Genomic DNA, 60,948 nt, shown 5'->3' with positions numbered 1-60,948 from the left:
TTTTTCTTTATCAATTTAGCACTGTTGCCTTTTAGTTTGTCAGACGTCTTTTTGTTTTGTAAATTTTGCACTGTTGCCTTTTAATTTGTCTGAACGCCTTTTTATTTTTATTTTTTTTTTATTTTGTACAGTAGCTTTTTAATTCGTCTGACGCTTTTTTTTTTTTCAATTTAGCGACGTTGCCTTTTAATTTGTTGGACACCTTTTTTTTTTTTTTGTTTTTTTTGTGCCATTGCCTTTTAATTTGTTGACTTTTTTTTTTTCTTCATCAATTTAGCGACATTGCCTTTTAATTTGTCGGACGACTTTTTTTTTTTTTTTTTTTATTTAGTGCCATTGCCTTTTAATTTGTTGACCTTATTTTTTTTTCTTTATCAATTTAGCAATGTTGCCTTTTAATTTGTCTGAGGACTTTTTATGCCATTGCTGCTTCATATTTGTTCACCTGCTCTAATGAGTGATTGAAAAACAAAGCTTGGCTCCTCCTGAAGGTTTGTCATCTCTCCTCCCCCCCCCCCCCCTCTTTCCTTCCTAAAAATACATCTTCCAGAAGTGCTGGATTCTCGCCTGAACTGCCGGCTGGCCGGTCCAAACTCTCCAACCAAAACTTTCCACTCTGCTCGATCCGTGCGGATTATCCCCCCCCCCCCTTTTCCCGGAGCTGCACTGAGCGGAAATGGCCCTCTCCTAATGTGACAGCTGGGAAGACCTGGATTTGCATACAGCGCAGTCAGGGGCCAGGAAGGGGTTAAAAAGCATTAGCAGCCCATTATGCTGGCAAGAGCCTCGCCGGGAGAGGACGGGCAGTACGGCTGCGACAGCGTGAGTCGCATCTACAGCGAGCAGGGAGGAGATCCCCCAACCAGCGCGCTCCACTGGTCGCTCGTCACCAAACTTATGCTGCTGCGCTACGATGGGAGCTGCCCCACCGACGATGTGAGTAGCTTCTATTTCTGACGCTCCAAACCTATTCACTTCCACCCTTCTGTCTGCAAAAGGAGCTTGCACTCTAATGTCTCCGCCATCATGACATTAATATTGATTCACATCATTTGTGTCTCTGACATGACAGGTGGAGGTGTAGAGAACAAAGGTGACCATCAGTGTGTGCGCCTGAGGACGATCGCACTACCGTTATGTTCTATAGCTCCGACATATACCGCAGCGCTGTACAGAGAGAACACTGAGCCATTCACACCAACTTCTGCACCAGAGGAGCTTACACTCTAATGTCACACTACAGTCACACACTATTATTATTATACATTTATATAGCTCTGACATATACCACAGCGCTGTACAGAGAGAACACTGAGTCATTCACACCAATTTCTGCACCAGAGGAGCTTACACTCTAATGTCCCCTCCCCCACACTCACACACTATTATTATTATACATTTATATAGCTCCGACATATACCGCAGCGCTGTACAGAGATCACTGAGCCAGTCACATCAGTATTCACACCAAAGGAGCTTACACTCTAATGCCCCACACACAGTCACACACTATTAGCTCTGACATATACTGTAGTGTTGTACAGAGAACACTGAGCCATTCAAACCAACTTCTGCACCAGAGGAGCTTACACTCTAATGTCACACTACAGTCGCACACTATTATTATTATACATTTACATAGCTCCGACATATACCACAGTGCTGTACAGAGCCAGTCACACCAACTTCTGGAGGAGCTTACACTCTAATGTCCCCTCCCCCACACTCACACACTATTATTATTATACATTTCTATAGCTCTGACATATACCGCAGCGCTGTACAGAGATCACTGAGCCAGTCACATCAGTCTCTGTACAGAGGAGCTTACACTCTAATGTCCCCTCCCCCCCACAGTCACATCAGTCTCTATACAGAGGAGCTTACACTCTAATGTCCCCTCCCCCACAGTCACATCAGTCTCTGTACAGAGGAGCTTACGCTCTAATGTCCCCTCCCCCACTGTCACATCAGTCTCTATACAGAGGAGCTTACGCTCTAATGTCCCCTCCCCCACTGTCACATCAGTCTCTGTACAGAGGAGCTTACACTCTAATGTCCCCTCCCCCCACAGTCACATCAGTCTCTGTACAGAGGAGCTTACGCTCTAATGTCCCCTCCCCCACTGTCACATCAGTCTCTGTACAGAGGAGCTTACACTCTAATGTCCCCTCCCCCCACAGTCACATCAGTCTCTGTACAGAGGAGCTTACACTCTAATGTCCCCTTGTATATATTGATCACCGGTGTAGAGGGGCGTTTCTCCACTCATATATGAGGACAATACAATTTTCAAATTCTGTATTTCTTTTATAGATATTATTATTCATTTTTATGATGATCATCGTTTGTATAGAGCAGGAGAGCGTTGTATTTGCACCAAAGGAGCTTACACTCTAATGCGCCCCACACAGTCACACACTATTAGCTCTGACATATACTGTAGCGTTGTATAGAGAACATCAAGCCATTCACACCAATTTCTGCATCAGAGGAGCTTACACTCTAATGTCCCACACTATTATTATTATTATAATACATTTATATAGCTCTGACAAATACAATGGTGCTGTACAGAGAAGAACCAGTCACCTCAGTATTAGCACTAAAAGAGCTTACACTCAAATGCCCCCCCCCCTTACACTATTATTATACATTTATATATAGCTCTGACATATACTGCAGTGTTGTACAGAGAACACCAAGCCATTCACTCCAACTTCTGCACCAGAAGAGCTTACACTCTAATGTCCCACCACAGGCACACACTATTATTATTATACGTTTATATAGCTCTGACATATACCGCAGCGCTGTACAGAGATCACTGAGCCAATCACATCAGTCTCTGTACAGAGGAGCTTACACTCTAATGTCCCCTCCCCCCACAGTCACATCAGTCTCTGTACAGAGGAGCTTACACTCTAATGTCCCCTCCCCCACAGTCACATCAGTCTCTATACAGAGGAGCTTACACTCTAATGTCCCCTCCCCCCACAGTCACATCAGTCTCTATACAGAGGAGCTTACACTCTAATGTCCCCTCCCCCACAGTCACATCAGTCTCTATACAGAGGAGCTTACACTCTAATGTCCCCCCCTCCCCCCACAGTCACATCAGTCTCTGTACAGAGGAGCTTACACTCTAATGTCCCCTCCCCCACAGTCACATCAGTCTCTATACAGAGGAGCTTACACTCTAATGTCCCCCCCTCCCCCCACAGTCACATCAGTCTCTGTACAGAGGAGCTTACACTCTAATGTCCCCTCCCCCACAGTCACATCAGTCTCTATACAGAGGAGCTTACACTCTAATGTCCCCTCCCCCACAGTCACATCAGTCTCTGTACAGAGGAGCTTACACTCTAATGTCCCCTCCCCCACAGTCACATCAGTCTCTATACAGAGGAGCTTACACTCTAATGTCCCCTCCCCCACAGTCACATCAGTCTCTGTACAGAGGAGCTTACACTCTAATGTCCCCTCCCCCCACAGTCACATCAGTCTCTATACAGAGGAGCTTACACTCTAATGTCCCCTCCCCCACAGTCACATCAGTCTCTGTACAGAGGAGCTTACACTCTAATGTCCCCTCCCCCACAGTCACATCAGTCTCTGTACAGAGGAGCTTACACTCTAATGTCCCCTCCCCCCACAGTCACATCAGTCTCTATACAGAGGAGCTTACACTCTAATGTCCCCTCCCCCACAGTCACATCAGTCTCTATACAGAGGAGCTTACACTCTAATGTCCCCTCCCCCCACAGTCACATCAGTCTCTGTACCAGAGGAGCTTACACTCTAATGTCCCCTCCCCCACAGTCACATCAGTCTCTGTACAGAGGAGCTTACACTCTAATGTCCCCTCCCCCACAGTCACATCAGTCTCTATACAGAGGAGCTTACACTCTAATGCCCCCTCCCCCCACAGTCACATCAGTCTCTGTACAGAGGAGCTTACACTCTAATGTCCCCTCCCCCACAGTCACATCAGTCTCTATACAGAGGAGCTTACACTCTAATGTCCCCCTGCCCCCCACAGTCACATCAGTCTTTGTACCAGAGGAGCTTACACTCTAATGTCCCCTCCCCCCACAGTCACATCAGTTTCTATACAGAGGAGCTTACACTCTAATGTCCCCTTGTATACATTGATCACCGGTGTAGAGGGGCGTTTCTCCACTCATATATGAGGACAATACAATTTTAACATTCTGTATTTCTTTTATAGATATTATTATTTATTTCCAGGATAATCATCGATTGTATAGAGCAGGAGAACATTGTAACATAATTGCCAAATATTCTGAGTATGTTGAATTCTTTACTCTTATTTAAAACTTTTAGAAGCGTATTGATTGTGTTATTTTCCTATGAAATGTGTAAATGTTCCGATATACGGAATTCTGTCATCCCAGACTATGTGCTTTCTGAAAAAATATATAATAAAATGTAATATGTTGAAAAAGAAAAGTGTAATAATAATAATAATAATAATAATAATAAATTATTATAACCATCATTGTATTTTGATGATGGATGATAATTATTTTTTGTAATCGTCATGATCGGGGGTTCCCTGAGACCCCATATTTATTTTAAAGGTTTCCTCCAGGGTAAAAAGGGGTTTGAGAAAAGTTGCACTAAAAGAAAAAAGGAAACAGCGACCCTTCAAAGTAAACATTCAGTTAGCTTAGTAAATAAGACAAAGCCGTGTTCACTTCAGTCACCCAATCGCATGCAGGTAAAAATCTATTTTTAAAAATATCTTTTCTCACATTGATTGGGTGTTCAGAATCAATATACCGTACCTTTTGAATTATGTACTAAACCAAGTAAACTGTCTTCATTCCTATAGTAAAATTAGCCCCACCGCACTTCTGAATGCGACCAGCAGCAGTTTCGGGGCAGCTTGTGTTAGAACTTGGTTTGCATTGGAAAAATAATCCAAGTTATAAGAATAAAAAACTATAATAAAAATTTAATAAATTAGTATTATACATAATAAATAAACTATAAATCAATACCAATTAAATAAAATAATAATAATGATAACAATAAAATATTATAATTAAATAAAATATATTATTTTTATATATATAGATATATATATATATATATATATGTATAAATTATACAGGATTTATATAGAGCCAACAGTTTGTGCAGCACTTTACACAATGAGGGCAGATAGTACAGTTACAATGCAATTCAAAATGATGTAAATATATAATGTATATGTAAAGCGCTGCGTAAATTGACGGCACTATATAAGTACCTGAAATAATAATAATAATAGTAATAATACAGGAGGAATCAGAGGGCCCTGCTCGTTAGAGCTTACAATCTAGAAGGGAGGGTCAAGTGAAACAAAAAAAAAAGGTAATAACTGTGGGAGATGAACACACATACAGACATACATACTTATTAAATAAAAACGAATCATTTCATATTGAATCATATTATTAAATAAAAACGAATCATACTAAAAATATTAAATACCAAGAAAAATTATAAAAATAATAATAATAATAATACAAATAATGCAAATCTCTGAAATATCTCCAGCAAAGGATATTTTGGACTCCTCTGAACCAATTTGCTAAAGCCGGATTTACAAATTTTCGTCATAAATTATCACTGGATGAACAGCACTAAGTCATGAGGGCTCCGGGTATTTATATCTGACAGATGTCAAAATGGTAATAATAATGATGTTAATATATAGTGATTGTTTGACTTGTAAGAGAAAGAGAGAGACAGAGAGAAGAGGACTTAACAAATGTATATGTGTTTTTTTTTAAATTTGTGATAATGCGGGGTGATCGTTTCCCACACTCAGCACATTTTCGGTCGGTAATCTCATTGGATGAGACAGAGAGCCCCTCACTCCACCTTTTTAGAGTTGTCTATTACTTTTGTTCTTTTATGCTGATTTTATTTCCTCTATATTTTTGTCAATATTTCAAAGTATAAAAGGATTACAAATTGGGGGAAAGTCCTGGGAAACGATTGGATCCCATACAATTCCCTTTACAAATGCGAACTAAATCGCCTCAAGGCGCTTTTGCCGCCAGTGTCCGTCTGGGTCTTCAGAAGAGATGGGTCTTGAGCTTCTTCCTGAAGGCCAGATGTTCGAGCGGATGTCCGCGGGTAGAGCGCTCCATAGCCGAGGTCCTTGGACTGCGAACCTTTGTTCGCCTTTTAATTTATAACGGGTCTTGGGGATGTGGAGGAGGTTCTGGTTAGTTGAGGGGGCGACCTGGGGTGTAGTGCTTTATTTTGTCATAGAGGCATTTCGGGGCTTTTCTTTGTGTACGTTTGTGAGTGAGGCAGAGGGTCTTAAATGTAACCCGGACCCACGAGTCAGGGGACACTAGATTTGGACCAAATGTCATTATTTTAGATGTCCCGAGCCTCTGAAATTTCGGTGTGATGTTTAGCAGATCTAAATTCGCAAACATGGTCCGTTTCTGCCTTATAACTGATTCTCCTGTTCCATGAACACCTCTTAGCTTGAATTCCAGTCCCTCCAGGTCCCACCCTTCTAATACATGTTGGGTTTTTTTTAATTTTCAAGATACAAGTGGTGCCCAACTGGGCAATGTGGTAAATGATACTATGTTGGGCACTCATAAAATTTGTTAGGCATGACATCGGGCAAGAATGGGATGTACAGTGTCTACAGTAAGGCACACAATAGAGAATACTTGGTATAAAAGTCACACATGCTCTGAGGCCCACCTTCTCAATCAGGGGGCCCAGATGGGTTATTAAGAGCAAACTAGGCAGGAAGATGATATGTCGTGAAAAGGAACCTGGGTATGAGGGTATGAGGGTAGATATAGAGGATCCCAGAGAGTATATGGAAGGAAAAGAGGGAAGTGGGAAAGAGGAAGGGAAGGGGGCTGAGAAGAACTTGGAGGGTAAGAATTGGAAGAAAAAGACGCACTTCCTGATCAGGGTACCTGGATGGGGCATCAAGAACAAACTAGGCAGGAGGGAGCGCCATGGTGAAAAGGAACCTGGGGTGTGGGGTTAGATTAGGGGGATTGTTACAGAGGATCACAGACAATATATACAGAAGAAGGGGTTAGTGGGGAAGTAGATGAGGGAGAATGGGGGGTTCAAAGGGTAAGAAGTAATAAAAGGGTGCCTTTCATGATCAGGGTAACTAGATGGGTCATCAAGAACAAAACTAGGCAGGAGGGAGTGCTGTGGTGAAAAGGCACCAAGAGTGTGAGGGCAGACTTGTTGGGGGGGTGATTGTTATAGAGCAGTGGTCTTCAAACTGAGACCCTGGGGTTGGATGCAGCCCGTTGCTTGGATTTATCAGGCCCTTGGGGTAATATTTCCTCCTCTGACACCAACAATGAAGCATATTTCCCCCACTGACACCAGCGAAGAGGCGAAATTCCTCCCAATGACACAAAGGAAGAGGCCAAATTCCTACCAATGACACCAATGATGGGGGGCACAGTTCCTCGCAATGACACCAATGATGGGGGGCACAGTTCCTCCCAATGACACCAATGATGGGGGGCACAGTTCCTCTCAATGACACCAATGATGGGGGCACAGTTCCTCCCAATGACACCAATAATGGGGGGGGGGGCACAGTTCCTCGCAATGACATCAATGATGGGGGGCACAGTTCCTCTCAATGACACCAATGATGGGGGGGGGGCACAGTTCCTCGCAATGACACCAATGATGGGGGGCACAGTTCCTCTCAATGACACCAATGATGGGGGGGGGGCACAGTTCCTCGCAATGACATCAATGATGGGGGGCACAGTTGCTCTCAATGACACCAAAGATGGGGCATTGTTTACTACCACTGATATCGGGACATTTTCTACTTCTAATGGCTACAATTCGGCCCCCATAAAGTCTGAAGGACAGTAAACTGGGCCTTTGTTTAGAAAGTCTGGAGACCCCCGTTTTAGAATATCAAAAATAATTTATATGAAAGTAGAGCAGGGAGCAGGGGAAGACGAAAGGGTGAGTTTAGAGGGGAAGAACTAATGAAAAGGTGCATTTCCTGATGAGGGTACCCAGATGGGTCATCAAGAGCAAACTAGGCAGGGGGGAGAGCCGTTGTGATAAAGAACCTGGAGTGTAATGTACAAGGGAAGGGGGGGGGGTGTTAGAAAGGATCAGAGAATAGATAGAGAAGTGAAGAAGCAGGAGAGGAAGTGGGGAAGAGGGAAAAAGTGCTGCAAGTGTGTGTGTGGTTGGGGCGGGGTTGAGTTAAAAAAGGAAGTGTCCAATCATAGGTTGGGGGACGGGTTGGCGGCCAAACTCTGTTGGTTAAAAATGTAGAGAAAAGGGGAGGTCACCGGCCTGTTTGTAGAACAAGGTTGGCTAAGAGGGATTACAAATTCTTCGGGAAGGTTACAAAGAACAGATCATGTATATTCTTACTGACCTAGACCAACTGGACCAGTTCAACCATGTCTAAGACATTTCGCTGCTTATCCAAGAATTTTCTTTGACTCCAAGTCCAGTTGAATGTGACTATAGCAGGATGGAGCCCCCTCTTAGTCGGGGTTGCCGACTATTTAAGGGAGATGTTCTCTTTGGTCTCCACAAAGTTGAGATTTTCTGCTCACTTCCTCTTCGGGGATAAGCTGGATCTCCGCCATCCTCCCTGGACAGAGAAGAAATCGACAATTACAGCAGGAAATACTTCTCGACGGTTTCAGGAGTACTCCTCATGGAACACTTGACTTTGGGCCAAACTATGCTTAAGCCACAATGGGGTCCTTGACCATGTTTTTTGGAAGAGAACGATGGTTGTGCAACCTCCAGCAGGTCGGGTCTGTAACCACAGAATACTAGGGGCCCCTCATAAGTGTTTACTGACACAGCCTGTAGATTAAAGGTACGTAAAGCTGAAGACTTGGAATCTTGAATTTCGAACCCCTTTAACCACTGGCAACATTGTACAGCAAGCCTGCCACAAGAACTGGCTTAAAACAACCCACCACAAGGGGGGGGGGGATATGCATTTCAACAGTTTTTTAGGCTATGTATAGGGTTGACTCTGAACATATCCAGATTTTATAAAACTTATGATATATTTTATGTTTTTTGACCTGCTATGGCAATATACACGATATTACCAAAAGTATTGGGACACCTGCCTTTACACACACATGAACTTTAATGGCATCCCAGTCTTAGTCCGTAGGGTTCAACATTGAGTTGGCTCCGCCCTTTGCAGCTATAACAGCTTCATCTCTTCTGGGAAGGCCGTCCACAAGGTTTAGGAGGGTGTCTATGGGAAGGTTTGACCATTCTTCCAGAAGAGCATTTGTGAGGTCAGGCAATGATGTTGGACGAGAAGGCCTGGCTCACAGTCTCCGCTCTAATTCATCCCAAAGGTGTTCTATGGGGTTGAGGTCAGGACTCTGTGCAGGCCAGACAAGTTCCTCCACCCCATACTCCCTCATCCATGTCATTATGGACCTTGCTTTGTGCACTGGTCCAAATCATTTGGTGGAGGGGGGTTTATGGTGTTGGGGGGGGGGGATTATGGTGGGGGGGAGGGGGGATTATGGTGGGGGGTATTTTTCGGGGGTTGGGCTTGGCCCTTTAGTTTCAGGGAAGGGAATTCTTAAGGCGTCAGCATTCCAAGACATTTTGGACAATTACATGCTCCCAACTTTGTGAGAACAGTTTGGGGACGGCCCCTTCCTGTTCCAACATGACTGCCCACCAGTGCACAAAGCAAGGTCCATAAAGACATGGATGAGCGAGTTTGGGGTGGAGGAACTTGACTGACCTGCACAGACTCCTGACCTCAACCCCATAGAACACCTTTGGGATGAATTAGAGTGGAGACTGCGAGCCAGGCCTTCTCATCCAACATCAGTGTCTGACCTCACAAATGCTCTTCTGGAAGAAAGGTTAAACATTCCCATAGACACCCTCCTAAACCTTGTGGACGGCCTTCCCAGAAGAGTTGAAGCTGTTATAGCTGCAAAGGGCGGAGCCAACTCAATATTGAACCCTCCGGACTAAGACTGGGATGTCATTAAAGTTCATGTGCGTGTGTAAAGGCAGGTGTCCCAATACTTTTGGTAATATAGTGTGTATATAGAACGAAAGACCAACCAAAATTTAATAAATGCCAATTACAAATTTAGCTTAATTAATTTGGTTGTGAAATTACCAATTTCAGCAGCTAAATTTGCTTTATAAATACTGTTTCGGGGTGTATTTAGGGTTGTTTTTCTTTTTTGTTTTACAATCCTTTGTATGGGAGGGATCGATCGTTGCAGGAATATAATAAACATGTTCAGCCAGAACACTGACAGTAATCCCCCATCCAGCTCTCTCCTTAAAAGGGCCGGAGGAGACTCAGAGCTCCGGACTTGTTTTATGGAGGATCTCGTAGAGTCGGTTATGAAGACTCGGAGCTCCGGACTTGTTTTATGGAGGATCTGGGAGAGTCGGGTATGAAGACTCGGAGCTCTGCTCATTGGCTCTATATTACATTTCTGTGGATAAAACTAATTAGCGAGCACTTTCGTTCCTCTGCGCCAATAAAGCCCCCCCAGGAGGAGTTGTTTGGGGTTATCGGAGGATTCTCGGTGCCAGAGACAGACATGTATCTGGATTCGCCCTCCGCCAGTTCTCCCAGTAATTGCTTTTCTTTGATGGGCGGAAATGAATCTGTTTGATGGTTTTAGAGATGACTGACGCAGCCTGAGACTGAGGCCTTGTGCCAGCGGGGCACCTCCCAAGTAGGGATAAGCTTCGAGTTCGAGTCGAACTCATGTTTGCCTCGAACATCGGCTGTTCGCCAGTTCACCGAACAGCGAACAATTTGGGGTGTTTGCGGCAAATTCAAATGCGCGGAACACCCTTTAAAAGTCTATGGGAGAAATCAAAAGTGCTAATTTTAAAGGCTTATATGCAAGTTATTGTCATAAAAAGTGTTTGGGGACCCGGGTCCTGCCCCAGGGGACATGGATCAATGCAAAAAAAAGTTTTAAAAACGTCCGTTTTTTCGGGAGCAGTGATTTTAATAATGCTTAAAATCCAACAATAAAAGTGTAATATTCCTTTAAATTTCGTACCTGGGGGGTGTCTATAGTATGCCTGTAAAGGGGCGCATGTTTCCCATGTTTAGAACAGTCTGACAGCAAAATGACATTTCAAAGGAAAAAAGTCATTTAAAACTACTCGCGGCTATTAATGAATTGCCAGTCCGACAATACACATAAAAGTTAATTGATAAAAACGGCATGGGAATTCCCCACAGGGGAACCCCGAACCAAGATTTAAAAAAAAAATGACGTGGGGGGTCCCCCAAAATTCCATACCAGGCCCTTCTGGTATGGATATTAAGGGGAACCTCGGCCAAAATAAAAAAAATTGGCGTGGGGTCCCCCTCAAAATCTATACCAGACCCTTCAGGTCTGGTATGGATTTTAAGGGGAACCCCGCGCCAAAATGTAAAAAAAAAATGGCGTGGGCTACCCCCAAAAATCCATACCAGACCCTTATCCGAGCACGCAACCTGGCAGGCCGCAGGAAAAGAGGGGGGGACGAGAGAGCGCCCCCCCTCCTGAACCGAACCAGACCACATGCCCTCAACATTGGGAGGATGCTTTGGGGGTAGCCCCCCAAAACTCCTTGTCCCCATGTTGATGGGGACAAGGGCCTCATCCCCACAACCCTTGCCCGGTGGTTGTGGGGGTCTGCGGGCAGGGGGCTTATCAGAATCTGGAAGCCCCCTTTAACAAGGGGACCCCCAGATCCCGGCCCTCCCCCCTGTGTGAAATGGTAAGGGGGTACCATTTCACAAAAAAATGTCAAAAATGTTAAAAATGACAAGAGACAGTTTTTGACAATTCCTTTATTTAAATGCTTCTTCTTTCTTCTATTTTCTATCTTCTTTCTTCTATCTTCCTTCGGTTTCTTCCTCCAACTTCTTCTTCTGGTTCTTGTTCTTCTGGTTCTTTATCCGGTCTTCTCGTCCGGCATCTTCCTCAGCGGCGCCGTCTTCACAAAATCTTCTTTCCTCGGGTGTCCCCGCCCCCTCTGACATCATGGGGAATGCCACAGGGAAGTCCCAGTGCGTCAGAGGGGGGCGGGGTCACCCGCCCTGCGTCAGAGGGGGGCGGGGTCACCCGCCCTCTGTTATTTAAGAACTGTCAGAAGAGGAGAAGACTCACACAGCGGGACCCTCGCATCCAATCATGGATGCGGAGCGGCCCAAGGAAAGAAGATGAAGTGAAGACGGCGCCGCTGAGGAAGATGCCGGATGAGAAGACTGGATGAAGAACCAGAAAAACCAGAAGAACAAGAACCAGAAGAAGAAGAAGATGATGGGGGAAGAAACCGAAGGAAGATAGAAGAAAGAAGATAGAAAATAGAAGAAAGAAGAAGCATTTAAATAAAGGAATTGTCAAAAATTGTCTCTTGTCATTTTTACCATTTTTGACATTTTTTTGTGAAATGGTAGGGGTACTTTTGTACCCCCTTACCATTTCACACAGGGGGGAGGGCCGGGATCTGGGGGTCCCCTTGTTAAAGGGGGCTTCCAGATTCCGATAAGCCCCCTGCCCGCAGACCCCCACAACCACCGGGCCAGGGTTGTGGGGATGAGGCCCTTGTCCTCATCAACATGGGGACAAGGTGCTTTGGGGGGCTACCCCCAAAGCACCCTCCCAATGTTGAGGGCATGTGGCCTGGTACGGTTCAGGAGGGGGGGGGGCGCTCTCTCGTCCCCCCCTCTTTTCCTGCGGCCTGCCAGGTTGCGTGCTCGGATAAGGGTCTGGTATGGATTTTTGGGGGTACCCTTCGCCATTTTTTTTTTAAATTTTGGCGCGGGGTTCCCCTTAAAATCCATACCAGACCTGAAGGGCCTGGTATAGAATTTAGGGGGACCCCCACGTCATTTTTTTTTTTTTAATTTTGGTTCGGGGTTCCCCTGTGGGGAATTCCCATGCCGTTTTTATCAATGAACTTCTATGTGTATTGTCGGACCGGCAATTCAGTACAGCCGCAAGTAGTTTTAAATGACTTTTTTCCTTTGAAATGTCATTTTGCTGTCAGACTGTTCTAAACACGGGAAACATGCGCCCCTTTACAGGCATACTATAGACACCCCCCAGGTACGAAATTTAAAGGAATATTACACTTTTATTGTTTCACTTTAAGCATTATTAAAATCACTGCTCCCGAAAAAACGGCCGTTTTTAAAACTTTTTTTTGCATTGATCCATGTCCCCTGGGGCAGGACCCAGGTCCCCAAACACTTTTTAGGACAATACCATGCAAATTAGCCTTTAAAATGAGCACTTTTGATTTCGAATGTTCGAGTCCCAATGGGGTTCTAACGTTCGTGCGAAGTTTTGGTCTGTTCGCAAGTTCTGGTGCGAACCGAACCGGGGGGTGTTCGGCTCATCCTTACTCCCAAGCCAGCTCATGCCCACGTCTGGGGTGGCAAAGCTTGGAGTGGTTTGAACCGTAGGATAAGGAATGGCGAGCTATTTTTTTAAATGCTAGTCACATTTAGTAGGCATGAAAGCAGAACCCCCTCCCCCCCCGCCCCAAAGGGAAGGTTTTGCTTTGCTCCCTCCTCTCCCCTCTTCTCCTGTTTTTAGCACTTTTTTTCGGGGGGGGTTAGAACAGACACCCACACCCACTTCTAGTCGGATGCAATCCATCGATAGTCCCTCCCACAACCTTTTATGACACGTCACAGGTCCCAGGAGGCTGCGGGACAATCCACAGAGTGCGGTGCGACTCGCGGGAGTGCAGGGGGGCCGCTGGCTGTGAAGCTCCAAGGAATCTCTGCTGGCGGTCCACAGTAAACATGCTGGGGACCCCCGAACACAGGCAAAGAACCGGCTCAGGTGGGGGCTGCACTGGACCCCGGGATCGGCAAGTCTTCTTTTATTAAAAGTCATCAGCTACAGTATTTAAGAAGCTCAGCAAGTACCTGATGAAGCTCGACATGTGCCTGATGAAGCTCGACAAGTGCCTAATGAAGCTCGGCAAGTACCTGATGAAGCACGACAAGTGCCTAATGAAGCTCAACAAGTGCCTGATGAAGCTCGGCAAGTACCTGATGAAGCACGACAAGTGCCTAATGAAGCTCAGCAAGTGCCTAATGAAGCTCGGCAAGTACCTGATGAAGCACGACAAGTGCCTAATGAAGCTCAGCAAGTGCCTAATGAAGCTCGACAAGTGCCTAATGAAGCTCGACAAGTGCCTAATGAAGCTCAACAAGTGCCTAATGAAGCTCGGCAAGTGCCTAATGAAGCTCGGCAAGTGCCTAATGAAGCTCAACAAGTGCCTAATGAAGCTCGGCCAGTGCCTAATGAAGTTAGACAAGTGCTCAGTCCCAGCAGTCTCCTAGGTTCTACTACATGCTTACTGAAGCTCAACAAGTGCCTGACGAAGCTCAACAAGTGCCTAACGAAGCTCGGCCAGTGCTCAGTCCCAGCAGTCTCCTAGATTCTACTACTTGCTTACTGAAGCGCAACAAGTGCCTGATGAAGCTCAACAAGTACCTGATAAAGCTCGACAAGTGCTCAGTCCCAGCTGTCTACTAGATTCTGCTAAATGCTTACTGAAGCTCAACAAGTACCTGATGAAGCTCGACAAGTGCTAAGTCCCAGCAGTCTACTAGATTCTACTAAATGCTTACTGAAGCTCAACAAGTGCCTAATGAAGCTTGCTAAATGCATGTTAAAGGATAACTCCACCTTAACACTAAAATCTCTACATCTACAGACATCCACAATCGAACACTAACCTATCCAGCCCTGTAAAGAAGAAATCTCTATACATACCTTTTCTTTTTAATCCAATCCGATCCCACGCTGAGCTGTCAGCCGCGGCTTTGCTTTGGAGGCGGAGTGCAGAGGACACAGCCGACAACGGAAGCCCCATAGAAAGTCTATGGGTGACGTCACTCCCCAGCCGTTGTCGGCTGTGTCCTCTGCAGAGCTTCCCCCGCTGGAGATCGGACCGCCTTCAGAAATGGTACGTATAGCGATTTCTTCTTTACAGGGCTGGATAGGTCAGTGTTCGATCGTGGATGTCTGTAGATGTAGAGATTTTAGTGTAGGGGTGGAATTATCCTTTAAATTCTACAGCTACCCCCCCCCCCCGCCCCCACAGCGGTGAAGGAAGAGCGTGCAGACTGAGCCGTGCAATTTGACTATGTACAGAATGTTCAGCACTTGCTTGTCAATATTGTTCTGGACTCGGATCACATTCAAACGATTGCAGGTGAAATTTTCTTCTGCAAACAGCCCGGCTATCCCTTTAAGGGGCAGAAAACCTAAACTGGAAATTTGCCTAAAAAAAAAAAAAAAAAAAAAGGTACATCAAAACCACAGAACAAAAATGTATTATATTGCAGCTGAGCTGTCCTTAGATGTGAGTGGCGGCTGCATTTGTTTTCTCTATTCGGGATTTTCTTATATTATGATTCCTGTCCTGGGGTGGCAACACTCACTCACCGCACTGTATCTATGGAAAACACGGGAGGAGATGTCCGACATGCTGAAGTTACTAGCGTTGTGGAGCTTGTGAATAATTTACAGCCCGTTAGCACATTAGCCATTTAAAACGGCCGATTCTCCTCACCCGGGGGAGACACCATTATCACCGGGGGAGGGGAGACACCATTATCACCGGGGGAGGGGAGACACCATTATCACCTGGGGGGGGGGGGGGCGGACGTTCCAGGAAATGGAGACAATCAGCTCATCCTCTCGTCTCTCTGCAGTTTTACATTCTCTGAATCATCGTTCATGCAAAAAAGTGGTCAGCCAACCCTAGGAGCCTCTAGCAGCCTCACGTTTCAGAAATGTCCAATAGAAGAAATGTTTGAGTTGCTCGGCTCCTGCCGATGCAGAAAGGGAGAATCTATACCCCAATTTTTCTTTGACGGGAGAGGAAAAAAGGAATAAAAATTATGACATAAGCTATGAATACAGTGGAACCTCGGATTACGATCATAATCCGTTCCAGGAGAATGCTTGTAATCCAAAGCACTCACATATCAAAGCGAGTTTCCCCATAGAAGTCAATGGAAACGAAGATAATTCCTTCCTTCTGCATTGACTTCTATTGCATGCAATACCTCATGTGGCCAGAGGTGGGGGGGGGGGGCCGGAGAGCCTTGGAAAGACTCGGGGACAGCTCAGCTGAACTCGGAAACCCTCAGGAACGGAGTATTTCTGAGTGTTTCCGAGTGATTCTGAATATTTCCAAATGGCTCCGAACCGTTCCGAGTGTCACTGGCGCCCCCCGCACCTCTGGCCAAATGCGGTACTGCACCCCCCATTAGCTTGAATTCCGCTCGTTTTGTGAGACAACACTCGCAAACCGAGTCAGAATTAAAAAAAAAAAAGTTGCTCGTCTTTCAAAACGCTCGTTAACCGCGTTACTCATTAACCGAGGTTCCACTCTATTTTCTCTAAAAAACAGGATATACATCTCTGCCAATAATCTGATAATTGCCCCATACACACTTGTGTGGACTTGAGATATTTTTCATGTCAGACCCCCCTACACACTATACAACTTTTGTCGTCCGGTTTCCTTTAGATTTACCAAAGTGCGAGGGCCGGCCTGATTGCCTACAAATTGAAACTCATAAGGCTCGACCTCATATTATACGGTTTTGGTAAATCTGAAGACAAAAATCTGCAGAAAATCTAATAGTGTCTATGGGGGCTTTAAGCCTCGTACACACAATCGGATTTTCCGATGGGAATTGTGTGATGACAGACTGTTGGCGGGAAAATCCTGACCGTTTGTACACTCCATCGGACAATTGTTGTCAGATTTTCCGCGGACAAATGTTGGATGGCAGGTTTATAAATTTTTCGGCGGACAAATATCTGTGGTCGGATTTTCCGATCGTGTGTACACAAGTCCGTCGTACGAAAAAGTCCAAAGTACAAAACACGCATGATCGGAAGCAAGGACGAGCCGGAAGCGGTCGGTCTTGTAAACTCGCGTTCGTAATGGAGAATTAACATTCGTGACGCGGCAAATGCTGAAATCTGGAAATGCAGCGCACAATTCTCTTCTTCTTTAATGGGATAATAATGAAGCTACATTGCTGGTGATACTGATGGAGTTCGGCCAAACGTAATTAAAAAGGCTTTTTTTTTCTAGTGATATCAAGAATATTATTCTGAGGGGGGGTAAGTTACCACAACACCATTATTATCCCGGAGTTTTTAAGATCAAAGATACAACTATGTTGGTGTCTCTTGTTAATGTTACATTGTATTTGTTTAAGGCTAGGTTTCCACTAGTGCGTCCCCAAAGTCGCGCGATTTTGCCGCGATTTTTTACCGCGATTTTACCGCGACTTTTTACCGCGATTTGAAGCAATGCCTGTATCTATGGACCTCAAGTCGCATCAAAGTGGGACCAAAGTAGTGCAGGGACTACTTTGAAGTCGCTGCGACTTGAAGTCGCACAGATATGAACGGTACTCATTGGAAATCATGGGAAACAATTTGTCATGCGACTTTTCAGTCCCAAGTCGCATGAAAAGTCGCACTAGTGGAAACAGAGCCTAAATGTAACTTCCTAGTCCTAAACTGTCATTGGAAGTAAAACACAAAGCCAAGTATTATTCTACACAATTTTTTTATTGTGCAATTGCATTAAAAAAAGAAAACAAATAAAATTAGACATGTTATCTGCCAATAGAACTTCACCAAAAAGTGCATTCTATGCATCCAAAAATATAGAAAATATACCGAATCAAATTATTATTATTCAACCCAAAATATAAAATAAAAGCCTCATGCATGTGTCCTGCTTCTTAATATAGGGGGGTCAGTAATGCCAAGAATTGGTGAAAGCAGAGGGGTCCGTCATCCGGAGATAACTCCGAAAATCATCCGGATTATTCTCCTGGAGCTCCCGTAGCAAAGGCATATGACATAATTGGTCACCATTAATAAAGCAACCAATTTTTGGTCCAAGAAATCCTCCTCCTCCTGTTCCTGGACTGGACTTGGGTCAAAGCAATAACTCCAAGGCCAATCATAAATAACACGTTATCTCCTCCGATTCCGCAACATGGCTGGTTGACGAACATCCGTTCAGAAACGAACTGAAAAGCGCAAAATGAAAAGTGCAATATGAAAGGCGCGAAATGAAAATCGCAAATCAACACTCGCCAAACTTCTACTAACACGAAATTAGAAGAAGGAGCCCAAAGGGTGGCGCTAAAGAGCTGAAAAACCACGTAGTGCGTCACTACGTTGGTGATTCTTGGCCAACAATTGTGTGGCCGTGTGTATGCAAGACAAGTTTGGGCCAGCGCCCTTCGGACAAAAGTTGGCCACCAATCCGATCGTGCGTACGAGGCTTTAAGTTTTGACCTCATATTATATGGTTTTGGTAAATCTAAAGGGAAAAAAAAAAATCTAAAGAAAATTGTATAGTGTGTATCCAGCTTTAGGGGCAGCAGCATGCTCAGTAATATATCAATACAACACTTCCGGGTAGGGACGCACTGATACCTTTTTTTTTTTTTAACAAATAATGATACTTTTTTTTTTTTTTTTTAGTACTCGCCGATACCAAATAACCGATACCCACCGCAGCTGTTTTGTTTACACTTCAGCAATGGTACAAAGCATTGGAGAGTTATTTACAAATATAATACATTTATTTTATTTTTTTTTTTATTTTGCGCTCTTTTTAATGTGAAACATGTAAATATATGTTAAAGAGTGTAAAAAAAATATTAACAAACAAAGCAAACAAAAAAAAAAAGTATTAATAGTTTCTAAAATAAAAGCAAACACAAAAAAAAAGAAGAATTAGCAGGAAAATAATAATTATATGGAGAAGGAGAATTAATGAGTTAATTAAAGTGGATTAGAGTAAAATAAAGGTTAGAAGGGCCTAAACACAGGAACATTTAAATATATATATATATATACACACTTTTTTTTTTTTTCATTGACAGGTGGCTTTAAACTGACTAGACATGTGCAATTCGTTTCGTTCCGAATTCGTTTTTTAACTAAATTTTGATAAATTCGTTAATTCGGATATATCCGAATGAATGAAAACCGTTTAACAAATTTTTTCCAATACTCGTAAAATTTTGAATATTGAAATTCGAAAATCTGAAATACTAACGAACTAATAATAACTTAACTTGTGGAGAGCAGGAGAATGGGAGGCCTGGTCATGAAGGGGGTAAAACCTTCTGGAGGTCTAGTGGTTAAATACTATATTAAAAAAAACAAAAAAAACAAACAAAAAAAAACAATAGTTTATTAAAGATATAAATGTAAAAATGTTTCCTGTAAGCAGCTAATGACCCTCCTGCTTTCATCATTTCTCGGTCTGTAAATGTCCTTCTCCTTATTTTTTTTTGTTTTTTCCCCATTTACACAGGGAGAGCCTCAATTTTCTGATGTAAACTGCAGGACATGGCTGTGCCTCAGCGGCGCCCCCTGCAGCGCGGGTCTTTGTTTTAGCTACCGGGTTCAAAAACAGAAGTTTTAGTTTGCAGACATTTTTTTTTAAAACGTGGCGCAACAAGACATCCGAAATAAGTGTGGCTCCTGATGCAAATTATGGGACATATACATTTACCGGCCACTTTATTAGGTACACCTGTTCCGTTGCTTGGTGACACAAATTGCTAATCGGCCAATCACACGGCAGCAACTCAATGCATTTAGACATCTAGACGTGCTGAAGACGACTTGCTGTTCAAACCGAGCATCAGAATGGGGAAGAAAGGGGATCTGGGTGACTTTGGAGTATTTGTGGGATATTCACACACAACCATCTCTCGGGATTACAGAGAATGGTGGGAAAAAGAGAAAATATCCAGTGAGCGGCAGTTGTGTGGAGGAAAATGCCTTGTTGAGGTCAGAGGAGAATGGGGCAGACTGGTTCCAGATGATAGAAAGACAACAGTAACTCCAATAACCCCTCGTTACACCCAAGGTGTGCAGAATACCATCTCTGAACACACAACACATCCAACCTTGAAGCAGATGGGCTACAGCAGCAGAAGACCACACCGGGTGCCGCTCCTGTCAGCTAAGAACAGGAAACTGAGGCTACAATTGGCACAGGATCACCAAAATTGGACAATAGAAGATTGGAAAAATGTTGCCTGGTCTGATGAGTCTGGATTTCAGCTCCGACATTCAGATGGTGGGGTCAGAATTTGGTGCATGGATCCCTCCTGCCTTGTATCACTGGTTCAGGCTGGTGGTGGGGGTGTAATGGTGTGGGGGATGGGATATCACCGGTTCAGGCTGGTGGTGGGGGTGTAATGGTGTGGGGGATGGGATATCACCAGTTCAGGCTGGTGGTGGGGGTGTAATGGTGTGGGGGATGGGATATCACCAGTTCAGGCTGGTGGTGGGGGTGTAATGGTGTGGGGGATGGGATATCACCGGTTCAGGCTGGTGGTGGGGGTGTAATGGTGTGGGGGATGGGATATCACCGGTTCAGGCTGGTGGTGGGGGTGTAATGGTGTGGGGGATGGGATATCACCAGTTCAGGCTGGTGGTGGGGGTGTAATGGTGTGGGGGATGGGGTATCACCGGTTCAGGCTTGTGGTGGGGGTGTAATGGTGCAGGGGGATGGGATATCACTGGTTCAGGCTGGTGGTGGGGGGTGTAATGGTGTGGGGGATGGGGAATCACTGGTTCAGGCTGTTGGTGGGGGTGTAATGGTGTGGGGGATGGGGTACCTGAGTATTGTTGCCGACCATGTCCATCACTTTATGACTACAGTGTCCCCATCTTCTGATGGCTCCTTCCAGCAGGATAATGCACCATGTCACAAAGCTCCAATCATCTCACCACTGGACAATGAGGTCCCTGGACTCCAATGTCCTCCACAGTCACCACATCTCATCCAATAGAGCACCTTTGGGATGTGGTGGAATGGGAGATTGGCATCATGGATGTGCAGTCGAAAAAATCTGCAGCAACTGTGTGATGTTATCAGGTCACTATGGAGCAAAATCTCTGAGGAACATTTCCAACACCTTGTTGTATCTATGTCACCAAGAATTAAGGCAGTTCTGAAGGCAAACGAAGAGGGTCCAACCCAAGGAGTATTTAATAAAGTGTCCAGTGGGTGTATATTATTGCTCAAACAGTAAGCAGGTTCACCTGGAGGCAGCCCCCTACTCAGAAGGTAGAGCAATACACCAGAAGCCCATTATCGCTCAGTGGTGGATTACACAACCACCAGTGCGTTTCTACACCAGACCCCGATTACGAGAGTGGAGAGGAGAGGTGTCCACCTCAGCACAGGCTGTATTGAGTCCCTGCACCCCACATCCTACGTGTCCTCAGAGGCAGCTGAAGCTTCACACTGACATTTATGTTCTCCAGGCCAACTGTGACTTTGACCCATACGTGACCTACACCCAACCGTCACCACTTATAGATACAGCTGCTCACACCGACCTAGATGGCTTCTCTTACATCCTGTTGGGTCAATCGGTTGAGGTAAAAGCAGCAATAAATTAGAAAAATACGACATTGCATGCTTAAAACCCCAACTACATTCTTGTGTGTACCGGTTCCCAGCAATGTGAATCTGGATTCTTAGATTTCCATCCTCTGGTTTCTTTGGCTTGGCAACAACCAAGAATAGACACAACACTGATGGCTGAACTTCCAGGGCGGAATGAAGTCCCCTCCACTATTCAGCAGGTCTGGAAATGTTTTATATCATTTGTAGTAAAGAAGAACAACAATTTCAAGCAGTCACAACAAGAACACATGAAAGAATAGCTCGATCCTCGTAGCAAATGTGTTATTAAAAAGCCGGATATAACCATAACCAACATGGCAAGCAGGACTTGTGACCGGTCATGAAGACTCATCACGTTCCTCTATTGGGAAATGTTCAGATTGTCTCAGGAGGACAACTGTAGATTCAGCCGTATATTATATTTGGCCAAAGACAGGCAGTCTTGGTAAAAACCAAGATTTGAACATGTCCATTTGGCCACAGTGGACATCCAAGAAGGAACTTTACTTGGGTAATAAAATGTTAAATACTGTAGTTGTTGACCTTTAGGCAATAGATACAGTGCCTTGAAAAAGTATTCATACCCCTTGACATTCTCCACATTTTTTCATGTTACAACCAAAAACGTAAATCTATTTAATTGGGATTTTATGTGATAGACCAACACAAAGTGGCACATAATTGTGAAGTGGAAGGAAAATGATAAATTATACAAATAAATATGTGAAAAGTGTGTGGGGGGGGGGGCATTTGTATGGCGCCCCCCGGAGTCAGTACTTTGTAGAACCCCCTTTCTCTACAAGTCTTTTTGGGGATGTCTCTACCAGCTTTGTACATCTAGAGAGGGACATTTCTGCCCATTCTTTTTTGCAAAATATCTCAAGCTCTGTCAGATTGGATGGAGAGCGTCTGTGAACAGCAATTTTCAAGTCTTACCACAGATTCTCAATGTGATTTAGGTCTGGACTGTGACTGGGCCATTCTAACACATGAATATGCTTTGATCTAAACCATTCCATTGTAGCTCTGGCTGGATGTTTCGGGTCGTTGTCCTGCTGGAAGGTGAACCTCCGCCCCGGTCTCAAGTCTTTTGTAGACTCTAATGCCGCGTACACACGGTCGGACTTTTCGTCTACAAAAGTCCAACGGACGCCGACGGACTAAAGCTGGCTGGTAATCCGATCGTGTGTGGGCTTCTCCGGACTTTCAGCAGACTTTTTCAGCCTCAAATCCGACGGACTTTAGATTTGAAACATGCTTCAAATCTTTACGTCGTAACTACGACGGACCCCGAAATCCGCTCGTCTGTGTGCTAGTCCGACGGACAAAAACCCATGCTAGGGCAGCTATTGGCTACTGGCTATGAACTTCCTTATTTTAGTCCGGTGTACGTCATCACGTACGAATCCGTCGGACTTTTGTGTGGTCGTGTGTAGGCAAGTCCGTTCGTTAGAAAGTCTGCTGCAAGTCCGCCGAAAGTCCGCCGGAAGTCTGTCGGACAGGCTGTCGGACTTTTGTAGACGAAAAGTCCGACCGTGTGTACGCGGCATAACAGGTTCTCTTCTAAGATTGTCCTGTATTTGTCTCCATCCATCTTCCCATCAACTCTGACCAGCTTCCCTGTTCCTGCTGAAGAAAAGCATCCCCACCACATGATGCTGCCACCACCATGTTTCACGGTGGGGATGGTGTGTTCAGGGTGATGTGCAGTGTTAGTTTTCCCCCACACATAGCGTTTTGCTTTTAGGCCATAAAGTTGAATTTTGGTCTCCTCTGACCAGATCACTTTCTTCCACATGTTTGCTGTGTCCTCCACATGGCTTCTCACAAACTACAAACAGGACTTCTTATGACTTTCTTTCACCAATGTCTTTCTTCTTGTCACTCTTCCATAAAGGGCAGATTTGTGGAGAACACGACTAATAGTTGTCCTGTGGACAGATTCTCCCACTTTGCTTTGTACACTGGTGTGCACTTGTGTTGGAACAGGAAGGGGCCGTACCCCAAACTGTTCCCACAAAGTTGGGAGCATGAAGTTGTCCAAAATGTCTTGGTATGCTGACACCTTAAGAGTTCCCTTCACTGGAACTGAGGGGCCAAGCCCAAACCCCTGAAAAACACCCCCACACCATAATCCCACTTCCACCAAATGATTTGGACCAGTGCACAAAGCAAGGTCCATAAAGACAAGGATGAGCGGGTTTAGGGTGGAGGAACTTGACTGGCCTGCACTCAACCCGATAGAACACCTTTGGGGTGAATTAGAGCGGAGACTGTGAGCCAGGCCTTCTTGTCCAACATCAGTGCCTGACCTCACAAATGCTCTTCTGGAAGAATGGTCAAACATTCCCATAGACACCCTCCTAAACCTTGTGGACGGCCTTCCCAGAAGAGGTGAAGCTGTTATAGCTGCAAAGGGTGGAGCCAACTCAATATTGAATCCTACGGACTAAGACTGGGAGGTCATTAAAGTTCATGTGCGTGTAAAGGGAGGTGTCCCAATACTTTTGACAATATAGTGTATATAGAGTGAGGCAAGATGCCAAACATACTTAAAAATAATTTACGGTTTACATACACTGTAATCGGTAATTGTCGTGGTTCGGGAATTGGAGCAGGTTTACAGTACAGGCTGATCTGGCAATAATCATGATGCTGTTGTTCCGTGCTTGCAAAACATCTATTTGTGAAGCCAAATCGCGCAATTATACATTATTGTCTCCGAGTTCTTGCTATCTTGGCAGAACACAAGAGTCAGTTAATCCCGCGTCCAGCGTGCGTGGCGAGGCTTCCTCTGAAATCTCTCCAAGCTTGACTCTAAACGTAGGAGGCATTAAATGATTGGGGACCTTGGGTTAATCGCTCTCACTCTGCGATGACCCAGTCGTCACATTCCAGATATTTCTCACTTTGATCTCTCGACAAATGGCCCGTCTATGATCTCAGAAACCATTGAGGTCCTCTTAGAACATTAGATGCTGATTGGTGGAAATGCTCTCACATACTGGAACAAAGTATTTCTTCTCAACACTTTCCCACTTTTTTTTTTTACCATGAGTAGATCTAAGCAGGCACACATCTCGCCGCCGAGGACAATAGGTGATGAGGAACTGTCCTCTCCTGAACCATGTGATGCCCGCCAGACACCATAGTCATCTTCTCTGCATTGGCTTAAAGGAATTCTATGAAGAGAAAAGAATAAATTCCCGTGTGGTCACTATTTGATAGAGGAATGTTGAAGATAATCCTTCCGTGGAGCGCCCGCCTTTTCCATGGTCTGAAATTTGATTGTCAAGTGAAAAAGTTCAAATGGCTCTTCAGGTTTCGGGTTTTTATTGGATAGTTTTTTTTGTGGGTTTGGACTTGTTCTATTTTCTAAATTCATCTTCCGGAAAAGGGTTATATTTTTTTTATTTTATCCTATTTGAATCTATTCTTTTTTTCTTTTCTATTATTTTCTATTTGTTTTTATTCAAATTTTTTTTTTCCTATCCTATTTTTTTTTATTTCATTCCAATCTATTCAAAATTTAAATTTCGGAAGACTGCTATATTCTTTCTTTTTTATTCTATTTGAATCTATTCTTTTTTCCATTCTATTATTTTCCATTTTTTTTTATTCAAATTTTTTATCTCCTATTCTATTTTTTTTTCAGTACTATACCTTTATTTTCTATTTTCACTTTTTTGTATTCTGTTTTATTTTATTCTATTCTTTTCAAAATTAGAATTTCGGAAGATGGCTATATTCTAATACACGCAGTCTTTGAAGGAAATCAGGTTGTTTGGATTCTTTTGATGTTGGGGAGCTATTTATGGGGGCAACATGCGAGCCAAAAATGTTGGTTTTCAATGGTTACTATCTACCTACTGAGGACCTTGGGTGAAGCTGGACGTTTAGAAAAAAAAAAAAAAAAAGTATAATTTACACATGTGCAGTTCGTTCCAAATCAAAATTCAGATGACATTTCGTTATTTGGGAATTCAAATGTATCTGGATCTCTGGATCTCCAAAATTACAATAGTAACAAATTTTAAATGTATCGAAAATAGAATTTTGTCCTAAATAATAAATTATCCAAATCGAATTTGAAATTAATTTAAAAAAAAATTTAAATGTAAACCCTTTTGCTGATTTCCTTCAAAGACTGCGTGTATTAGAATATAGCCATCTTCCGAAATTCGAAATTTTGAAAAGAATAGTATAAAATAAAACAGAATAGAAGAAAAATTGAAAATAAAATAGAATAGAAAATACAGGGATAGAACCGAGAAAAAATAGAATAGGAAATAAAAAATTAGAATAAAAACCAAGTAGAAAAAAATAGAAAAAAAAAGAATATATTCAAATAGAAAAAAATAGAAAGAATATAGCCGTCTTCCGAAATTTACATTTCTAATAGATTAGAATAAAAACAGAATAGAATAAAATAGAATAAAATAGAAAGAATATAGCCGTCTTCCGAAATTCACATTTCTAATAGATTAGAATAAAAACAGAATAAAATAAAATAGAAAGAATATAGCGGTCTTTCGAAATTCCAATTTTGAATAAAATAGAATAAAATATAAAGAATATAGCCATATTCCGGAAGATGAATTTAGAAAATAGAATAAAATAAAACAGAATAGAAAAATAATAGAAAATAAAATAGAATGAAAAACAAAGAAATAGAATAGAAAAGAATAGAAAATAAAAGAATAGAATAGAAACAAAATAGAATAGAAAAAAAAATAGATTAAAAATAAAAAAGAATATAGCCTTCTTCCAAAATTCAAATTTCGAATAGAATAAAAACAAAAAATAGAAAGCATGTAGCTGTCTTCTGAAATTTTAATTTAGAAAAGAATAAAAAACAAAAAAACAGAATAGAAAGAATAGAAAGCATATAGTCATCTTCCAAAATTCGAATGGAATAAAATTGAAAGAATATCATCTTATGGAACGTCCCACACAGATATACTGCGGCAGGGCGGCCCTCCTGTGTGAAATCACGTACCTGTATGGGATTTCGTGCACTGGGTATGGGACGCGCGTCACTGGCAGCCCACTCCCGCTGGGATTGGACAACCGATGTCCGCCGGGACCCGCCGATCGTCAGTATGTAAACAAGGCAGACCGCCATTCTGTGAGAGGAAAAGATGGAGATCTTGCGTTTCTGCTAAGCAGAAACACGGATCGATCTCTGTCTTCCCCAGTCAAAGCACCTCCCCCACACAGTTAGAAAACACACCCAGGGAACACATTTAACCCTTTGATCGCCCCTGATGTTTAACTCCTACCCAGCCAGTGTCATTAGTACAGTGACAGTTCATATTTTTAGCACTGATCACTGTATTAGTGTCACTGGTCCCCAAAAAGTGTTAAAAGCGCCAGGTGTCCGATTGTCCACCGCAATGTCGCAGTCCTGCTAAAAATCGCTGATTGCGGCCATTACGAGTAAAAATAAACAAATAAAAATTCCATACATACATCCCATCGCTTGTAGACGGTATAACGTTTGCGCAAACCAATCAATATACACTTATTGGGATTTTTTTACCAAAAATATGTAGCAGAATACATATTGGCCCAAAATGATGAAGAAATTCGATTTTTTTTACATTTTTTTTTTTTTTGATGTTTTATAGCAGAAAGTAAAAAAGTGTTTTTTGTTTTTTTTAATTGTCTTTGTTTGTTTAAAAGCATAAAAAATAAAATCCGCAGAGGTGATCAAATACCACCAAAAGAAAACTATTTGTGGGAAAAAAAAAAGGACATCAATGTTATTTGTGTACAGCATCGCACGACCGCGCAATTGTCAGTTAAAGTAACGCAGTGCCTAATCGCAAAAAAAAATGGCCTGGTCATGAAGGGGGGTAAATCTTCCGGGGCTGAAGTTGATATAGCCATAGCTCCTAACTGTCCCTCATTTTAGGGACTGTCCCTGATTTGGAACAAAGTCCCTCTGTCCCTCTTTCCTCCTTTATGTGTCCCTCATATTGGTCTGATCTATATAGTTGTATATAAAATGCACTATTAATCTTTCAAAAAGTGGTTCTCAGTGCTAAACTTTTCATCCAAATTCTAAATCGCTGCATTTTTAAATTTCACAAGCCAGTATAAATGAGTAGTAATGGTAAAAAAAATAAATATATATAAAACTTTGTTTTTTTTTTATTGTACAATTCTCCTTTAAGGGGGCGTGGCAAGGGGTGTGTCCTATGCCTGCATACATTTGCTAATAGGTGTCCAGCTACGTATTCTTCACAATGAATTTGGATCAAGTCGATATTTTTCGATTCAATTGCGATTCGAATCCGGTCCAGAAAAAAAAAATTAAACAAAAACTAATTTTGTTACGAATGCAATAAAATGCAAATTAGTAGCTTAACAAATAGACCCGAAACTAAACACATTTTTTTTTTTTTTTTTGTTCTTCACAAGTCGAAGTAGAAGGTGAAAAAAGTAGAATCAGTGAGAAGGAGAATTCTACAAAACATCAGAATGTATTAGTACAGACTTAATAAATACAATGGGTTGGACGCGACCCACTCACCAATCCATCTTTTTGGTGGTTCTCTTCGGGTTTTAATCGCTGTCTGTAGCTCCTTGGGGGGGGAAATGGTAGCACACAACTGACTAAAATTCGAGATACTATGCACAACAAAAAAAAAAACAAAACAAAATTAGTATCCTTCTGCCCTTTGTGTTTTTCAGATGCTAGTTGCCGACTTAAAGAAGACCACCATGGAAAAGACACCAGAGCACATCGCCCTCAGCGAGTACAGCATCGCCGACATTTCTTCTTCTGAATCCAAGGACCTGGTCACCAGCAGGACTGAAAGCACCTTGTACAGTTCCTCAAGAAGCGAGTCTTCGTGGAATACCGTACACCGGAGTGCCTGGGACACTTACCAAAAACCCATCATTATTATGTCCATTGGGGGTTCAGTCTTCCTTTTGGGGATCATAATGACCACAATGAACTTTGTCTATACCTACGCTCCGGTCTCCAAGAACTTTGGACCTGTGGCTCTCTCTATTGGACTGATGGTTTTAGTTGTGGGTTTGGTATGGGTGCCCATCATCAGGAAGAAAAGGAAACAAAGGTCAGCCTCGCGGCTTTTCAACACTTCACGCCAGTTTTTCTTTCACTTTTGAGCTTTTTTTTTCGGGAGGTCTGGCCACAGGAGTTGCCATCCAGAAAACGTTCCAAAGCTACTGGCTCGGTGAATGCATCTTGTGTCTTGGATCCCATAACCATAAGAAATTATTGCCAAGAAGGTAAACGGTCCTTAAATGGTTTTACATGACACAAGGGAGAGCTGGGAAATGGTGGAGTAAAAAAAAAAAATGGAAATGGGCTTCCAGGACACCATAGCAAGAGACGGCCTTCAAGGGAAAAAAAAGGGTAAAAGGCCCCTTTTTAGGGGCTGCAAATGCCAAATGAAGGAATGCATGATCACCCTTTTGGTTTGCATAATCCCCATCTTGAAGGTTTGGAGCTGGTGCTTCGTAGCCATATGACTACCCTACAAGAAGATAAAAGCTGTTGAACATCATAACTTTTACCCATTAACGCTTTCCCATAATTCCCTAATCATGGAATGGCTCGCCTACCAGGATCAAAAAATAAAGATATGGCCAACCTTATTTTTTTTTTTTACCTACGTCTTTCATTCGATCTGATCTTCAGGAGTTTTTGCTTTTCTTTTATATGTTCTGGAACTTCTTCCCACCCAATGATGCGGTCCTATAAAGTGGGCGTGGCCTGTTCTCTAAGTGACAGATGGATCGGGGGCAGAACCTCTGGAAACTTGCATGACAAGTTATATTTAAATTCATTTTATGCACAGCAGTTTGCAAAGGAAGTGATACTATATCTGCTAAAAAGATTATATAGCTGTATAATAATAAGTCAAATATTTTTGTTACCATCAAAGCTTTTAATGACCTCCTTTTTTTTTTATTCTGTGCTGACGTTCTGCAGCGGAAGGAATGTTACGAAATGTATTTATTGCAATTGTGAATATTAAAAAGCGTGTCTTTTTCAGGAAAATAAACCTTATTAAGCGTGACTTGGGGTGCCCCTTCAACACAGATCTGGAGACAGATTTTAATTACCAGAATTATAAAGCTTTGTACACTTTGAAATATTTTTATTGTTTGTTTGCTTTATCATGTAATGAGGGGCTCACATGTGACTGCGATTTGTAGTTCCATGGCAGATCGATTCCCCTATGTCCATGTATTCATTCATCTAGCTTGTCCCTAAATGCTAAAGCAGGGATCTCCAAACTTTCCAAACAAAGGGCCAGTTTACTGTCCTTCAGGGTTAGGAGGGCCGAACTATGGCCAGTGGGTGTAGAAAAGGTCCTGATTCCAGTGGGAGGAATAGTGCCCCATCATTGGTGTCGATGGGAGGAATAGTGTCCCATCATTGGTGTCGGTGGGAGGAATAGTGTCCCATCATTGGTATCAGTGGGAGGAATAGTGCCCCATCATTGGTATCAGTGGGAGGAATAGTGCCCCATCATTGGTGTCGGTGGGAGGAATAGTGCCTCATCATTAGTGTCGGTGGGAGGAATAGTGTCCCATCATTGGTATCGGTGGGAGGAACAGTGCCCCATCATTGGTGTCGGTGGGAGGAACAGTGTCCCATCATTGGTGTCGGTGGGAGGAACAGTGTCCCATCATTGGTATCAGTGGGAGGAATAGTGCCCCATCATTGGTGTCGGTGGGAGGAACAGTGCCCCATCATTGGTGTCGGTGGGAGGAACAGTGTCCCATCATTGGTATCAGTGGGAGGAATAGTGCCCCATCATTGGTATCAGTGGGAGGAATAGTGCCCCATCATTGGTGTCGGTGGGAGGAATAGTGCCCCATCATTAGTGTCGGTGGGAGGAATAGTGTCCCATCATTGGTATCGGTGGGAGGAACAGTGCCCCATCATTGGTGTCGGTGGGAGGAACAGTGTCCCATCATTGGTATCGGTGGGAGGAATAGTGCCCCATCATTGGTATCAGTGGGAGGAATAGTGCCCCATCATTGGTGTCGGTGGGAGGAATAGTGCCCCATCATTGGTATTAGTGGGAGGAATAGTACCCCATCATTGGTATCAGTGGGGGGAATAGTGTCCCATCATTGGTATCAGTGGGAGGAATAGTGTCCCATCATTGGTATCAGTGGGAGGAATAGTGTCCCATCATTGGTATCAGTGGGAGGAATAGTGCCCCATCATTGGTATCAGTGGGAGGAATAGTGCCCCATCATTGGTATCAGTGGGAGGAATAGTGTCCCATCATTGGTATCAGTGGGAGGAATAGTGCCCCATCATTGGTATCAGTGGGAGGAATAGTGCCCCATCATTGGTATCAGTGGGAGGAATAGTGCCCCATCATTGGTATCAGTGGGAGGAATAGTGCCCCATCATTGGTATCAGTGGACAAGGGTCTCTTCACAACTGGAGTCCATGGTCAGGGGGCTTATTGGAATCTAGAAGCCCTTTCTAATAAGGAGGGCTCAGGCTAGATAAAAAGAACTTTCCCAACACTCAGGAGCCATAATAATTCCATGAAGTGTTTAAAAGGTTTTAGTCGATTTTATTTTTGCACTTTACATTTATGGTTTCTCTTTCCTTTCTTTGTGTGTATTTGATCGTTCTTTGTATACGGTTTCTTTGGGGACCCATCGGGAGCTCATCACAACCATAAAAAAAAAAACACTTTGATTCAGCTTTCCCCTTTACCTCCAATGTGTTTTGCCCTTTTGGTCCGTGTGCCCCCATTGCGATAATCTCTATGGAATGAGAATTCTTCATTTGATGGTTTGATAAATGACCCGCCTGCCTGACACCGATCGTTTCGGTTACTATCTCTGCTACCAAGTTCCCGGCTCCGCCCACCTTTTGCAGCCATTTTGGAGGAGGGGGTCTTTTTTTTGTTCCTGTTGGGATTTTTATTTCCTTCTTGGTTGAGAAAATGCAGAAGAAGTAAGGGAGTCGATCTCTGGGGGGGCGGGGGGTACGAGGGCGGCGTTTACAACCTACGTTACGTTTCTAGACAATGATGGGCAATTCTTCCTAAATCAAACAGCCAAAGAAAGAGTGGGGGGCGGGGGGCTTCTGAGGGGACTCACAAGATTCTCTGTAGCTCAAGTGACAGCCAAAACATTTTAAAAAGGCAGGTTGATCCCAGTAGGGCATTTGGGTTTTAACCACTTCAATACCGGGCACTTTTACCCCCTTCCTGCCCAGGTCAATGTTCAGCTTTCAGCGCTGTCACACTTTCAATGACAATTGCGCGGTCATGCTACACTGTACACATAGGACATTTTTATCATTTTTTTTGAGACCGATAGAGCTTTTTTTTGGTGGTATTTAATCATCGTTGGTTTTTTGTTTTTTTTGCTAAACAAAAAAGAACATTTTTGAAAAAAACAAAAAAAAAAAGTTTTCTTAGTTTCTGTTATAAATTTTGTAAATAAGTAATTTTTCTCCTTCACTGATGTGCGCTGAGGAGGCTGCAATGATAGGTGGCACTGATGAGGCTGCACTGATGAGGCTACACTGATGGGCACTGATGAAGCTGCACTGATGGGCACTGATGAAGCTGCACTGTTGGGCACTGAGGAGGCTGCAATGATAGGTGGCACTGAAAGACAGCACTGATGAGGCTACACTGATGGGCACTGATGAGGCTGCACTGATGGGCACTGATGAGGCTGCACTGATGGGCACTGATGAGGCTGCACTGATGGGCACTGATGAGGCTGCACTGTTGGGCACTGAGGAGGCTGCAATGATGTGCACTGAGGAGGCTGCAATGATGTGCACTGATGAGGCTACACTGATGGGCACTGATGAGGCTACACTGAGGGGCACTGATGAGGCTGCACTGATGGGCACTGAGGAGGCTGCAATGATGTGCACTGATGAGGCTACACTGAGGGGCACTGATGAGGCTACACTGAGGGGCACTGATGAGGCTACACTGAGGGGCACTGATGAGGCTACACTGAGGGGCACTGATGAGGCTACACTGAGGGGCACTGATGAGGCTGCAATGATAGGTGGTACTAATAGGTGGCACTGATAGGCGGCACAGATGAGATTGCACTGATGGGCACTGATAGGCAGGACTGATGAGGAGGCACTGATGGGCACTGAGGAGGCACGAATAGGTGTCACTAAGGAGGCTGCACTGATAGGCGGCACTGAAAGCAACTGAAAGATGCTTATCAGCTCTCCTCTCCTCACACACTATCAGTGTGAAGAGAGAAATGCCGATAACCAGCATTTCCTATTTACACCGTGATCAGCCGATTACATGGAAAAGAGCCCACATCATAGGCTCTTTACCGAGATCGGTGATGTGATGTGTCTGAGGAACCCACCTGCACCACCGATGGCCATGCCGCACGCCCTCGTGGGCACGCACGAGCGCCCGTTCTGAAGGACATCATATAACGTCCAGTCCGAACAGTAAAGCCACCGCAATCCGCTATAGGCCGGGCAGGAAGGTGCTAATTATACCATAATATGATCGGTAGAACCAAAAGATGGAGACTGCCCAACATTGAGCTTGGGGCATCTTACCCAACTCTGACAGATGGAGCGAGACTCTGCAGCAAACATCAGATCTCACCGATCCTCAAGAGATGCAATAAAAAAAAAAAAAAAAATCACCGGTGTACGGGGAGCGGGCAGAACACATCTGCTTTGTTTGTACAGCTAATATAGCGGCAAGAGTAAACATTTTATACCTAAATGTGGCATAAGGCAGCTGTTCAGCGAGAAACCATTAGGACTAATGGTGATGAGAGAGTCATAAATCGTATTCTTGAGCCACAACATCTCAGAAGCTTCGTACTTTGGTGTATTCCTCAGAGGAAGACGCTTCCCAGAGATAATTGTAGTCAAAAGAGGCAATAGAAATTACCCAAATGAGGCTTTTATCTCAGGACTACTCATCAAATCCCTGCCTAGATGGAAGATTATAGTTTGGGCACCGCTTCTCAAGGAAAAAAAAAAAATTAAATGGAAGCTTCATCCACGCTCGTTTTTGTGGTGCCTCAACCATAAATCTCATGGATTTGGATGCAGTAAGAACGATCGGTATATACAAGTAGAAGTTCCATTGTGTCACAGCCTAGGAGCTGAGGAGCATGTCCTTGATGTCCTCCATGTGGTGGGGAGAAGGTGCCCTCCTTAATTCATTCCTGCCTGGCATAGGCTGGTCCTCTGAGGCTGGCTATGGGGTCCTCCCTTGGCGCCATGAGAGAGGCACCCCCAGGAGGCCCCCAGTTTTGCCTAACGAGTACCACCAGTAGCCCATTTCATACCTTCCAATAGACCACAATATCAGCCTCACCCGCAGAAGTCTCTTTTCCAGAAGACATTTGCAGTTTGAGTTTAGTAGAAAGAAGAAGAGTCCACCCAACATCAGCCTTCTAGCTCTTTACACTAGAATACGGTTCATTTACTGCAGCACCACCCCCGTAGGGGGTCACTGTGGTCCCCACTGCCAGTCACACAGCATTTCCTTCATTCACTCAAAATGCAGTAAAACAGCCCTTGGATGCTTTTGTTGTTTTATTGGGGGGGGGGGGGTATAACTGGGGTCGGGGTAGGGAATTATGGGAAGCCCAATTTGAAAACCCCAGAACACAGAACGCAAAAAGGGGACAACTTCCTCCCTAATTACAAAGAAATCCTCTCCTTCCTTCCTCCTGCACAAACTTTGGTTCACTGTGTACGGCGCCCGCCGATCACGCCGGTGGAATTAGCGGTCTTTTGTAGACATGTGCAGAACGAAAACATTAGTTCAGTTTCGAATTGTTTACAAAAATTATAATTTGACTTGAATCCGTTTTAATTCATTTTCGGAATCCTGTTTCATTTATTAATATTCAAATTGATTCTAATTTTTGAAATTGAATCAATTTAGAATTCGAAAGGTTTTCGAATGTTTTTTGAATTCGAAAAGTTTTCCAATTCGAATAGTTTTCCAATTTCCAAAGAGAATAAAATAGAATAGAAAATAAAGGAATAGAATAGAGAAAAAAAATAGAATAAAATATAACAGAAAATAGAGTAAAAACAGAACAAAATAGGATAGAAAATAAAAGAACATAATAGAATAGAATGGAATAGAATAGAAAGGAATAGAATTAAACAGAAAGATTATAACCATGTTCTGAAATATGTTGCAAAGGTTAAAAAAAAAAAAAAAAAAAATTCGGACGAAATTCAAATACTTTTCGAATTTGAATAGTTTTCGAATTTCCAAAGAGAATGAAATCGAATAGAAAATAAAGGAATAGGATAGAAAAAAAATGTAAGCATAGAAAGAAATAAAATATAATATAATGGAGTAAAACAGAACAAAATAGAATAGAAAATAAAAGAACAGAATGGACTAGCATAGATTAGAAACAAATAGAATAGAATAACATAGAATATAACCATCTTCTGAAATTTGAAATTCAAATAGAACAAATTTGAATACATAAGAAAAAAATAGAAAAGAAAGGAATTAAAAAAAAAAACAATAGAATAGAAATACTATAACCATTTTCAAAAATTCAAATAGAAATCAATCTGAATAGAAAAGAATAGAGTAGAATAGAATAGAAAATAACACAATAGTATTTTTTTTATTGTAGTCCTTTTTTTCTATTTGTTTGTTCTATTCTATTCTTTTCTATTATTTTATTTTCTATTCAAACTTATTCTATTCGAAATTCGAATTTCAGAAGATGGTTATATTCTATTCTGTTTCTTTCTTACTATACTTTTCTATACTATTCTGTTATTTTCTATTCTAATCTATTCTTTTCTATTCTAATTCAAATTGATTCTATTTAAATTTTGGGAAATGGTTATATTCTTTCTATTATATTGTTTTTTTAATTCCTTTCTTTTCTATTCTTTTCTTATGTATTCAAATTCAAATTTGTTCTATTTGAAATTCGAATTTCAGAAGATGGTTATATTCTGTGTCATTCTATTCTATTTGTTTCTAATAGATGCTAGTCCATTCTGTTCTTTTATTTTCTATTCTATTTTGTTCTGTTTTACTCCATTATTTTATATTTTATTCTTTTCTATGCTTACATTTTTTTTTCTATCCTATTCCTTTATTTTCTATTCTATTTTATTCTCTTTGGAAATCTATTCAAATTCGAAAAGTATTTGAATTTCGTCTGAATTTGCAACAATTTATGGTTTAAAAAAGTATAAACTTATTAAAAAAGTTACACTCACAAACTAAGGCATAAATCAAGCAAATTACAGTCCACCTAGTGTGGTCTGCTGACTAGTGCCAATTGTGAATCGAAAAGTCCAAAAGAACTGACGCGTTCCGAGGGGGTGTCCCCTCTTCCTCAGAGCCCTTGGCTTGCGTTAGGCTGGTGTGTCCTCCTGTTCCTTTCTTTATAGAGTTCCAATTGGGTTTCCCTGACCTGTTGTGAGTGGCAGCACAGCCAATGTGGAGGTTGAACCGGTGGAGACGCACGACCATATCCAGCCGCACATTTCCCTCAAGTGCAGGAGATTTGGTCTTCTTTCTGGGAACATCCCGTCCCTTTGTGGATAAATGATCACATTTTTGGAACAGCGTCTTCTTCTGCCTCCCTGTAGACACTGAGCCCAGTTCTAACACTACAGAAGACTACTAGCCCACCTGGCTGTTTGATTTCCCCAGTCCTCCCAACCGGCACACACATGGAGATTCCCCAGGGCAAGGTTAGATGAAGACTGGCACACCGCGGTCTTCAAGAGAGGACTATTACCAACAGACAGTGTCTCCCCTGGTCTTGTCCTGGGACCGTGCTGATCTACTCACTGTCTCTGCCTCTCCGTCATAAATCCCTCCAACTGCCTCCTGTGGTGGGATCCTTCCAGGCCAACTTTACCGAGTTCTGGCCAGAGGTAAGAACCTTTACCCTGGAGGGGTCCCTTGAGGGCCACCGACAGCCTCACATCAGCACTGCTTCTCCATCTTCCACCTGACTCCCCAGATGGCATGGCATATTTCTATTTATGGGCTTCACAGTCCCCTGCCAGGCCCACTATCTTCTAGAACAGTGGTCAGCAACCAGTAGATCGCAGCCAGGTGACTGGTAGATCGCGGTCTGGGCTTGGCCGACCCCCCCCATCCCTGAGCATCAAACAGAATGCAATGCATGGGGACTACTTGGAAAGTTGAAGGTGTAGTAATGAGTAAGAACTGCATAATCTGATGTCTCCTCTGTAGTGCTGGCCTCTGTCCCATGGGGAATCATACCAACTGCACTCCACCTCTTATCCCAGCTATGGGTCTCCAGAGTGATGCCATCAGCAGAAATAAGCGATCTTCCGGTCAGCGTGAAGCAATACGCTGGGCATACTAGTATAAGGCTGATTTCACACTGATGTGCTGCGGTTTACCCACAGCAGGGGTGACGCAATGCACGCGATTGCAACACGGTAGTACGGCAATTTGAGGTTTAAATCAAGTGTGAGGATGCAACACTGTGCCCGGTGATCTTTGACTTCTCCCATGTTGTTCAGGTAGATCTCCACCTCTCTAAGGTTGCCTACCTCGGTTCTAGAATATTCTCCAACATTCTAGAAACAGGTGGGGCACCAGACAGCTCCCAGGATAAGTCATCCAGCCCTGGCCTCTAGTAACCCTGACCCAGATTCAGTGATTGGTTTGTCCCTGGGCCAGAAAAAAAGCTTTTACCTACTCTCACTTCTGGTAGCACACATTAGAGGGTGCTAAATTACATATTTACATTTTGTCAACCCAAAATGGTGGCGACATATTCCGTACTCGCAAACAAATGTAGCATTAGAGCCAAGTTGAGGAACAGCCCTTTTTGGTCCCTAGAGAAAAGATAGGCTGTGTTCTCATGAATATGAAGGGTCTTGGTGATGTCACTGGTCTCTAGTGATTGGATAGGCTGTGTTCTCATGAATATGAAGGGTCTCGGTGATGTCACTGGTCTCTAGTGATGGATAGGCTGTGTTCTCATGAATATGAAGGGTCTCAGTGATGTCACTGGTCTCTAGTGATTGGATAGGCTGTGTTCTCATGAATATGAAGGGTCTCAGTGATGTCACTGGTCTCTAGTGATGGATAGGCTCTATTCTCATGAATATGAATGTCTTGGTGATGTCACTGGTCTCTAGTGATGGATAGGCTGTGTTCTCATGAATATGAAGGGTCTCGGTGATGTCACTGGTCTCTAGTGATTGGATAGGCTGTGTTCTCATGAATATGAAGGGTCTCGGTGATGTCACTGGTCTCTAGTGATGGATAGGCTGTGTTCTCATGAATATGAAGGGTCTCAGTGATGTCACTGGTCTCTAGTGATTGGATAGGCTGTGTTCTCATGAATATGAAGGGTCTCAGTGATGTCACTGGTCTCTAGTGATGGATAGGCTGTGTTCTCATGAATATGAATGTCTTGGTGATGTCACTGGTCTCTAGTGATGGATAGGCTGTGTTCTCATGAATATGAAGGGTCTCTGTGATGTCACTGGTCTCTAGTGATTGGATAGGCTATGTTCTCATGAATATGAAGGGTCTCGGTGATGTCACTGGTCTCTAGTGATTGGATAGGCTGTGTTCTCATGAATATGAAGGGTCTCAGTGATGTCACTGGTCTCTAATGATGGATAGGCTGTGTTCTCATGAATATGAATGTCTTGGTGATGTCACTGGTCCCTAGTGATGGATAGGCTGTGTTCTCATGAATATGAAGGGTCTCGGTGATGTCACTGGTCTCTAGTGATTGGATAGGCTGTGTTCTCATGAATATGAAGGGTCTCGGTGATGTCACTGGTCTCTAGTGATTGGATAGGCTGTGTTCTCATGAATATGAAGGGTCTCGGTGATGTCACTGGTCTCTAGTGATGGATAGGCTGTGTTCTTATGAATATGAAGGGTCTCAGTGATGTCACTGGTCTCTAGTGATTGGATAGGCTGTGTTCTCATGAATATGAAGGGTCTCGTGATGTCACTGGTCTCTAGTGATTGGATAGGCTGTGTTCTCATGAATATGAAGGGTCTCTGTGATGTCACTGGTCTCTAGTGATGGATAGGCTGTGTTCTCATGAATATGAAGGGTCTCGGTGATGTCACTGGTCTCTAGTGATTGGATAGGCTGTGTTCTCATGAATATGAAGGGTCTCAGTGATGTCACTGGTCTCTAGTGAAGGAATAGGCTGTGTTCTCATGAATATGAAGGGTCTCGGTGATGTCGCTGGTCTCTAGTGATTGGATAGGCTGTGTTCTCATGAATATGAATGTCTTGGTGATGTCACTGGTCTCTAGTGATGGATAGGCTGTGTTCTCATGAATATGAAGGGTCTCGGTGATGTCACTGGTCTCTAGTGATTGGATAGGCTGTGTTCTCATGAATATGAAGGGTCTCGTGATGTCACTGGTCTCTAGTGATTGGATAGGCTGTGTTCTCATGAATATGAAGGGTCTCTGTGATGTCACTGGTCTCTAGTGAATGGATAGGCTGTGTTCTCATGAATATGAAGGGTCTCGGTGATGTCACTGGTCTCTAGTGATTGGATAGGCTGTGTTCTCATGAATATGAAGGGTCTCAGTGATGTCACTGGTCTCTAGTGAAGGAATAGGCTGTGTTCTCATAATTATGAAGAGTCTCTGTGATGTCACTGGTCTCTAGTGATGGATAGGCTGTGTTCTCATGAATATGAAGGGTCTCGGTGATGTCACTGGTCTCTAGTGATTGGATAGGCTGTGTTCTCATGAATATGAAGGGTCTCGGTGATGTCACTGGTCTCTAGTGATTGGATAGGCTGTGTTCTCATGAATATGAAGAGTCTCTGTGATGTCACTGGTCTCTAGTGATGGATAGGCTGTGTTCTCATGAATATGAAGGGTCTCGGTGATGTCACTGGTCTCTAGTGATGGATAAGCTGTGTTCTCATGAATATGAAGGGTCTCGGTGATGTCACTGGTCTCTAGTGATGGATAGGCTGTGTTCTCATGAATATGAAGGGTCTCGGTGATGTCACTGGTCTCTAGTGATGGATGGGCTGTGTTCTCATGAATATGAAGAGTCTCGGTGATGTCACTGGTCTCTAGTGATTGGATAGGCTGTGTTCTCATGAATATGAAGGGTCTCGGTGATGTCACTGGTCTCTAGTGATTGGATAGGCTGTGTTCTCATGAATATGAAGGGTTTCGGTGATGTCACTGGTCTCTAGTGAACAGGTTGTGTTCTCATTAATATGTGATGTCACTGGTCTGTGGCAAAGTCTGGGAAAGGTAATGTAATTGCCATTGATAGCCGTTTTACAAAAAACAAGGCGGACTTCAGTTTCTCGACCTACACAAGGTAAATATTGGTTCAATATGTATCATTAGTAGGAATAATCTCTTGTATACACCCGATCACTGTGAAATATCAATTGAATTGAAATGACTCCTTAAAATAATCAGGCTATAAAACTAGAAAAAAAAAAAAAAAAGTCAAACAATTTTACGTTTCTGGGAGAAGCCTCGGGTTGAAGCTTCTCACAGAAGCCTTTTTTTTTGCTTTGAAGGCAATCAATAAAATTTGGCTTTACTAAGACCTATTATTGTGGTAACAAAACTTCCAGTTCCAAACCAGCCAGCCGATTTACAAGAATAAAAGGCTCGTTTTAAGAGCGTAGGGGAAATCCCAGCAGGCCCTAAATGATACAAAATGGTTGCATTCAAGCAAGTGCGGTTTTGACAATAGACGGTTTTAATGCCAAATCAATAGACGCACATTTTATATAACATATTCCCAGCAATTCAACCTAAAAGCCGTTAGTGAGTGCAAAAAAAAAAAAAATTGAGAGAAGAAAAAAAAAAATAAAATAAAAACATAAAAAAGAAAAATACAATTAGTCGCGAGCCGCTACGGTCGGCACATACATCAGATATGGTGGAAACCCCTCAATACGACTTTTAGAAGGCTGCGGTCAGGAGGAGAGTGGTCCTGGATTCCTACACGGTACTGCGGATGGCTTTCCGTTACTAAATGGATCAAATGTACTTTCAGCTCTTAATCCCAATTTGATTACAGAGCAATTTAGACTTTGTTCTTCCACTCAGCGAGGGGGGGGGGGTGGGAACACTGAGCCAAACGCATTACAAATTAACCATCAGCCCATTAAGAGCAGACAGGGAGAGGGCCCCGCGCCTTCCTCCACGCCGCTCTGTTACAATGATGCTCTTTAAAGAGCTGCCTGAGGACTGCGAAACTATTAACCCCGTTCTGGAAAAATGTTACCATACACCTTCCGTCCTTCAAAACTGAACGATGACAGACCTCAACACTTTGATTAACCCCTTCACAGCGAAGGGTAAAACAAATCTAAATACGATGCCTTGAAAAAGTATTCATACCCCTTGAAATTTCCCACATTTCTCTTGTTACAACCAGAAACGTAAATGTATTTTATTGGGATTTTATGTGATAGACCAACACAAAGTGTCACATAATTGTGAAGTGGAAGGAAAATGATAAATGATACAAATAAATATAAAAGTGTGTGTGTGTGGGGGGGGGGGGACATTTGTATTCAGCCCCCTTTACTCTGATACCCCTAACTAAAATCTAGTGGAACCAATTGCCTTCAGAAGTCACCTAATTAGTAAATAAAGTCCACCTGTGTGTCATTTAATCTCAGTATAAATACAGCTGTTCTGTGAAGCCCTCAGAGGTTTGTTAGAGAACCTTAGTGAACAAACAGCATCATGAAGGCCAAGGAACACACCAGACAGGTCAGGGATAAAGTTGTGGAGAAGTATAAAGCAGGGTTAGGTTATAAAAAAAATCTCCCAAGCTTTGAACATTTCACGGAGCTCTGTTCAATCCATCATCGGAAAATGGAAAGAGTATGGCACAACGGCAAACCTACCAAGACATGGCCGTCCACCTAAACTGACCAGCCCGGCAAGGAGAGCATTCATCAGAGAAGAGCCAAGAGGTCCATGGTAACTCTGGAGGAGCTGCAGAGATCCACAGCTCAGGTGGGAGAATCTGTCCACAGGACAACTATTAGTCGTGTTCTCCACAAATCTGCCCTTTATGGAAGAGTGACAAGAAGAAAGACATTGGTGAAAGAAAGTCATAAGAAGTCCTGTTTGTAGTTTGTGAGAAGCCATGTGGAGGACACAGCAAACATGTGGAAGAAGGTGATCTGGTCAGAGACCAAAATTCAACTTTATGGCCTAAAAGCAAAACGCTATGTGTGGGGAAAACTAACACTGCACATCACCCTGAACACACCATCCCCACCGTGAAACATGGTGGTGGCAGCATCATGTGGTGGGGATGCTTTTCTTCAGCAGGGACAGGGAAGCTGGTCAGAGTTGATGGGAAGATGGATGGAGACAAATACAGGACAATCTTAGAAGAAAACCTGTTAGAGTCTACAAAAGACTTGAGACTGGGGCGGAGGTTCACCTTCCAGCAGGACAACGACCCGAAACATCCAGCCAGAGCTACAATGGAATGGTTTAGATCAAAGCATATTCATGTGTTAGAATGGCCCAGTCACAGTCCAGACCTAAATCCCATTGAGAATCTGTGGCAAGACTTGAAAATTGCTGTTCACAGACGCTCTCCATCCAATCTGACAGAACTTGAGATATTTTACAAAGAAGAATGGGCAGAAATGTCCTCTCTAGATGTGCAAAGCTGGTAGAGACATCCCCAAAAAGACTTGTAGAGAAAGGGGGTTCTACAAAGTATTGACTCCGGGGGGCGCCATACAAATGCCCCCCACCCCACACTTTTCACATATTTATTTGTATCATTTATCATTTTCCTTCCACTTCACAATTATGTGACACTTTGTGTTGGTCCATCACATAAAATCCCAATAAAATACATTTATGTTTTTAGTTGTAACAAAATGTGGGGAATTTCAAGGGGTATGAATACTTTTTCAAGGCACTGTATCTAAGCACGATTTTGCAGCTTTGACACGTTGTTAGTAAAACTGTACATATCATCACAACTACTTAGTGCATCCAGGGGGATTATAGCTTGTTTTTTTTATCAGGACAAATTGAGCTTTCATTTGGTGGTAAATGGTAATGGATATCTCCTGATGTTTGTTTTAATTATCAGAAGAAAACTGGCCCAGAATAGTAAAAAAAAAAAAAATAAAAATGTAGCTGTATATTTCTTGCTATTATTATAAATTACCATAAAAAAACAACCCAAAATAAATCCTCCTGCTCCTTACGATTGTAGTGATAACACATATGTGTATGTTGGTTGTTGTTTGAACCCGGAGTACGGCCCAGAAAGAATTTTGCATTTTTTTTTTTATTCGGCCGAAAAACACGCTGACAATGATACCAATTAAAAATGCTTTTTTTTTTTTTTTTAATTCTACCCAATTAAAAAAAACCTTGACCTTGACCCCCAACACTAACCCTGCAAACATCGATCGTGATATTTTTTTTTTTTATTATTTTTTTTATTTATTTTTTTTTTTACATACTTTGGTTTGTTTACAATTCCTCTCCTGCAAGAAAAGGAAAATACAATGTATCGTTCTCTTCATTCAGAAGAGGAAGGAAATCCCAGGGGGTGGGCTGACAGTGACTGATCACTGCGATGGCCAATCAGAGGCTATCACAGTGATCAGGTGACCCGGAGCCCTCAGTCCTGGGTCCTGACCGTTGATACGAGACCCGGGGGGGGGGTTCTCGGTGAGACTCCGGTCCCTGTGCTGCGCCGCGCGCTCCCAGCACAAATTGAGATGCGCGGCTGTGCGGCCCCACAGAAAAAAAAAAAGACCCACTTCCGTGAGGCGGCATATGTGCGCGGTTGCCGCAAAATGGGTTAAACCAAGAAAGGGTTAAGGAAAGAATAAAAGTGTTTAGTAACCTTACAAGTCTCCATCAATAAATTCCTGACACGTCTCATGATAATAACAACAACATTTTTCAGAAAAAATTTCCAGCAGGGGCTGTTCTGTGTCAAGTAATTTGTGAACACAGCCAGGAACTGAACAGCAGCCAGGATTTGCTTTATCGTGTCGTCTCTAAGCTAGAATCTCAGTCCAGGAAGTGGATGGCGACGCTGGACGATGCCTCAACAAAGATGGTGTTGTCCTTCTGGAGGAGAAAGTTGATGAAGACATTGTCATCGAGACCACACCGCAACAACGGGTCCAATTTCTGTTTTCATCCATGTCTTTATGGACCTTGCTTTGTGCTCTGGTGGGCAGTCGTGTTGGAACAGGAAGGGGCCGTCCCCAAACTCCTCCCACAAAGTTGGGAGCATGAAATTGTCCAAAATGTCTTGGTATGCTGACGCCTTAAGAGTTCTTTTCACTGGAACTAAGGGGCCAAACCTAACCCCTGAAAAACAACCCCCACACCATAATCCCCCCCCCACACCATAATCCCCCCTCCCCCCCACACCATAATCCCCCCTCCACCAAATTATTTGGACTAGTGCACAAAGAAAGGTCCATAAAGACATGGATGAGCGAGTTTGGGGTGGAGAAACTTGACTGACCTGCACAGAGTCCTGACCTCAACCCGATAGAACACCTTTGGGATGATTTAGAGTGGAGACTGTGAGCCAGGCCTTCTCATCCAACATCAGTGCCTGACCTCACAAATGCTCTTCTGGAAGAATGATCAAACATTCCCATAGACACCCTCCTAAACCTTGTGGACGGCCTTCCCAGAAGAGGTGAAGCTGTTATAGCTGCAAAGGGCGGAGCCAACTCAATATTGAACCCTCCGGACTAAGACTGGGATGCCATTAAAGGTCATGTGTGTGTAAAGGGGGGGGACCAATACTTTTGGTGATATAGTGTATGTATAGAGGAGGATGGGGGGTGTATATGTATATATATATATATATATATATATATATATATATATATATATATATATATATATATATATATATATATATATATACGCAAAGGCAGGCGTCCCAATACTTTTGGTAATATGGTGTATTTTGCTTTTCCTGATTCCACTGCCCCCCCCCTACAATCCCCCGCCACCCCCATCAACATGACATTTTAATATAAAACTGGAGTGAGGTTTTCCTGACACCAAAAGAAAAAAAAGGTGACAGGGGAGGGATCTCCAACACACATTTTCATAATTTCAGCTCTCCGCCCCCTTTTTTCTGAAAGCTCAAACAAGCCGTCTACATTCTGGACTGTGAACGGATGATTGTAATGTAGTGTATATAAATAGATAGATAAATAATATATATATATATATATATATATACAGATACCTAGACAATGGAGGAGAGCAGTGGCCGCCCGTCCATTAGGGGCGCAGGGGAGCCCCCCCCCCCCCAATCTACAATCCGGAGCACCGGATACATGGATTTCAATGGGGTGATTTTTTTTTTTAAGCACATGATTAGCCTGAGGCTCTAATAGGCTTCAAAAAAGGGTGGGGCTTGGGGTACAGAAGCCTCTGTGATGCCGAGGAGGAGGAGGAGATGTAGAGGAAGCTGCCGCCCACCCAGAGAAAGCACCGCCCCCCGCAACATAGATGGGGTAAGTGCGGGGCTGGTGACCAACCGACCGGGGGGGGGGTGGTGTCTGTGGGTGCATTGTCCCCCCCCACCCCGAAAAAAATAATAATACCACCAGCCGCCACTGGAGGGATGGATAGATAATTAGATGACATCACTGGTATGACATCACTGGTATGACATCACTGGTATGACATCACTGGTATGACATCACTGTGTGAAGAATGAAGGAAATGGGAATGGGGTGACAGAGGAGTAGCTGTGATGACATCTATGGGGTAATCGAAGTCTTCTCTATAGAGGAGTCTCTCTCTCTGAATCAAGATTTGGAGGGGCGGACCCCCCCCCCCCCCCCCCCGGTGTACAGAGACATTCAGCAGACCTCTCATAGTGCCACAGCCTGTCTGCAGAATATATTCAGCGGTCTAGCTTGGAAAGTTCCTTTGTACCTTAAATGAAGGGGGAGGGGGACTCTGCATGTCCTTTACTTACATCGGATTTTCAAAGGGATTTCTATTTAATAAATTTAATTCCTTTAAATCTGGACTCTGCACCAGAACTTCCATGTAAATATATTCCCTGAAGAAGCACGAAGGATATCCTGGGGATCCACTTTGTGTGTATGAATTGCCTCTACAAACCCAGATATCAAGTTGTAAAAGTGACATCACCACTGTGCTGTATATAGCCTGAGAGCAGAGCCGTGGGAGGGGCCCAACTGGGCTCCACCCACTACAGAGTCAACAGGCTTCACCCACTTCCTGCGGGAAACTACAGTAGGGGGGCGGAGACAAGACCAGTCCCCCTGTACAAGGAGAAAAAGACCAGAGCTGTGGGAGGGGCCCAGCAGGCTCCACCCACTATGGAAATAGACAGGAGGGGGTGGAGACCAAACCAGCCCACCTGCACAAGAACCTTTCATCCAATAGTAGTGGTAAAAAAAGCACTTGTGGGTTGAACTGATCATTTTTTTCTGTACAATTCTCTTTTAAGGGGGTGTGGTGGGGGTGTGTCCTATATCTACATACTTTTGTTAATAGGTATTGCCATCTCAGAAAGTTGGGAGGTGTGGTGTCCCTAGGACACAGCTGATCACAAATCAGGGTAAAGGGCCAATCACAGCTGATCACAGATCGGGGTGAAGGGCCAATCACAGATCGGGGTGAAGGGCCAATCACAGCTGATCACAGATCGGGGTGAAGGGCCAATCACAGCTGATCACAGATCGGGGTAAAGGGCCAATCACAGCTGATCACAGATCGGGGTAAAGGGCCAATCACAGCTGATCACAGATCAGGGTAAAGGGCCAATCACAGCTGATCACAGATCGGGGTAAAGGGCCAATCACAGCTGATCACAGATCGGGGTGAAGGGCCAATCACAGCTGATCACAGATCGGGGTAAAGGGACAATCACAGCTGATCACAGATCGGGGTAAAGGGACAATCACAGCTGATCACAGATCGGGGTAAAGGGCCAATCACAGCTGATCACAATGTAGACACAAGCTGGTTATCGGCATTCCTTTCCTCACTCTGACGAGGGCAGGATAGGAGATAACCGGCTTGTGTGAAAAGGACATCTACACTGATTATCAGTGCAGTCCCAACAGTGCTGCCAATCAGTGTTCATCAGTGCCCCCCCATTAGTGTTGCCCATCAGTGCTGCCAGTGTTCATCAGTGCTTCCACATTAGTGTCGCCTATCAGTGCCTCCTCACAGTGGCATCACTAGCGTTGGTGTCACCTGCTGCGGTAAAACATGGTGTCACGCCCCCTTTCCTGTCTAGGCTGCCCGGCACCATGCAGGCAGCATGCGTTCACGGGACGCACTCCAAACCTGCCCCTCTAAATAATAGTATAGGGTGGTACAGTGGCAGGTTGGGGTGGTATAGGGCAGTGTACAGTAGTACAGGGTGGGTTGGGGTGGTACGCGGTGGGTTGGGGTGGTATAGGGCAGGTTGGGGTGGCACAGGGCAGGTTGGGGTGGTATAGGGCAGTGTAGAGTGGTACAGGGCGGGTTGGTATAGGGCAGGTTGAGGTGGTATAGGATAGGGTGGTATAAGGCAGTGTAGAGTGGTACAGGGCGGGTTGGGGTGGCACAGGGCAGGTTGAGGTTGTATACGGCAGGGTAGGGTGGTATAGGGCAGTGTAAAGTGGTATAGGGCAGGTTGGGGTGGTACGGGGTGGGTTGGGATGGCACAGGGCAGGTTGGGGTGATATAGAGCAGTGTAGAGTGGTATAGGGCTGGTTAGGGTGGTATTGGGCGGGTTGGGGTGGCATAGGGCAGGTTGGGGTGGTATAGGGCAGTGTAGAGTGGTATAGGGCGGGTTGGGGTGGCACAGGGCAGGTTGAGGTGGTATAGGGCAGGTTGGGGTGGTACGGGGTGGGTTGGGATGGCACAGGGCCGGTTGGGGTGATATAGAGCAGTGTAGAGTGGTATAGGGCTGGTTGGGGTGGTATTGGGCGGGTTGGGGTGGCACAGGGTGGGTTGGGGTGGTATAGGGCAGGTTGGGGTGGTATAGGGCAGTGTAGAGTGGTATAGGGCGGGTTGGGGTGGTATAGGGCAGGGTAGGGTGGTACAGGGTGGCTTGGGGTGGTATTGAGCAGGTTAGGGTGGTACAGGGTGGGTTGGGGTGGCACAGGGCAGGTTAGGACTCTATGTAGTGACACTGCACTGCATTTATTTGCAGCATGCTTCTCGCCCGCAGATGGGCGGGGCTGCTGTGTCCCCGCCTCTCATCTCCTTCAGCTGCGGGATCAGCAATAGTGAAGGAGTCTGTGGAAGGAGTGGAGGAGGCAGCCACACCCCCAGCTCCGCCCACCACCTCTGACATACTCGGGGATATTATATATATTATATTAGCCTGACTGAGGAGTGTTACAGGCACCTCCCACCGCTCCGCTACAAGTAATAAAGTACAGTGTTAGGGGCGGCCCTGGTGTCACCCGGTGAGGGCCGCCCCCCCATAGCAATGCCACTGCCTCCTCATCAGTGCAGCCAATCAGTGAAGGAGAAAAATTACCGGATTCTTCAAAATTTCATAAAATCTGAAAATAATAATTTTTGGGTTTTTTTGTTTATTTAAACCCCAACCCCGAGAGAGAGGTGATTAAATGCCATCAAAGAAATCTCTATTTGTGTGATATAATGATAAAAATGTCCTATGAGTGTCACATGACTGAGTAATTGTCATTCAAAGTGTGACAGCGCTGAAAAGCTGAAAACTGGCCTGGGCAGGAAGGGGGGTAAAGTGCCCAGTATTGAAGGGGTTAGGTGAACCTTCATCCTAATGTCATGCTGCCCTGCTTCCAACCCAGGTGATCTGACCAGTAACACCTCCTGTATTTGAGCGCTCCCACTCTGGAGGAAGGAGCACAGGGGGGGGCATTGTCAGTCTGGGAAGAGGGGAGTGTTCGATGAACTAGCAGATTTAGATACACTAACACATTGAAGCCAAACTCCGGCTCACGCGGCAGTCACACGCGCATTTACAGCCACATATTGTTTTTTTTCCTTTTGGAATGCAGGTTTTACATAAATAAATAAAAGCTGATCATTGCAAGCACCCCTTGTATGTGTAAAGAAAAAAAAGACACATGTATAGCTATTTATCCAGTGATGGTTCATTCATTCTGTGTGAATCTGGGAAAATACCAGGTTATGGCCACTAGATGGAGCCAGAAATCATAGGAAATAAATATTGATCCTCAGCTCCACCTAGTGGCTATAATGCAGAATTTTTCACCCATAAAAGCCAACCAGCCGCCTGTCACCCACCCTCTGAAAAGCGATTCGTGGTCTGAATGAGCCCCTTAGGCTGAGAGAGACATAAAAGTGACTTTTTGTTATACGATGACGTGAGCTCCTCCCACAATCCACGCCTTCAGTCCCGATCCTCTTCCACGCATACAGATCTTGTATGTCAGCCGGCGGGTCACGCTGGGACATGTAGTTCCGGGACTCGCTGGATTGGCCACATGAAATACTTACAATAGTGATATCTTTCCGGGTGCAATGCTCTGCAGCTGCTTTTTTTTTTTTTTTTTTTAAAGAAAACGCTAAGCAGAGGGTCACCGTTTGAAGCAACGCTCTGCAGTCATTCTTCTTTAGATGCGATACTCTGCAGATGCATGTGGCTACATATGCCAGTGTGCCAGCTTCCTTTTCAGGCTCCGTTCTCACTAGTGCGACTTGTCATGTGACTTTGGACACGATAAGCCTATTGACTTCAATGGCCCCCGTTCCAATCTATGCGACTTAAAGTCACGGCGGATGCGCAGAAAAAAGTTTCCCGCACCACTCGGATGCGACTTTCTTGCGACTTGAGCGCCAGATGGTGTAAAGTCGCATCAAAGTCGCACTAGTGGGAACAGAGCCTTAGACTCAATGCCCTGCAATGATTTTTTTTTCCTTTAGCTGTAATGCTCTGCAGAGGGTTGGGGTTATGTACAATGCAAGCAATGGGTTATTTTAGTCGCAATGCTCTGCAGAAATTTTCCTTTACCCAAAGTGCTCTGCCCTTTTTATTTTCTCTAACACAATGCAGCAGCTTGTTATATACAGTGCTAAGTCACATAGAAACAATGCTCTGCAGAACTTTTTTCCTTGGATGCGACGCTCTGCAGAAGCTTGTTCTATACAGTGCTAAGCCATAGATTAGCTTTAGAAACAATGCTCTGCAGAATTTTTTTCTTTAGATGCAGTGCTCTGCAGTAATTTCTCTTTAGGTGCAACGCTCTGCAGAAGCTTGTTCTATACAGTGCTAAGCCATAGATTAGCTTTAGAAACAATGCTCTGCAGAATTTTTTTCTTTAGATGCAGTGCTCTGCAGTAATTTCTCTTTAGGTGCAACGCTCTGCAGAAGCTTGTTATATACAGTGCTAAGCCACATAGAAACAATGCTCTGCAGATATTTTTTTTTTTTGTTTTGATGCAAGACTCTGCAGTAATTTCTCTTTAGGTGCAACGCTCTGCAGAAGCTTGTTATATACGGTGTTACAGCCACAGATTAGCTTTAGAAACAATGCTCTGCAGAATTTTTTTCTTTTGACGCAATGCTCTGCAGGGATTTCCCCTTAGATGCAACGCTCTGCAGCGGCTTGTTGTTATATGTTGTGCTAAGTAGAGGACATTAATAGATGCAATGCCCTGCAATGATTTTTTTTTTCTTTAGCTGTAATGCTCTGCAGAGGGTTGGGGTTATATACAATGCAAGCAATGGGTTATTTTAGTCACAATGCTCTGCAGAAATTTTCCTTTACACAAAGTGCTCTGCCCTTTTTATTTTCTCTAACACAATGCAGCAGCTTATTATATACAGTGCTAAGTCACATAGAAACAATGCTCTGCAGAACTTTTTTCTTTAGATGCAATGCTCTGCATTGATTTCTCTTTAGGTGCAACGCTCTGCAGAAGCTTGTTATATCCAGTGCTAAGCCGCAGATTACCCTTAGAAACAATGCTCTGCAGAATTTTTTTTCTTTAGATGCAGTGCTCCGCAGTCATTTCTCTTTAGATGCAACGCTCTGCAGAAGCTTGTTATTTACAGTGCTAAGCCGCAGATTAGCTTTAGAAACAATGCTCTGCAGAATTTTTTTCTTTAGATGCAATGCTCTGCAGGGATTTCTCTTTAGATGCAGTACTCTGCAGTGGCTTGTTGTTATATGTTGTGCTAAGTAGAGGACACTAATAGATGCAACGTTCTGCAATAATTTTTTTAACTTGCATGTAATAGTCTGCAGAGGCTTGTTTATTTATAAAATGATAAGCAGTGGGGCACCTTTAGATTCAATGCCCTGCAGTGGAATCGCTTTAGATGTAATACTCTGCAGCAGCTTGTTTTTATACAATGCTAAACAGTGGCTGCTCTGCAGTGATTTTTACTTTAGACGCAATCTTCTGCAGAGTTTTATCTTTGGTCGCAATTCTCTGCAGAGATTTATCTTTGGAGGCAATGCTCTGCAGAGATTTATCTTTGGAAGCAATGCTCTGCAGAGATTTATCTTTGGACGCAATGCTCTGCAGAGATTTATCTTTGGACGCAATGCTCTGCAGAGATTTATCTTTGGACGCAATGCTCTGCAGAGATTTATCTTTGGACGCAATGCTCTGCAGAGATTTATCTTTGGACGCAATGCTCTGCAGAGATTTATCTTTGGTCGCAATGCTCTGCAGAGATTTATCTTTGGACGCAATGCTCTGCAGAGATTTATCTTTGGTCGCAATGCTCTGCAGAGAGTTATCTTTGGACGCAAGGCTCTGCAGAGATTTATCTTTGGACGCAAGGCTCTGCAGAGATTTATCTTTGGACGCAAGGCTCTGCAGAGATTTATCTTTGGTCGCAATTCTCTGGAGAGATTTATCTTTGGACGCAATGCTCTGCAGAGATTTATCTTTGGTCGCAATGCTCTGCAGAGATTTATCTTTGGACGCAAGGCTCTGCAGAGATTTATCTTTGGTCGCAATTCTCTGGAGAGATTTATCTTTGGACGCAATGCTCTGCAGAGATTTATCTTTGGACGCAATGCTCTGCAGAAATTTATCTTTGGACGTAATGCTCTGCAGAGATTTATCTTCATATAAAATGTGCTGCAATTATTTTTCTTGTAGACGCAATGCTCTGCAGCAGCTTATTATATTCAATGCTAAGAAGTGGATTACCTTCAGACGCAATGCTCTGCAGAAAATGTTTCTTTGGATGCAATGCTCTGCAGCGACTTCTCTTTGGATGCAGCAGACTGATTTAGATGGAATGTTCCGCCACCAACGTGGCCCAATTTATCACAAAGCTAAAAATAAAGTTTGCGTTGGAAAGGTGTAATCAGCCCCGCCCACTCACCTTTATCCTCCGCTCTTATGCAACAACAAGGTAAGCTGTGACTGGCCTGGGAGTGTCTCCCAATTTATGCAAATGAGGAGGAAGGCAGAGAGTCAGGTAACACTCAGAGCTCACAGGTGAGCAGACCAGGTGAATGGCTGCTGAGGCTCCCTGACCCAGAGATGTTTTGGTGTAAACCAAGGAGGTTGGTTGGGCGATGCCCGGTCCTCTTCCTATTGGCCTTGTGCTTTGACATGCTGGGGGTTGCCCTCATCCTGACCGGTATCTTTGCCAACCTGCAGCTGGACGGTCGCAGTTTTGGGGAGTTCATCATCTACGGCGGTGGCATTCTGATCTTCTTTAGCCTGTTGTGGTGGATGATTTGGTATGCCTTCAACCTGGAGGTCTCCATGGAGGACTTGTTGAAGGAGAACTTTGCATCGCCCAAGAAGAGAAACCTGAGGCATCTGGCTAGGAAGTTCTCAGAGAGGCTCTCCCAGACGGGCAGGAGGAAAATGGTGAAGGTCAGAGGTGGGTTACCTTTTGGGGTTTCCTCATCCCCGAATCCGCCAAGTGGACCTGTACCCCTCACCCCGACCATCCTCGTCAATAATGGACTTAGTGGGCTGGACACCCCCTCCCTGCAGCAGAAGAACCTGGAGCTCAGCACCATCAGTAGCCTCTGTGGGCAGCTGGAAGCAGCCGGTATCCAGGTGGTGGTGGACAGACTGGTGTGACCGCCTGGAGGAGAAGGTAAGGAGACCCTTGTTGTAGAACCAAACGTTGGTGTGCTTCCCTCAAGTCAGGCCAGACTTGTTAAGACTGGCCAACGGTGGTAGACATGAGACCGCGGTTGCCTAGGTGATATTGGGTGACAACTTGATGTCTATGGTGGTAGATTGCCTAACGGTGGTAGATGTGGGGCAGCAGTTGCCCGAGGTGATTAATGGGTGACAACCCAGGTGCCCTATTGGCTGGGAAACAATCCAAGGTGTTGGAAGTAGGTCACTCTGATTCGTTTGGTTGTTTCCACATTTGAAAATTGGTTGCACCTACACCGGGACAAGAGGTGGGCAGGAGGGGCGGCTCCCCTGGGCACTGTGGTATCATGTGAGGTAGGGGGGCACCACAAGGAGATGGGGGGAGGGGATTTGGATTTTTTTTTTGTTTTTATATTCAGGAGAATCCAAGAGGTTGAGGACCGATGTGTGGTACATTGGTGACGGGAACTCCAACGCATTGTATGGTAGAGCCCATTGCATAGCTCCCAACTGTCCCTGATTAGGAGGGACTGTCCCTGATTTGGAGCAATGTCCCTCTGTCCTCCTCATTTTGGTCTGATCTATATAGTTGTATATAATTTGTAGTGGTAAAAAAAGTACTTGTGGGTTTAACCAATCTTGTTTTTTCTTTTTGTACCATTCTCCTTTTTAAGGGGGCGTGTCCTATACCTGCATACTTTTGCTGATAGGTGTCCCTCATTCCCATCTCAAAAAGTTGGGCGGTGTGCCATTGTACATAACATGCTGGGACTTGTGTTGCACCAAGTGAGTTGCTTGGGTTTGTAGTTCCGCAGTGCGAGAGTAGATGACAACGCAGGCACGCCACTGAGGGGGGGGGATGGAGCGTTGTCACCCCCTTTTTAACAGGAAGTACCTGAACAATGACCTACATGGCAGGATCACCGGGGATTACTTTTAAATGAAGGCTTCAGTTTTACAAACCTTGACAATGAATTTTGTAATGAGGGGGGAACCAGAGCGAGCGCGTTTTCCACACATCGCGTTTTAGGGGGCCCGTTTATTTCGCAGGCTTTCCCTAGGGGTGAGAAATGCACAAATAAAGTCCCTGACCCTTTTTTTGGAAAATTGCACTAAACTGTATTATGGTGTGACGCCGTGCGTTTTGGCGCTGGTAAAAATGCATGCGTTAGATGCTTGGAGGTGCCAATAAAAAAAAAATATATATCAATGGCACTGCTGTGAGTCTGCTAGGGAAGTGTGTTTCTGTGCATGTTGGGAAAGAGCATGCGTCCTTCTTTTTTTTTTTTTTTTTCCTTTCTTTTGTGCATCTCCCAAATCCCTTTTGAGTTTGTTTGCATTGCACATTGTTGCATTGTTTGTTGTGACTTGTCCCACCGGACTGCAATTGCCCCTCCTCCGCTGTGGAATGTTGGGGGTTTCTTGCAACGTTTGCACATGTTTAGCTCTTTATTTGCTCTGGAAGGACCAAAGAGACATTTACTAGAATTTGTCTTTTTTTTATATTCCTGTAGTTCTACAATTGACAAACTTCCCATAGACCTTGGTCAGCGATTGGATAGGCTGCTGCAAAACACCCTTTTTTGCACGCCGCAGATAGGCCAGCACTGTAATATGTAGCTCATACCTCCTGAGAGAGAGATATCTAATCTATCTCTATTATAATTTGCTGCCCGTGTCCCCTTAAAGCGGAGCGCCACCTTAAAAAAAAAAAAATTCTTAAAAGCCAGCTGCTACAAATACTGCAGCTGCTGACTTTTAATAAATGGCCACTTACCTGTCCAGGGTGCCCGCGATGTCGGCAGCAGATATCGATCGTCTCTCGGCTGCCCCCACCGCCATCCTCGATCAGGAAATCGGGAAGTGAAGCGTTGCGGCTTCACTGCCCGGTTCCCTACCGCGCATGCGCGATTCGCGCTGCGTGTCTTCACTGGTCCCCGTTGTGTTGTGGGAACTGTGTGTTTCCCAGAACACAACAGGGGCGGGCATGTGCGGCTAGCTATTCCCAGAAGTGGGTGCAAATACCTGTATTATACCCCCCCCCCCCCCCCCCAACGAAAGGTGCCAATTGTGGAACCGGAGGGGAGGGGGGGAGTGATCTGATGAGCGGAAGTTCCACTTTAGGGTGGCGCTCCGCTTTAACATCCTGCCCTGACATCCGTCAAATAGACAGGAAGTGGGGAGAATTCTTTCCAAAGAGGACATAGACAAAATAAAAAATTGTATCAAATACTTTGTATCAATTTTCCTGGATGCCAATCCATGGCAGGAAACCTGTGGTAGTATTGCCGCCATGATGGCGCCAGGAAATAAAATTTGACAGAGGCTTTCACACTCTTTTTTTTTTTTTTTTTTTTTACCCTTTCAATACCGGGTACTCCTTCCTGCCCAGGCTAATTCTCAGCTTTCAGCGCTGTCGCACTTTGAATGACAATTGCGCGGTCATCCATCACTGTACACATATGACGTTATTTTTTTTTTTTTAAAAACACACAAATAGAGCTTTCTTTTGTTTGTTTTTGGTTTTTTTTTTTTGGTTTTTTTTATTGTTAAAAAAAGCTATTATTATTATTATTATTATTATTATTATTATTATTATTATTATTATTATTATTATTATTATTATTATTATTATTATTATTATTATTATAATTTTTTTTTTTTTTTTTTTTTCTCCTTCACCGATGGGGTGGTAATGATGAGGTGGCACTAGTTTGCATCACTGTTGGGGCTTCACTGATGATCAGTGCCCTTGTTACCTGTACAGGTCTCCTCTCACTCTGTCAGTATGAGCCAATAAACCAGATTATTATTATTATTATTATTATTATTATACAGGGTTTATATGGCAACAACAGTCTGTGCAGTGCTTTACAACATGAAGACAGCCAATACAATTCAATACGGGGAATCGGAGGGCCCTGCTCATTAGAGCTTACAATCTAGAAGGGAGGATTTCACATGTGATTGGACACAGCTGATCACATGGGTATAGAGCCACGTCATTGGCTCTCTACCTAGATCGTGGGACACAGCGTGCCGTGATTGCCGTGCTGTGTCTAGCAGCAATTTTTTTTTTGAGTTACAAACCTCCGACTTGCGAAGGACTCTTACTTACGAGTGGGAGGCGAGTGACTTTCTGCGTGCGGGCAATTTTTGACGGCGGGCACATCGGAAAAGGCCGTCTGCGCATGCGCGGCTACGTGACAGAATATCGGAAAACGACGTCTCTGCCTTTCTGTGCACGCGCTTCCGACTTACGAACAAACCCAGCTTAAGAACAAGCAGGCAGTCCCTAACAGGTTGGTAACTCGGGGACCCCCTGTATACACGATAGGATTGTAACAGATCTGGGACACTTTTGGGCGCTCCAAGGAGAATAGTAATGCGGCGCGCATAGGGATTTACCCGGCCAGGTCCTGTTCTGAGCCACGTTCCTATCTGAATGATGCGTCCGGGTTTCAGGTGGACTAAAACAGGGACACATGATTTAAAACCCAGACTGTCCGGGTGAATCCCGGACAGGTGGCAACCCTATGGGGGAAATGAAGCAGAAGACCATAGAAAACTAGGAATATGCTACTTGAGGCTAGTAGAGATCCGTGCTATTACCCTAATCAGTGTTCTCACTACAAACTGCAGAGGTCCAAAGGTTGCAGGTTGGACACCAGGGGGCTGGCTACTGCAACATTTCATTCATTGGGGAATCCTGAATTCGTTGCTTGCAGCAACACACCAAAAATTGGTGTCATGGCTTGTCCGATAAATAGAACACTGCCCTGATCAGTACTATGACATCAGAACGGACGAATGTGGGCGCAAGGGCCCTGCACAACTAGCGCAGTTCTGAAAGCTTCCATGAGATGGCGACATATGAAACGCCCAGGATGAAAACTGGAAAAATCTTATATTTTACAAAGAAAATTTAAAAAAGAAAAAAGTAAGCGCCTGTGTGTGTGTGTGTGTATATGTGTGTGTGTGTGTGTGTATATATATAATGCAATGTGCATAAAAAATCCAGTATTTCTGCATGCACAGGGTGTATGTAATTATAACGCAGCATCCTCCTTTTTTTTTTTTTTTTTTTTTTTCTCCGTAGTATACACTATAGAATTATAGAAGACCTGGAACAGTGGGTGTGGCCAAACTGCTTTTGCTGATATCATCACCACCACCCTGTCACTTGGACCTCCTAACTGAGGCTTTGACCCCCCTCACCTATCTATTAGCTTAAAAAAAAAACTTGAGTAGATAATCCCAATCGCTACAATTTTTATATATAAAAATTCTCTCTTTTTAAATCTTCAGCTTTCATTAACCACTTCAGCTCCGGAAGGCACTTCCTATAATGGCGTGGCAACGCTCTGTCCCCCCCACCCCCCCAGGTGGGCTTCTGGTGGTGACTACAAGCATCCGTTTAAACCCAGGCATGGCCCACTGTTGTCACCATCAGGAAACCGGCCCTGAGAAAAGCCATTGCTGGAGAGCGTGTAGACAGGAAGTGGCTGCAAAGAGGCTGCCGAAGATCAGCAGCTTTGATGAAAGAAATGTTACAAAAAATGCCAATAGATTTATCATGCAGAAAGGAAGCCAATTGTCGCCCAGTTGGGGTTTACTTCTACTTCATACCTCCCAAGGCTCTCGCTCAGCTTGCACCGGCTGATAATAGTGTGTTGTAATGGTAGTGAGGACACAATGGAGTCTTCATACGGGGACGTCTTGGAGGTGTGGGTGGGTTTCTCCCATCCTCCGGGTCGGTAATGATAAACTCCTGAATTACATAATATTACAAGGAGGCTGACTGTGCCGGGATGAGTGACATGTGACATGTTATATTGTTATCTGATCTGGTTTGTGCGGCTTCCAGAGACGTCACCCGGGGTGAGAATATCGTGTACCAAACGCATCAAAACAATCGATCTTCCCGCCCACAACTCCACCCACCCGCTCAGCTGGTATAGTGAGCCTCACAATCTTCTTTTTATAGATGTACCCTGGAGGAATGTGTGCTCCCCTCTGGGCGAATGTACCCTCTGGGGGGGGGGGGAGAAATGTGTGCTCCCCTCTGGGCGACTGTACCCTCGGGGGGGGAATGTGTGCTCCCCTCTGGGCGACTGTACCCTCGGGGGGGAATGTGTGCTCCCCTCTGGGCGACTGTACCCTCGGGGGGGGAATGTGTGCTCCCCTCTGGGCGACTGTACCCTCGGGGGGGGGGAATGTGTGCTCCCCTCTGGGCGACTGTTCCCTCGGGGGGAATGTGTGCTCCCCTCTGGGCGACTGTTCCCTCGGGGGGGAATGTGTGCTCCCCTCTGGGCGACTGTTCCCTCGGGGGGGGGGAATGTGTGCTCCCCTCTGGGCGACTGTTCCCTTCGGGGGGGAATGTGTGCTCCCCTCTGGGCGACTGTTCCCTTCGGGGGGGAATGTGTGCTCCCCTCTGGGCGACTGTTCCCTTCGGGGGGGAATGTGTGCTCCCCTCTGGGCGACTGTTCCTTCGGGGGGGAATGTGTGCTCCCCTCTGGGCGACTGTTCCCTTCGGGGGGGAATGTGTGCTCCCCTCTGGGCGACTGTTCCCTTTAGGGGGGAATGTGTGCTCCCCTCTGGGCGACTGTTCCCTTCGGGGGGGAATGTGTGCTCCCCTCTGGGCGACTGTACCCTCGGGGGGGGAATGTGTGCTCCCCTCTGGGCGACTGTTCCCTTCGGGGGGGAATGTGTGCTCCCCTCTGGGCGACTGTTCCCTTCGGGGGGGAATGTGTGCTCCCCTCTGGGCGACTGTTCCCTTCGGGGGGGAATGTGTGCTCCCCTCTGGGCGACTGTACCCTCGGGGGGGAATGTGTGCTCCCCTCTGGGCGACTGTTCCCTTCGGGGGGGAATGTGTGCTCCCCTCTGGGCGACTGTTCCCTTCGGGGGGGAATGTGTGCTCCCCTCTGGGCGACTGTACCCTCGGGGGGGAATGTGTGCTCCCCTCTGGGCGACTGTACCCTCGGGGGGGGGAATGTGTGCTCCCCTCTGGGCGACTGTACCCTCAGGGGGGGGGGAATGTGTGCTCCCCTCTGGGCGACTGTACCCTCGGGGGGGGGGGGGAATGTGTGCTCCCCTCTGGGCGACTGTACCCTCGGGGGGGGGGGAATGTGTGCTCTCCTCCTCCCCTTGGGGGAATGTACGCTGTCATCAGAAATCTGCACTGGGGACAGAGATTGACAACATGCAAGTATAGGATGGTTCATTATCCAATTGTACGATGTAATTGCAGGGAACGATGAAGGTGATTTGGGGGGCCGTGTAAGTGGTTGGGGCATATAGGGGTCCTGTAGGGGTATTTAAGGGTCTGTAGGGGTAGGGGTATATAAAGGTCTGTAGGGGTAGGTGGTAGGGGTATATAAGGGTCTGTAGTGGTAAGTGGTATTTAAGGGTCTGTGATCCACTTCCTCCCCTTCTTCACCCTCATGTGCAATTCTAACATTTCCCATAGATGGCAACTTTCCTGGATTTTCCCAGACAATCCCACATCGTGACCCTCTCTGTCCCGGCAATGCCATGTCCCGGGATCACAGCATCCACCTTTTAGGAATCATTGCACATGGGCAGAAACTCAAAGGCTTCAATTGTGGGGGGGCTGCAGGTGGGATGTCTCTGTGTATTTAGAGGCAGGGGTCTGGGGTGGAACCAGCGTTGGGCCAAGGACATCTAGAACCCATGGCAAACCTCCCAAACTGCGTTCCCCCCCCCCCCCCCCCCACTAAAGAAAATTGAGCACTAATCTGCATGTTTCAACCCTCTCCGCCAACCACATGTCCACCCTCTGTTGACATCGTCTGCCCCCCCCCTCAGAGCACGAAATATTCCTAAATCGCCACTCTTGCACACCTCCCAACTTCCTTAGATGGGAATGAGGGACACGTAAAAGTATGCAGGAATAGGACACGCCCCTTACAAGGAGAATTAATACGCAAAAAATGATTGGTTAAACCCACAAGTGTGGGTGGTTTTTGGCTTTTTTTTTTTTTTTTTTTTTTTTTTTTTTTTTTTTTTTTTGCTAATACTATTCCTTTTTATATTGGCTTTTGAAATGTATTGGGATGAAATGTTTAACACTGTAAAACACTTTTTGATCTACAAATTTTTAATACAGGTTTATAAATCGGACCAAAATGAGGAAAGAGGACAATACCTCAATCGGACAGTTGGGAGGTATACCTCAGTACCCCCCCCCCCCCCCCCATCAAATTTTCACTCTAGAATGATACCCTTCCCCACCTCAGTGCCCAGGGCAGCTTCCCCTCCTGCCCACCCATAATGCGAGTTGGAGTCTAGAGGGGCCAATTTGTTAAATTTGGCAAGATTTGGGCACAGATTAAGTGCGGACCATGGGTGGGATTTTTTTTTTGGGGGGGGGGGGGGGGATTTTAGCTGTGTGCTTTTTATAATTTAAAATGGCATTGCATGTTGCTTGCTTTGAGTTGGCATGCATTGGATTGGATCTGGGGGGGGGCGCATGCCTTGGAGGTATTCTATTTTTTGATCCCTGATGTGAGGATTGTGCGAGGCGTTCTCATGTCTCCCCCCCGGATAGAAAGCTCTGTACCTGACCCCCCCCCCCCCGGATAGGAAGCTCTGTACATGTCCCCCCCCCCGGATAGGAAGCTCTGTACATGTCCCCCCCCGGATAGGAAGCTCTGTACATGTCCCCCCCCGGATAGGAAGCTCTGTACATGTCCCCCCCCGGATAGGAAGCTCTGTACATGTCCCCCCCCGGATAGGAAGCTCTGTACATGTCCCCCCCCGGATAGGAAGCTCTGTACATGTCCCCCCCTGGATAGGAAGCTCTGTACATGTCCCCCCCTGGATAGGAAGCTCTGTACATGTCCCCCCCTGGATAGGAAGCTCTGTACATGTCCCCCCCTGGATAGGAAGCTCTGTACATGTCCCCCCCCCGGATAGGAAGCTCTGTACATGTCCCCCCCTGGATAGGAAGCTCTGTACATGTCCCCCCCTGGATAGGAAGCTCTGTACATGTCCCCCCCCCGGATAGGAAGCTCTGTACATGTCCCCCCCCGGATAGGAAGCTCTGTACATGTCCCCCCCTGGATAGGAAGCTCTGTACATGTCCCCCCCTGGATAGGAAGCTCTGTACATGTCCCCCCCCTGGATAGGAAGCTCTGTACATGTCCCCCCCTGGATAGGAAGCTCTGTACATGTCCCCCCCTGGATAGGAAGCTCTGTACATGTCCCCCCCGGATAGGAAGCTCTGTACATGGCCCCCCCGGATAGGAAGCTCTGTACATGGCCCCCCCGGATAGGAAGCTCTGTACATGTCCCCCCC

General features: G+C 44.7%; 1 protein-coding gene across 1 annotated transcript; it reads left to right on the top strand.

The window, feature by feature from the left end:
* The first annotated feature begins 532 nt into the window (after positions 1-532).
* Positions 533-31,199, top strand: PIRT (phosphoinositide interacting regulator of transient receptor potential channels). Its single transcript, XM_073608043.1, has 2 exons — positions 533-936; positions 28,234-31,199. The coding sequence occupies exons 1-2, from the start codon at positions 772-774 to the stop codon at positions 28,675-28,677; spliced, it is 609 nt and encodes a 202-aa protein (XP_073464144.1). The 5' UTR covers positions 533-771; the 3' UTR covers positions 28,678-31,199.
* The last annotated feature ends 29,749 nt before the right edge of the window (positions 31,200-60,948 follow it).

The sequence above is a fragment of the Aquarana catesbeiana genome, linkage group LG12 (assembly GCF_042186555.1).
Source record: "Aquarana catesbeiana isolate 2022-GZ linkage group LG12, ASM4218655v1, whole genome shotgun sequence".
Classification (NCBI taxonomy): domain Eukaryota; kingdom Metazoa; phylum Chordata; class Amphibia; order Anura; family Ranidae; genus Aquarana; species Aquarana catesbeiana.
This window is presented reverse-complemented; position numbering and strand designations above follow the sequence as displayed.

Coding starts and splice junctions, on each gene's coding strand:
- PIRT (XM_073608043.1), top strand. CDS start 772: ATGCTGGCAAGAGCCTCGCCGGGAGAGGACGGGCAGTACGGCTGCGAC. Junction 937..28,233: donor GGAGCTGCCCCACCGACGAT/GTGAGTAGCTTC, acceptor TGTGTTTTTCAG/ATGCTAGTTGCCGACTTAAA.